A 71,480-nucleotide genomic window follows, 5' to 3' on the forward strand; every position below is an offset into this window, starting at 1 on the left:
GGCATGCTCTCGGCTCACTGCAACCTCCATCTCCCCAGTTGAAGTGATTCACCTGCCTCAGCCTCCCTTGTAGCTGGGATTACAAGTGTGTGTTACCGTGCCCAGCTAATTTTTGTATTTTTAGTAGAGATGGGGTTTCACCATGTTGGTCAGGATGGTCTTGAACTTCTGACCTCAACGATCCACCCCCGCCCCCGGCCTCCCAAAGTGTAGGGATTACAGGCGTGAGCCTCTGCACCTGGCCTACCACTCAGTTTTCGCAAAGTGAAAGTCCAGAGCTGTCCCCAAGAGTTTGACGAGTTATTTTCTTGTGTTTAATGCTGATTCCAGGTACCTGATTTCAATTGTGCTGTGTCCATTTTGCAGCATGTCAATCCAGATGTAAAACTTATTTCCAATTCTGATTTTCATAAAAAGCATTAGAGTGAGAGAGAACAAAGGAGACAAAGAGCTGTTAACATTGAAGGAAAAAAACAAAACAAAACGAAGCAGAGTCATGGGGAGCACTAGGTGGAAGGACTTCCAGCCAGCCTCACTCAGAGATGGTGGCAGTGGAGCCTGCCTCTTTCCATCTTGCTAAATTCGCACTTCATTCATCTTCCTCTGCAAACCTTGTTCCCACTTTAGGCTGGTACAAAAGTAATTGCAGTTTTTGTCATTACTTTCAAAGGCAAAAATCACAATTGCTTTTGCACCAATGTAAATAGTAGCTGGTGCAAAAATATTTTCAAAAGAACACATATTATTCTCCTGGGCCCATACATAGCACTTTAGCATGGGTTTACACCCATGTTCTTGGGGTCTTGCCATACCGGGAGTGCTACAAAGTATACCATATTATTTTCCTAAATGCAATTCTGCTGCCATCAGAATTATAGTATTACACTTGAAAAGCTGTATGTTCCCTATTAGTTAAGTCTGGGTGTTCCCTAGTAAATAAGTCTGCAAAAACCCTCAGAATGGATTCTAGCACTAGCTGTAGCGGGGGATCGGAGGGCTGGCAGACTTGGATTAGGGAATCTTCTACTTTTCCTTCTACTTCAAAACTCTTTGACTCTACCCTTTATACGTAGAGATTTTTCAAAATGAAAATACTACTACTATTGGTTCTAACTAGCAAAGTAGTATGTGTGCATTATTTTAAAATCAGATAATAAAAGTATCCAAAAGTAAAAATAGCTTCTATAGCTGGGCACGGTGGCTCACGCCTGTAATCCCAGCACTTTGGGAGGCTGAGGAGGGCGGAGCACCTGAGATCAGGAGTTCGAGACCAGCCTGACCAACATGGAGAAACCCGTCTCTACTAAAAATACAAAATTAGCTGGGCGTGGTGGTGCATGCCTGTAATCCTAGCTACTTGGGAGACTGAGGCAGGAGAATTGCTTGAACCTGGGAAGCAGCAGTTGCAGTGAGCCAAGATTGCACCATTGCACTTCAGCCTGGGCAACAAGAGTGAAACTCTGTCTCAAAAAAATAAAAATAACAATAATGATGGCTCACACCTGTAATCCCAGCACTTTGTGAGGCTAAGGAGGGTGGATCATGAGGTCAGGAGTTCAACACCAGCCTGGCCAAGATGGTGAAACCCTGTCTCTACTAAAAACACAAAAATTAGCTAGGTGTTGGGGGGGTTCCTGTAATCTCAGCTACTCGGGAGGCTCAGGAAGGAGAATCGCTTGAACACAGGAGGTAGAGGCTGCAGTGAGCCGAGATCTTGCCACTGCACTCCAGCCTGGTGACAGAGCAAGACTCCCTCTCAAAAAAAAAAAAATAATAAATTTTAAAAAATAAATAAATAAAAATCTTCTATATTATACAAGATAATAATAGAAATTCAAATAGTTCACCCAAAAAAAGTACCAGTATTTACACTTGGCATATATCATTTGAAATTTCAGATTCATATAGTATTTATTTTACTTATTTTACGAAAATAGGATTGAGACGTGCTGCTTTCCACATATGCAGGTTTGTTTCAAGGGTGTATTTAGTGATGTTGAGGTTTGGGCTTCTATTTGATTCCTGTCACCAACAGTGAACACAGTCCCCAGTGGGAAGTTTTCCAGCCCTTGCCCCATTGGAGTCCCTAGTGTCTGTTGTTCCCATTTTTATGTCTGTGTGTACCAAAGATTATCTCCCACTTATAAGTGAGAACATACATCATCATTTTTAATAGCTTCATATAATCTTGTAAGTTACTTAAAATCATTCGATGGTTGGACATTTACGTTGTTTCTACTTTTTAGGTAACACTGCAGTAAGTACACTAGCATGTATATCTTGTCATTAGATTTTAGGGATTGATTATTAATGTGGAAGTAGATGAGATCATGTAGTCAATTGCTTAAGTTAATTTTCAATTGTGCCAAGTAGGAGGGAAGGACATGGACAGAATCCTAAAGAATACGATATAAAGATGGAGCAGGGGTGGAGGAACCATTTATCCTAAAATGAACCAGACTTGTTAGTCAAGAGAATTCCAAAAGTGTGTGAAGACTTGCCAAAGCCATTTGCTTTTGATCTCTGGAATTTATCAGGTTTGCTTCTTGTTTCTTCCAGGAGATTTTCTGCATCTTTTGTCCACTCCCCTTCCCACGTGGTGTGGACTCGATCCATTTTCTACCTTGACTGATGACTTTGTTTGTACTTACTATTTTGAAATTCCGGCCAGGCACGGTGGCTCACGCCTGTAATCCCAGTACTTTGGGAGGCCGAGGCAGGCAGATTACAAGGTCAGGAGTTCGAGTGGCAGGTGCCTGTAATCCCAGTTACTCAGGATGCTGAGGCAGAAGAATCACTTGAACCTGGGAGGCAAAGGTTGCAGTGAACCAAGATCACACCTGGTGACAGCGAGACTCCATCTCGAGAAGAAAAAAAGAAAAAAAAAGAGAAATCCCTTCCAGATGGAGATAAACCAGGGTTTGGATGGGACCTTGAGTTGCATAATGGTAGGGACTCAGTTTAAGAAAAAGAATACAGGCCTGGTGCAGTAGCTCATGCCTATAATCTCAGCACTTTGGGAGGCCGAGGTGGGTGGATCATCTGAGGTCAGGAGTTCAAGACCAGCCTGGCCAACATAGTGAAACGCCCCCATCTCTACTAAAAGTACACACACACAAAAAAAAATTAGCCGGGCATGGTGGTGGGTGCCTGTAATCCCAGCTCTTCAGGAGAATTGCTTGAACCCGGGACGTGGAGGTTGCAGTGAGTCGAGATCACACCATTGCACTCCAGCCTGAGCAACAAGAGCAAAACTCCATCTCAAAAAAAAAAAAAACAACAAAATTAGGCACAAAGTATTCAGAATAAGAAAATAATTGATAATAATTAACGAATTTTTTAAAGCTAACAAATACCACAAACATCACAAAATCTAGAAAATCACATAATTTGTAAAAAACTGCTTTAAACATCTCTAAAATGCTTTTCCCCTAAATTTTTGACTTCATAGTTGTTAATCACTTCTTCATATGACAATATTGTTTTTCATAGAATAAACAGAGGAGTAATTTAGTCTTTTCTCTCATATAGTTATTTAAATTTAAAAACGGATAATTAAGAAGTTTCTTTCAGCATCACAATAATTGGTAATCCCCTGAAATATGTTTAAGATTGTTGTCAAATCTGGGAAAGCACTTGTTGTCAGACCCAGGAAAGCGATCAGGTTTCTTTCTTATATGAGTTGTAAAATTTGGAAGAGTTTTCCATAAACTAGCTTTTGGCTCCATACATTTCATGTCTCTTTCTCTTCCATTAAATACATGTATTCAGTGCCAGGCTTTGTAGGGTGTATTCATACTGCAACACAGCCTGTGGCTCTGCACTTTTGTGTCAGGACATTGAATGCAGGAGATGGGCAGGGAGTGGGTGGTCCTGAACCGGCCAGTGACTAGAGTAGGAGAGAGACAGATGAGGATATGCCTTAGGTAGGTACATTTGTAGAGGAGATGGCAGGAAGATGAGGAAGTTCCTGCTAATGACTTCAAATTTTACTATGAGATAAAGTTAGTTAAGAGAGAAAGAGAGGTTAGAGGTAGAGTTGCCAGATTTAGCAAATACAGGACTTGGTCAATATTGCAAAGGACATACTTACACTAAAACTTATTTATTGCTTATCTGAAATTCACGTTTAACTGGGTGTCCCCTATTTTGTCTTACAATTGTAGATGGGAACCTGAAGAGAAAACAGTAGCTCTGGCATAGTCATTGAGAGAATGAAAGAACTAATCAAAGATTAGTATCATGAAGGCCTACTTAAGAGTAGAAATCAGAAAACCTCATGGCGGGTCGGAGTGTTTCTCCAATGGCGCTTAGATGATCGGGTGGCTTGATTTTTTTTTTTTTTAATATGAAATGCTTCACGAATTTGCATGTCATCCTTGCGCAGGGGTCATGCTAATCTTCTCTGTATCATTCCAATTTTAGTATATGCGCTGCCGAAGCGAGCACGGTGGCTTGACATTAACACAGACTGTGATTACAGAAACAAGGTTTAAAATGTATGATCAGGCTGGGCGTGGTGGCTTACACCTGTAATTCTAGCATTTTGAAAGGCCAAGGCAGGAGGATTGCTCGAGTCCAGGAGTTTGAGACCAGCCTGGGCAAGACAGTGAGACCCTGTCTCTACAAAAAATTAAAAAATTCTCCAAGCGCGGTAGTGTGTGCCTGTAATCCCAGCTACTTGAGTGGCTGAGGTGGAAGGATCGCTTGAGCCTGGGAGGTGGAGAATGTAGTGAACGGAGATCAAGCCACTGCATTCCAGCCTGGCCCTGTCTTAAAACGACAACAATTAATAAATAAGAAAACAAAATATATGATCAAAGATATGATTCAAGTAGGTTTCTCTTCTTTTTAGTCTTATCATTTGACTTTCAAGAAAACCAAGGCAGAAATTTTAAAAAGAAAGATGTACTGATTAGGGATTGAAATCCAAATCACAGAATATGTTAACATAAGAATATTCTACACTACTCGAATATGCCATAATATATTCACCCAAAGCAATAAATCCCATGCTGCACAAGCAAATTATAAACAAATGATAGAAGCTGGAGTTTTCCTCTCACAAGAGGCTAAAGAACAGATCATTTAGAAAGAACAGATTTTATTGGAACGTCAATAGTTTTCATGACACAGATACTTAAAGTACTCGTTTCAACATACCCATATGAAGAAAATTATGAAAAGGTTTTTTTTTTTGTTTTAAGAAAAGATAATTTGACAGATGGAGTCTTTTTATGGGATCAGTAGAAGTGATAAAATTGAATAAATTACCAAGATTTTATCTCCATTTCTGTAATTCTCCCTAAAGATTTAGAGATGGCAGATTGAATCAACTGGAAAATAAATTTGCAAGTTTATAACACTTCTAAAACAGGAATTAAAGACGAACTTCTAACTTTTTTCATGAGCGGTTTGTCTTGAGGAAACCTGCTCTTATGGGATTACACATTTCCTAACTATCAAGGTTCATCAAATGGACACACACCACAGAAGTTATACGAATGTAGGTTCTGTGAATGGTTTACTGTTTATTATTGCCATTAGTGTCAACAAAAATAATTGTGAACTATTAATTGCTCAAAAAAAAATTTAGAGCAACTCAAAATCTAGTTGTTCCAAATGATTCGTTTATGATCAGGCTAGATTAGACTGTAAATAAAATCAAGCCATGGCCTTTTGCTTCACAACGTAAATGACTTTTATGCTCCTCGAGTTGTGTGATCTTATCGCAGAGACAGCAGTTGTGCCTACTTCTAGGAGGAGGTGCAGAAAGACCCTGCTTGGGTGCTGGTGGGATGTTTTATGGACAGAATGTATGTATATTACTTTAAGCACCAGCAGATCAGATGAACTCCTTCTACAGAATCCTAGCATTGCTTAAAAATTCAGCAGCTTTTTCTTAGGCCATAAAATGAATGGAAAAAAGGCAGTGGAAAGTAAAGTTTTCGTAGAACCATAGGAGACAGTGTCTGGGAGAAGCTGTCAAATCCTGTGTCCCTCAAAAGGAGAGGATCCCAAGACCCAGAGAGGAGAAGTGACTTGCTCCAAGCCTCACACACTCACCAAGAGTCAGAACTGGGGTCCTGCTAGGTAACAGTGAAAGAAAAAAGGCTGAAATACAAAGCCTTAGAAAGTACAAACTTCTGGGCAGGCTCGGTGGCTCGCGCCTGTAATCCCAGCATTTTGGGAGGACGAGGCAGGCAAATCATGAGGTCAAGAGATGGAGACTATCCTGGCCAATATGGCGAAACCCCATCTCTACTAAAAATACAAAAGTTAGCTAGGTATAGTGGCGCAAGCCTGTAGTCCCAGCTACTCAGGAGGCTGAGGCGGGAGAATCGCTTGAACCCGGGAGGTGGAGGGTTGCGGTGAGCCAAGATCGCACCACTGCACTCCAAGTTGGCAATAGAGCAAGACCTGGTCTCAAAAAAAAAAAGTAGAAACTTCTTCAAGGGCCTAGCATAAGTCAGGTCTCTACTGGGTTTTGGTAGTCTAAATTCAGGATTTACATAGGGAATATTCACTATGTTCTGTATTTTTTTCTTTTTGTTTGACCTTGTTCTATAAGAACAATTTTGTAGTTGTTCTTTATGTACCCATTGATAAGGAGAATATATGGTAAGCAAGGAGCAAAATGACTTAGCTGTCATGTGGAATGGATTTTTGGATTTTTTTAAAAAGCAGAAAATCAACTCCTGTTCGTTGATATTTTGGGCTGCTTATCCCTCCTCCCCATTTGCCAATGTTTTCCTTTGCTTGTGTATGCAAAAAGTTGTAAAACATAAACAGTGAGCAAATCATAAAACAGGATTCTTTATGCTTGTATATCTAATTGTACTGCAATGTGCTTGAAGCAGGACAACTCCCAGCTCCCACAAAATCCAGGGTGGATTTTAAAAAAGCATTTTAGGACTTGTTTTCCTATTGGGCATCTCTCAGTTTTTAAGGTGTTTCTATGCTAGAGATCTCATGGATGTTTTCTTTATTTTCATGTCTCCCTGCACCCTCTCTACTGAATCCTGCTTTACTGATTCCATCTATTATTGTGGCTTTAATCTGTAGGGAAGGCTTCCAGATCAGCTTCCTATCCTGATTCCTCAGGGCAGTCTTTTACCCTCACTGTTCCTAGCTCTCAGCTGTTAAGAGGAAACCATATTGTCTATAATTAGCAATTTTGCAAAAATAGCCTGTGAATGCATATTAGCATCACCTGATTATTGAGTGCCTAGTGGATCCATATCTCTGTACCCAGATACAACACAGGAGGGAAAAGATGTGGTTCCTGTCCTCAGAAACTCCTGGTCAAAGAAGGTTCCAGTGTCAGGTATGTGTAAGCTGTGAAAGCCGTACATAGAAACAGGTGTCACTGAAAATAGATATTTCCATGTAAACTGTATATAAACTTGGCCTTTAGTGGTATCCGTGGAGCTAAGAATGAACCATTGGCAATACTACCACGTGTGGGAGGATAATGGAAAGGAAGCATATTTAAGAAATGAGGGAAACCACAAGGAAAGACAAATGCAGGGGCATATACACCACAGAGAATCTCAGAATCTTGGTAAGCTTAGACTGGAGATAAATGTCAACCAGTCAAACCCCCATCTAATGTTTGAGTTCCTCTACCATGTTGCCACCCAGCTGTGAGAAGTTTCAGTGACAGGAAATAAGCTGACAGATAACCCTGGAGCTCATTCCACACTGGACTCTGGTAATTATTGGAATGTTCATTTAATAGTTATGTAGAACCTAAGATTGACTTCACATCATTCTTTTCTCACTTATTTTGGTTTCTCTCTGGGGCCCAAAAGCTAGCCCATGTCTGTCCCTGGCTTTCAAAGCTCCCTACTTGGGCCTGGTGCGACCCGCTCCTTCCTGGTGTGTCACTGTGTATTGTGCTCTCCAGGGCTTCTTTCAGTTCCGCTAACACACCGAGCACATTCTTGCCCTAGGACCTCCCGACTAGAGCACTTGTCTCCTGCTTGTGGCATGAAATGTATCTCTTCAGAGGAGCCTTTGCTGACCACCAAAGCTAAAATAGCCCACTCCTGGAATGCTAAATTTAATGACATTAAAAAATATATTTATGGCAAAGGCCCTTTTATAAGCCAATTCAAAAGACCAAAGAAAGACTGAGGAAAATATCTGAAACTCACATAATAGGCAAAGGACTAAATTCCCTAAAATATAAAGGATTTCTACAAATCGGTAAGAAAAAACCCAATAACCCAATAGAAAAAAAAAAAAAAAAACTGTCAAAGAATATGAATAGATCATCAAAACAACAATAATCAGAAGCCTACATATGCTGCTCAGACATGGGAAAAAGTGCTCAAACTCACTGATGGCGAAAAAAAGGAGAGATTTTTTTTTTTTTTACTTGTCAAACTGACAAAGATAAAACAAGATTGATATTAACATTGTATCAGCCAGGGTATGGGAAACAGATTCCCTCATATTCTGCTCGTGGGACTATAAACTAGAACAATGTCTATAGAGAGTGATTTAGTAACATTTACTAAAATTAGAAATGCACAAACCCTTTAACCCAGTGATTTCTCTCCTAAAAATTTGTCTTTCAGATATGTTCCTGAGTATGGGAATTGATACCTGTACAAAGGTACTCATGGCAGCCTTGGATATACAGTAATAGCAAGAGATTGGAAACAATATACAGATCTCTCAATGTGGGTAGGCAAGTAAATTACAGTGCATTTACACAAGGAAACATCACGCCATTACTAAAATGAGTGATGCCAATCTGCATGTGGCCCTGGAGTGCTCTGAATGAGTTTTATGTTGATTATAGGCATTTATATTCTCTATTTTGTATTTATCTTCTTTTTAAATTTTAATTTTTAAGGTTTTTTATTTTTAACTTTTGTGCGTAAATAGTACACAATGGAGTACTATTCAGCCATAAAGAAGAATGAGATCCTGTCATTTGCAACAACATGGATGGAACTGGAAGTCGTTAGGTATGTAGGTATATATATTTACAAGGTACATAAGATATTTTGATATAGTCATACAATGTATAATAATAACATCAGGGTATATGGGGTATCCATCACCCCAAGCATTTATACTTTCTTTATGTTACAAACAATTATGGTCTTTTACTTATTTTTAAATATACAGTAAGTTATTGTTGACTGCAGTCACCCTGTTGGGCTATTAAATACTAGCTCTTATTCTTTCTATTTAACTATATTTTTGTACTCACTAACCATTCTGAGTCTCCCCATCCCACTCTACTCTCTATCTCCATGAGTTCAATTGTTGTAATTTTTTTGTTAGCTCCCATGAATAGGTGAGACCATGCAAAGTTTGTCTTTCTGTGCCTGGCTTATTGCACTTAACATAAGGACTTCCAGTTCCATACATGTTGTTGCAAATGACAGGCTCTCGTTCTTTATGGTTGAATAGTACTCCATTGTGCCTACAAACCACATTTGCTTTATCTATTCATCTGTTGGCCGACGCTTAGGTTGCCTCCAAATCTGGCTGTTGTGAATAGTGCTTCAATAAAATTGGGGGTATAGATACCCTTCAATATGCTGATTTCCTTTCTTTTGAGTATATCCCTAGCAATGGGATTGCTGAATCATATGGTAGTTCTATTTTTGGTTTTCTGAGGAAAACTAAATGTTTAACTAAAACTAAAAAAACTAAACTGCTCCAGACTGTTCTCCATAGTGGTTACATTCTCACCAACCGTGTCCAAGCTTTCCTTTTTCTCCACATCTTCACCAGCATTCATCATTGTGTACTTTTGGCATGAAAGTCATTCTGACTGGGGTGAGATGATATCTCATTGCAGTTTTGATTTGCATTTCTCCGATGATCAGTGATGTTGAGCACCTTTTCATACACCTGTTTGGCATTTGTATATCTTCTTTTGAGAAATGTCTATTCTGATGTTTTTCCCATTTTTAAATTTGATTATTTGATTTTTCCCTATAGAGTTGTTTGAGTTCCTTATATATTCTGGTTATTAATCCCTTGTCAGATGGATAGTTTGCAAATACTTTCTCCCATTCTGTGGGTTGTCTCTTCGCTTTGTTGATTGTTTTCTTTGCTGTGCAGAAGTTTTTTAACTTGATATAATCCCATCTGTCCAGTTTTGCTTTGTTTGTCTGTGCTTGTGGGTTATTACTCAAGAAATCTTGATTCAGTCCAATGTCTCAGAGAGTTTCCCCAATGTTTCTTTGAATAGTTTCATAGCTTAAGGTCTTAGATTTAATTATTTAATCCATTTTGATTTGATTTTGCATATGGCGAGAGATAGGGGGCTAGCTTCATTCTTCAGCATACAGATACCCAGTTTTCTCAGCACCACTGATTGAAGAAACTGTCCTTTCCCTGATGTGTGTTCTTGGAACGTTGTCGAAATGAATTCACTGTAGATGTGTAAATTTGTTTCTGTGTTCTCTATTCTGTTCCATTGGTCTATGTGTCTGTTTTGATGCCAGTACCATGCTATTTTGGTTACTATAGTTCTGTAGTATAATTTGAAGTCAGACCATGTGATTCCTCCAGTTTTGTTCTTTTTGTTCAAGATAGCTTTGGTTATTCTGGATCGTTTGTGGTTCCATATCAAGTTCAGGATTATTTTTTCTATTTCTGTGAAGAATGTCATTTGTATTTGGATAGGGATTGTAATGCCTAGATTGCTTTGGGTAGTATGAACATTTTAATAATATTGATTCTTCTGATCCATTAACCTGAAATATCTTCATTTCTGTGTGTCCTCTTTAATTTCTCACATCAATGTTTTATAATTTTTTTATAGAGATTGTATTTATTTTCTTAAAGAAGTTCCCAAAAATTGTATCGGTTTCAGGACCCACAAAGCTTGGATACACTCCTAACCTTAACCCACCTGGGAGACAGATACTCTCCTGTGAGTAACAGAGGCTCCATTGCACAGTGGTAGGAGAGGGATATGATAGTTCTGTTTTTAGTTTTCTGAGGAAAACAAAACTGTTTAAAACTAAAAAAGAGAACATGGGCAGTGGGGTGTTCTTTTTCATCAATAGAGAGCAGAGATGAAACAAAACTGAGAGTTTGACAAACGTACCATAGGTGATTACGATATGCTCCACCACTTTGAAATCCACTGCTTCCCTGTTCAGTGCATGAGTCTCCAATCATGTGTAGCCCTCCACCTGCTTCTCCTTAAGGCTCCAAAACCACTCTCACTTTCAGATGAAGACTAAACGTTGCAGGTAAAGTTCAAGCCTCCGTCATCCATTTAATCACAACTCCCTGCCTTTATCAGCCTAGTTCTTCAAGCCCTTGAAGTGCCTCTAAGGATTTCAGACTAGTGGATCCTCCTCTCCCTGGCTTTTCTGACCTTTACTTTGAAATGCAGTGACTCTTATTCATCTCATGTTTATCAAGAAGACAGCAATATATTGAAGACATTCCCAGATCATTCTCTTATCTCCTCAGTCTTCTTGGAGGCAGGCGGCCTCTAAACAGTTCTTATCGTTAGAAAATTGCCTGAGTATTCACTTTTTATGTGTTTCCTTTTTGCCAGTTGTCAGACAAAACTGATGCTGCTGCTGGAAAGGTTTGGAGAAATTTTGAGGAGGCCAAACGGGGAGTAAGCCAGGTTAGCAGGAAGCATCACAATCACATAAATCAAGAAGTGAAGTTATGTACGTTTCTTTTTAACAAGCAAAGGAGGCATTGAACATTTAAAAAATGGAGAGGCTTAAGAGTAGTACCACTGTGTTTAGTAAGACATGATTCTATTTGCTTTTCTAATTTTCTTTCCTTCCTTCCTTCTGATGAAGGAAAAACTTCAAATTCAGCCCGGTGCAGTGGCTCATACCTGTGATCTCAGCACTTTGGGAGGCCGAGGCAGGTGGATCACCTGAGGTCAGCAGTTTGAGACCAGCCTGGCCAACATGATGAAACCCCGTCTCTATTAAAAATACACAAATTACCTGGATGTGGTGACATATGCCTGTAATCCCCGCTACTCAGGAGGCTGAGGCAGGAGAATCGTTTGAACCTAGGAAGTGGAGGTTGCAGTGAGCCGAGCTCATGCCACTGCACTCCAGCCTGGACAACAGAGCAAGACTCCATAACAAAAAAAACAAAAAACAAAAAACTTCAACCAAATTAAATGTAAAGGAATTTAACTGAGCAATGGACAATTTGCAAATCAGGAAGCCTTCTGAGCCAGAATAGGCTCACAGACTTCAGCACAACCACATGGTGGAAGATTTGTGGACAAAAAAAAGGAAGGTGACATACAGAAAATGGAAGTGAGGTGCAGAAACAGCTGAATTGGTTACAGCTCAGTGTTTGCCTTCTTTGAACACAGTTGAAACAGTTTGCTACATTTGATTAGCCAACACTTGGTGATTGGCACAAGTGTAGGCTACAGTCTGTTTACATCTCTTCTTGTTATAGTTATGACATACAGAAAAACCTTTTGGCCAAACTTAAATAGTAAGGAGACAGCTTTAGGCTTGTTTTAGATCTTTCTTCCTTCTTCCTCCCTTCTCTCTCTCCCTCCCTTCTTCCCTCCCTTCCTCCCTCCTTTCTTCCTTTCTTCTCTCTCTCCCTTTTTTTAAATATGGAAAAGGCTGTGATTTATTGCAATGTATAATAGATAGCAAATTCCAAGGAAGGGCAAACACATTTTAACAAACAATTTTTAAATTTAATGGCTTAAGCCAAAGTCTCAGTTACTTTCTGGAAAATTCAGAACTATTGGGGTAGAAGAATGCTTTTCCTTTTTTCTCTTCTTTTTTTCCTTTTTGTAGTGTTTCCCTTTTTTTTGATTTACTCTTTTTTCGTTTCTTACTTCTGATATTTTTGTTTCTTTTGTTTTGAAGTGTCCTTCTGCTGAACTGGATGAGTAAGACCTTTTTCTTTTTTTTTTTTAACTTGATTTTTTTCTTTTTTCTTTTCCTCTTCTTCATTTATTCTTTTTTCCTGTAATGCCTGCAATTCATTCAGTTCTTCATTCTCTTCATCACTATCTTCACTACTTATACTGCTGACATCTAAAATTATGTCCTATAATATAGTTCTATTAAGCATAAACAAAAGAAATATGGCAGAAAGCCACTCCTGATCAACTAAGAAATTTTGTCAGACATTTCAACCTCCGTCACCCCCTGCAGTCCCCTCCACTTTTCTTCCTAATCGTCTTCCCTCTGTATCTGTGGGGCATTGGTTCCAGGACTCCTCAGATACCAATCAAGTCCCTGTCATATGGTTTGGCTGTGTGTCCCCACCCAGATTTCACCTTGAATTATAATCCCCATAATCTTTACATATTATAGGAGGGACCCAGTGAGAGGAAGAATCATGGCAGCTGTTTCCCCCCTGCTGTTCTTGTGATCGTGAGTTCTCACGAGATCTGATGGTTTTATAAAGGTCTGGCATTTCCCTTGCTGGCATTCATTTTGTCTCCTGCTGCCCTGTGAAGGGGTGCCTTCTGCCATGATTGTAAGTTTCCTGAACCCTCCCCAGCCATGTGGAACTACGAGTCAATTAAAATCTTTTCTTTTTCATTTTTGAGATGGAGTCTCACTCTGTTGCCCAGGCTGGAGTGCAGTGGCATGATCTCAGCTAACTGCAACCTCTGCCCCCCTGGGTTCAAGTGATTCTCCTGTCTCAGCCTCCCAAGTAGCTGGGACTACAGGCACGTGCCGCCACGCCCAGCTAATTTTTGTATTTTTAGTACAGACGAAGTTTCACTATGTTGGCCAGGCTGGCCTTGAACTCCTGACCTCAGGTGACCTGCTGTCCTCAGCCTTCCAAAGTGCTGGGATTATAGGTATGAGCTATCAACCCCACAGCGTGAGAATGGATTAATACACCCTGATATAAAATGATATAGGATTTGCATATAATTGTGAAAGGAAAGTAAATCTCAGGACTCCAAAATCAGCCAAATGAAGAGTCAAGTCAGGCAAACCTGCCTCTCATTTTATTCCTAAGATAACTGCAAAGATTAAAAAAAGCTACACACCTCCCTCACAATTTCTTCACAAGGAAATTCCTTGTGGGCATCAAGTTCTTTTTCCCTAAAATGGGTCTGTTGAATTTTACCCTGGCAACGTAAATTGATAACTTATCTTCACAGGTACAGACAAAGGACAGAACTAAAAAGTCATTTCTCTGCTCACCTGATATCTGCATTCTGAGTGCTTCCTCCTCCCTATTGTTTATGTAAAAATGCAGATTCACTGAGCCATACTAAGGCATAAGTGACTATTCCGCCACTGCCTCTCACATGTAAATTGCGTATTCAGTGACAGGCTGATCAAAGACTGAAAAGAGTGCAGCCTTTTGTCCCTTATCTACCTGTGACCTGGAAGCCCTCACTTTGAGATGTCCCATCTTTTTGGACTGGACCAATGTACAGCTTACACATACTGACTGATGGCTCATGTCTCCCTAAAGTGTGTACAGCCAAGCTTGAGCACATGTCCTCAGGATCTTCTGCGGCTGTCACGGGCGTGTCTTTAGCCTTGGCAAAATAAATTTTCTAAATCGATTGAGACCTATCTCAGATACTTTTGGGTCACATAACCTAAGTACACCCTCCTGTACTCTTTAAGTCACCTCTAGATTACTTACGGCACCTAATACAAAGTAAATGCTACGTGTATAGTTGTTGTATTGTTTTGGGAATGACGACAAGAAAAAAGCCGGCATATGTTCAGGACATGTTATAAACATTGCAGGTGTAACTACATTTTTGATCTGGGATTGGTCTCATCTGAGGATGTGGAACCCGCAGGTGTGGAGAGCCAACTGTACTGGCAGAAAAAAGTAGAGTCAGAATGAAGTACCAGCTACCAGGAAGGCGGCCAACTCAAGTTAGAGAAAATAGGCTGCCTTGCTGGGGATCACCCTAACGGGGCACAGGCCTGCCCGATATGAGGACTCAGCGCCCCAGCAGGGAAGCCCACATGGGTAGGTGCATCCGCCAAGCCCAGAAGGCTGTGTGCCTTGCATGAGGACCTTAGAGTGGGGGTGCAGTGTGGGTTGGAGTGGGGTTGGGTGGCAAAGAGTAGTCTCAGCACCAGCCCCCTACTCTTAGCTTCCCAGAGTTTTCACCAGCTTGTCACCAGGAGAAGCTGAAGAACGTGCACCAGCAGCCACGGTGTGTTCCTTGTGATTCTGAGGGCTTACAGAGGCTCCAGGGGGCTTTTCAAGAAATCTGGTACCAGAATGGGATACCATCGTTTCAGAGGCTTTTCCTAAGGCCTAAAGTTGGCAGAAACACTGTGAAAGACCTCTAATGTAAGAGGGATAATCAATGGGAAGACTCAAAAGGTATCTGTGGCATAACAAGAAATATATTCTTAGCCCAGGCGCGGCAGCTCACGCCTATAATCCCAGCACTTTGGGAGGCCGAGGCAGCAGATCACCTGAGGTCAGGAGCTCCAGACCAACCTGGCCAACATGGAGAAACCACGTCTACTCAAAATACAGAATCAGCTGGGGGTGGTGATGCATGCCTGTAATCCCAGCTACTTGGAAGGCTGAGGCAGGAGAATTGCCTGAACCCAGAAGGTGGAGGTTGCAGTGAGCCGAGATCGCTCTATTGCACTCCAGCCTGGGCAACAAGAATGAAACTCTGTTTCCCAAAAAAAAAAAAAAAAAAAAGGAATAAATTCTTATAGAACACCAAATAAAAGTTGCTTAGTTATACCAAGTAAAAAGAAAAAAATTATATATTTGATCCTTGTCCTCAGTACCTGTCATAGAGCTCCTAAAACTCTTGGAATTTCCTGAGTGATAACAACATCTTTTGTTATTTATAAGGAACCCCTTTTGATCATACCAGACTTTATGCTAATGAGGTGAGTCAGGTGGGATCAATCACCAGAAAGACCAAGCATGGAGAGGATTAGAGAGTAGGATATTTCAGCCCCACCCTCCAGTTCCCAGGAAACGGGGAGGGGAGATGGAGATTAAGCTCTGTAAAAACGTTTGAACAATCCTCAATGAGCTTCCAGGTCACTGAACGCACAGAGGTGCTGGGAGGGTGGTGTTCCTGGAGCGCGCTTGGGAGCTCGGTACCACCTCCCACATACCCTGCCCCGTCCACCTCTTCATCTGTCTGTTCACAAAATGTGTTTCACTGAGTTCTGTGAGACATCCTAGCAAATAGTCAAACTGGAGGAGCGGATGGTGGAAACCCCGATTTATAGCCAGTTGATCAGAAGCATAGGTGACAACCAACTGCTTGCAAAGTGGAGGCAGTCCTGTGCGACCAAGCCCTCTACTGAGAAGAGCTGGACACTGTGTGAAGAACGCTTAAAGCCCTTTGAAGAGAAAAATGAGCCCGTGTTGTAACTACAGGAAAGTTGATCCCTTCAGGAGATTTGATGCTGACAGCTCCCACCGAAATCCAAGCCCAGCAGCTACCACCAAAGTTTCAACCTGCTCTCTCTGCCCCTGCGGTGCCTACCCCACATCCATTCCCTATACCACCGTCAATGCCACCATTTCAACAATAAAAATGAAGTAATGCATCTTCCGCAGCTGAAAATTCTCCAACAGCTCCTAATCTCACTTCATAAATAAATAAATACGCAAGCCCAGGGGTCAGCAAATTTTTTCTGTAATGGACCACATATTTCAGGTTTTGCCTGACACCGTGTCTAGTGCACTGTTGTGCTGCTGTGCTGGGCTACGCTAGAGCGAGGCCACAAAGGAAACAAAGTTTGAGACAATCAAGCACTCTCGGGGCATGCAAGTATGAAAGTAGCCATAGACAACATGTAAAAGAAGACATGGCTAGTCCAAGGACATGTTATTTGGCCTATGGCTGTATGCACCAGGCTCTCACATCAGTCTTTGCATTTGCTCTTCCCTCTTCCTGAAATGCTCTTCTGCAGATTTTTGCATGGATGGCTCCAAGTGCTAGATAACTCAGTTAACAGATTAGACATATATTTGGAGAAGCAGCAGGATGCTAAAACAAGAAAATAATTTGAAAAGAGTTTTTAGATATTTCCATAAAAGTATTCAAGTAGCTGTGACTGGGAAGAAAGCAGAATTTTGTCAATCTTGTTTGCACTTTTTTTTTTTTTTTTTTTTTTTTTTTGCAACAGGATCTCACTCTGTCACCCAGACTGGAGTGCAGTGGTGCTATCTAGGCTCACTGCAACCTCTGCCTCCCAGGCTCAAGTCATCTCTAACATCAGCCTCCTGAGTAGTTGGGATTACAGGCACATGCCACTACCCCTGGCTAATTTTTGTGTTTTTAGTAGAGATGGAGTTTCACCATGTTGGCCAGGCTGGCCTTGAACTCCTGACCTCAAATGATCCACCAGCCTCAGCCTCCCAAAGTGCTGGGATTACAGGTGTGAGCCACTGCACATGGGCATTTGCATTTATTTTAAGCCTTAGTTGATTATTTTTATTTTGAATTAGCTAGGGTAGAAGAGAGAGAAGACACTATAGTATCACCATGTTTAAGACCTCTAAAGTGTCTCTTTAAAAATAATTTTTTTAAACTTTTATTTTAGGTGTGGGTACATGTGAATCTTTTTTTTACATAGGTAAACACATGTCACAGGGGTTTGTTGTACATATTATGTCTTCACCCAGGTATTGAGCCCAGAAAGTAGTGTCTTTTCTGCTCTTCTCCCTTCTCTCCCCCTCCTACCTCAAGTAGACCTCAGTGTCTTTTGTTTCCTTCTTGTGTTCATAAGTTCTTATCATTCAGCTCCCACTTATAAGTGAGAAAAGGTGGCATTTGGTTTTGTGTTGCTGTGTTAGTTTGCTAAGTATAATAGCCTTCAGTTCCAACCATGTTCCCACAAAAGACATGATCTGGTTCTTTTTTATGGCTGCATAGTACGCCATGGTGTGTATGTCCCACATTTTCTTTATCCAGTCTGTCATGGATGGGCAATTAGGTTGATTCCATATCCTTACTATTGTGAATAGTGTTGCAATGAACATCCGTGTGCATGTAAGACCTCTAAAGTCTCAATGTGGCCCTGCTGGCTCCTTCTGGTAACTCTGGCCTCACGGCAAGTGTTATCTTTTCAGGGGAAGTTTCTCCCACTACAATCTTGGTGGTACCCTTCCACACCTATTGCATTTAGCTGTTTCACTTTCTCATAGCATTCAATCACAACCTGAAATTGTTGTGCTCATTCATGTATGTCCTTGTTTATTGTCTTTGTTTGCCTGTCATCTTCAGAAGCACAGGGATCTTGTTTGTCTTTTTCTGTGCATCTGGCACTGAGTACAGCGCCTGGCACACAGAAAGAATGTGAGAAAACATTTGTTGACTGAACGAATGGGACAGATGCCTAACTAAAGAAGGCAACAGCCAAAATGTTCTAGAACGAGATCTGATTATATGTGAAAATCTCTGGTTGTCCTTCACAGAGCCTTAAAAGTGACTTAGAAACCAGTTTAGAGAACTGTATCAACTTTAGCTAACAGAGTTAAATTAATTTAGGTCAAAGCAAATTTGTCAACAGAAGAATTTGGATCTGGGCCAAATTAGACTTGGGGGAAATTTTGCTATGACATCTTTAGAAAATGTTCTCAGCTCTTTCTTTATTTTTTATCCACTTGGTCTGCTTTCCAAAAATGTTTACTTTTTTCTTCTGCCCTTTTTTTTTTTTTGAGACAGAGTCTCACTCTGTCACCCAGGCTGGAGTGCAGTGGTACATTCTCCGCTCGCTGCAACCTCCACCTCCCAGGTTCAAGTGATTCTCCTGCCTTGGCCTCCCAAGTAGCTGGGATTATACATGTGCCCACCACCACGCCCAGCTAATTTTTGTATTTTTAGTAGAGACGGAGTTTCACCATGTTGGCCCGGCTGGTCTCGAACTCCTGACCTCATGATCCACCTGCTTCAGCTTCCCAAAGTGCTGGTATTACAGGTGTGAGCCACCGTGCCTGGCCTTCTTTTTACGATTTTAATCAAGTTGTGGCTTATTCTCTAGAGAAACATAGCAATTGAAACATCTAACAATACAGAATTTATTGAAATTAAATCAAATTTCCTTTATCTCTATGCATGAATATGGAAACAGTTCAATATGCAGAGCATTCATTCAGCATATAGTGAACAGCTGATTTGTGTCAGGCTCTGTGCTGGGCACTGGAAATACTGTGGTAAACAGGTCCCTGCCCTCATACTCCTGTGGGAGAGAGACATAAAACAGACCTATTTAAACAAACAGACCAAAATGTCAAGTTTTAGTAGGGACTAAGTAGGAAATAAACAAGGAGCTGAGATGGACAATGCTGGATGTCTTATTAGGTTGGTGCAAAAGTAGTTGCTGTTTTTGCCATTCCTTTCAGTTGCAGAAGTGGGGATATCTGAGAGAAGGCCGCGGCAGTGAGAAATGATGGTGGTCTGAACTGGTGATGGCTGTGGACAGAATAGGAAGAGGAGAGGCTGGAGTTACAATTTGGCAGAAGAACTGACAAGTTCGCTGGTGAATTTGATGTAGAAATTGAGGATATGAGAACATATCAGTTGGTGTACAGGTGAGAAAACAGACGTCATTCTAGTATTGTTTTGAGATGGAGTTTCGCTCTTGTTGCCTAGGGCTGGAGTGCGATGGCAGGATCTCGGCTCACTGCAACCTCTGCCCCCTCGGGTTCAAGAGATTCTCCTATCTCAGCCTCCCAAGTGGCCTGGATTACAGGCATGTGCCACCACGCCCAGCTAATTTTTGAATTTTTAGTAGAGACAGGGTTTCACCATGCTGGCCAGGCTGGTCTTGAACTCCTGGCCTCAGGTGATCCACCTGCCTCGGACTCCCGAAGTGCTGGGTTTACAGGCAGGAGCCACCATGTCTGGCCTCATTCTGGCATTTTTAAATAGAGGGGATTTAACTTAAGGAATCAGTCTTACAAGTGTTGGAAAGTTTGGAGGAACCAAAAGGGGAACATGTGCTAACCTACAGATAAGTATCTGCAGGAAGTCACTGCCACTTGAAAGGCAGGAGGAATAGGAGGGAGGTGGTGATGTTATCAGAGCCCAGGAGCATCTGGCATCTGACAGTGCAGGAAGCTGCTGAAGCTGCTGGAGCTGGCCACTGCCTGACCCCGATGCGGTTGCTGGAACTACTGAAGGCTGCTGGAGCCCCCGCAGCTGCCAGTCACTGCGGCCCCCCTGGCCAGAGCTTAAACAAAACAAAACAAAACAGCAACAAGAAAAATTGGTCTCTCTCTCATTTCATGCAGCTTCCCACCAGTGCTTCCCATTGGAAGCATCTAAGTAGGCCAGCTGGCAAGGGAATCTGGGAAACGTAGTTCACAGGATTTCAGCCACCTCCAGCCAAGCAGTACACAGGATTTTGGGAATGGTACTTAGCTCAAACAAGCCAACGGCCAGCCCATGGAGGAATGAAAGATTTGTTTCTAAGTAGCAAAACAATCCCATAGCCTTAAAAAGTCCTTTTTCTTTCTTTCTTCAAAAGCAATATGTGGCCGGGCACGGTGGCTCACGCCTGTAATCCCAGCACTTTGGAGGATGAGGCGGGTGGATCACAAGGTCAGGGATTTGAGACCAGCCTGGCCAACACAGTGAAACCCCGTCTCTACTAAAGATACAAAGAATTAGCTGGGCGTGGTGCCGCACACCTGTAATTCCAGCTACTCAGGAGGCTGAGGCAGGAGAATCGCTTGAACCCGGGAGGCAGAGGTTGCAGTAAGCCGAGGTTGCACCATTGCACTCCAGCCTGGGTGACAGGGTGAAATTCCACCTCAAAAAAAAAAAAATAAATAAAAGCAATATGTGCCCATCAGAAAAAAATTAGAAAACACAAACAACAGAACATAAGAAGGTCCGTATTCCCACTTACTCAAAAACAATCATTAATAACATCTTGACACCCCCCTCTCTCTCTCTCTCTGTCTCACACTCGGAGACTCTTACCTTATATTCCATTTTATAACCCATTATACTAAATTTATACAATAAAACATTGGCTGGACATTTACTTTGTTCCAACTAGCTTCCAGTGTTATTTATGTTCTACCAACATTTTCCTGTTATAAATATTAAGAAAGAAATTGTCTGAAAACAAATTTGCAATTTAAGGAAACCATTTGTGAATAATACAATTGTAACCTCCAATTTGACTATTATGTGATTGTTCACTTAGGTTCAAAAAAGAAAACTATTTATTTTAACTCTAAGGTAAAATGCCAAGTCTTATCCTGTTCATTTCCTTTATGAGGAAGAAAAAACGCCATTAGTAGAATTTCTGAGCTGGAAATGAGCAAGCTAGAAGTGGAGAGGAGCCGCAGACACAGACTGCCCGAGAGCCACCCCATTGCCCCTTCTGGGTTCCATGGAGTCAGACTTCTGATGGGCAAGCTGGTCCTCTGGAATGTGCAGAATACAAGATACCCACGCAAAGTGTCTTTAAGGGTAGGACTGGTTATTATGGCTATGAGGTGACCACAGATTTCTTTGGTGTTATCAGTTAGAATGCTTTTGACTGCTAGTAGCTGAAAACCGTGACTTAATTTGGCTTTACAAATAAGGATATGTATTATCTCACATAACTGGAAGTGCAGAGGTAGGACAGGCTCCAGGGACAGTAAGATAGGCAGCTCAGTGATGTCACCAAGGTCCCAAGTTCTTTCAGTACTCTGCTCTGCCTTCCTCTGCATTGGCTTCATCCTGAGACTGGCTCCCTTTATGGGGATGTGACGGCTGCCGGAGGCCACTGGGCTGCTTGTTTCCTTTTTTATGTGCAGCAAAAAAGAGAAAGAAAGAGACCTCTCCTTTTAATATCATTTCTCTTCAGTTCAAACAGGCCAGTGGGTTCCCAGTACTGTTGCACATTGAAGTCACCAAAGTGCTGTAGCTGTATTCATTACAGTCAGGCTCTGCATAACGATATTTTGGTCAACAACAAACCACATATAGGATGGTGGTCCCATGAGATTATAATACAGTATTGTGACTGTACCTTTTCTGTGTTTAGCTATGTTTAGATACGCAAATACCATTGTGTTACAGCTGCCTACAGTATTAAGTAGAGTAGCATGTTGTACAGGTCTGCAGTCCAGGAGCAGTAGGGCACACTGTAGAGCGTGGGGAATGGTAGGCTATGCCATCTAGGTTTGCGTAAGTGCACTCTATCATGTTCTGAACAAGGAAATTCCTTAATGATGCATTTCTCCAAATGTATCCCCTTTGGTAAGTAACGCATGATTGTATTTGTTTATTGCTTTTTTTTTTGAGACGCAGTCTCACTCTGTTGCCCAGGCTGGAGCACAGTGGCATGATCTCGGCTCACTGCAACCTTGGCCTCCCAGGTTCAAGTGATTCTCCTGCCTCAGCCTCCCGAGTAGCTGGGACTACAGGCGCCCGCCACTACACCCAGGTAATTTTTGTATTTTTAGTAGAGATGGGTTTCCGCATATTGGCCAGGCTTGTTTCGAACTCCTCACCTTGTGTTCTACCCATCTCGGCCTCCCAAAGTGCCACAGGCATGAGCCATTGCGCCTGGCCTTATTGCTATTATTTTATTTTTATTTTGTATTAGGTAGCATTATTTATTTTCTCTTTTTAAACTGCAGATACCTAAGGCTTTATCTTCTAAAATATTAATTTATTAAACTGGGGTGGGGCCCAGCTGTGAGTTGTTTTTCGGAAGCTCCCAAGTGATTCTAGGATACAACCAGAGTTTTCAACCACGGATTTGGCCAGTGCAGGTCACCCGCCCACCCTTAGACCACTAACAGTTACCAGGGTAATGCCATAAACTGACTGGCTTGGAATGGTGGTTCTCAAAATGTGGTCTCAGACCAGCAGAAGCAGCTCCTGGGAACTATCAGAAATGCAAATTATCAGGCCCCATCCGAGACCTACTGAATCAGAAACTCTAGGGGTAAGGTTTAGCAATTTGTGTTTTAACAAGCTGGCCAGGTCTCTAACGGCCACTAGGGTTTGAGACCCACTGCCTTAGAGCAATCAGGCTCTTTCTCTGAAGGGAGGGAGAAGGTAAATATATGAAGAAAAGCACAGCGGTCTGTCAAAACTGGGAAGTCCAGGGCCAGTGGAGCCTAGCACTGCCTGCCTCCCACTTCCAGGCCAGGAGCAGGAATGGGTGGGATCAGCTACCTGAACCCCAGAGACCCCTGACTGTAGAAAGGGGGCCTCATAGCAATGGTGCCACCGACCCTCAGCCACTGATATGAAGGGAAGAAGGCACATTCTGGAAGCAACCATTCATTTCCACACTGGGGATCTCGGACAAGTTTCTGCATGGCTACAGGCTAAGAAGACTGACTTGGTATACACTTCCCTTAAAACCTACAAACTTATTTCTACCTCTGCAAACTTCCAACAGGATCCAGGAAAAGAAAAAGGCCATTAGGTAAAAACAAAGAAATCTGAACAAAATCATGACTTTAGTTAATAATGTATCGGTATTAATTCATAAATTATGACACATGTACTATGCTGAAGCTAGACGGTAACAACAGGGGAAACTGGGTGTGCGGCTTACAGGCACTCTGCCTGTCAACCTTCATGACCTGCCTGTAAGTCTAAAAGTACTCTACAATAAAAAGTTTACTCTAAAAAAGATACAATGAATGCTGTTCAAAGACACAACTTGACACTATTTGTATAAGCCATGCAAAGGCCTTTTAGATATTTTCAGCTTAAATGAGAGCTGAGTTGGAAGGTATTATGAGCGTTTCTAATAATGTTACACTCTCCAGAATCTGTACACGGCCAGATGATCAAAGAGCAGATGAGAGAGGCGGAAATTGTCTCCATGCTGAGAAACAAGAACTGATAAAGTAACTTTCTTTGCCATACTCATCTACCTGGAAGGGGTAGGAAGTTCCTCAGAGAGAAGAAAGTCGGCCGGGCGCGGTGGCTCACGCCTGTAATCCTAGCACTTTGGGAGGCCGAGGTGGGTGGATCACCTGAGGTCAGGAGTTCAAGACCAGCCTGGCCATCATGGTGAAACCCCATCTTTTTTTAAAAAAAAAAAAAGAGAGAGAGAGGAACATCATCAGATCCTTCCTTCTCTAAACTCGCTTTATACCAGTGAGCTCCAGACCAGAAATGTATTTCAGGCACTGTCTTATTTCATCAGCTCCGTTAAAATGAATTCACTCCTGCGTCCTGAGGGGTGGACCACACACTCCAGCACATGGAGGGACAGCTCATTACCAACTGTTCTCAACAGACCTGTGCATCACTGAATTTCTGTTGATTACTGGAAATCCTGGGCCATAAGTGGAACGCAACAAGGGGCAAAACCTAATTTGTAGTTTGGAAAATGACTCTTAATGTAGTGTACTAAATAATTTATGGGAAGTTTTGCTTATCTCCCTTCTGCACCAAATATCAGTAAAGAAACCAATAATTAAAATAGTCGTTACAGGTGAAAGTGTTATAACTAGAGTTATAACAAGAAAAAGAGTACTTCAGGGCAGAAACATTTGTTTCTATGCCAGATGTGTGGCTCAGAATGATTCTCCCTCCACACCCTGTGTTACTACATGGGAATCTCTCAAATTTTGTCCTAAATGGTTTGCTTGTTTGTTTGTTTTTGAGATGGAGTCTCGCTCTGTCGCCCAGGATGGAGTGCAGTGGCGTGATCTTGGCTCACTGCAACCTTTGCCTCCTGGCTTCAAGCAATTCCCTGCTTCAGCCTCCTGGGTAGCTGGGATTACAGGCACCCGCCACCATGCCCGGCAAGTATTTGTATTTTCAGTAGAGATGGGGTTTCACCATGTTGGCCAGTCTGGTCTTGAACTTCTGATCTACCTGCCTTGGCCTCCCAGAGTGCTGGGATTACAGGCGTGAGCCGTCGTGCCTGGCCCTACATTGGTATACTCTTTCAGAGTGACCTTGGGCAAGTTCCTTAGCCTCTTTATTCTCATTTTTGTCATCTTTGCAATGGAGAATAATAGTATCTATTCTTGGTGGTATTATAAGAATTAATTGAAGTAATGTTTGTAAACTTTTAACACAGTACCAAGTGTTGCAAAAATGTTTGATTCATCAATAGATAAGATTGCCTTTGCTCACATTGAAGTCATGCAAAATAATGACAAAGCTTCTGATGATATAGTATGGCAAAAACACACAAATAAATATGCAAGTACAGCTAGGAGGAAGGGAACCTCAGGTATGGCAGTACTTTGATGGAAAAAAAGATATGTAGGCCCCTTTCCTCAGCTGCTGCCAACATGCTCTGTCCTCCTGAGGAAGCTAAGGCTGCATTGGGGTGAGGCCCTCACTTTATCCTGCGACTAGCACCGTGTCTAGCAGCATCAGCCCCACACTCGCCCCACCGTGGCCTCTGTCTCAGCGCTCACCTGCATCACTTCAGCCCTCATTCTGCACGATGATGAGGTGACTATCACGGAGGATAAGATCAAAGTCCTCATTAAAGCAGCCAGTGTAAATGTTGAACCTTTTTGGCCTGGCTTGTTTGCAAAGGCCCTGGCACACGTCAACATTGGGAGCCTCATCTGCAATGTGGGGGTGGTGGGCCTGCTCCAGCAGCTGGTGCTGCACCCGTAGGAGGTCCTGCCCCCTCCACTGCTGCTGCTCCAGCTGCGGAGAAGAAAGGGGAAGCAAAGAAAGAAGAATCTGAGGAGTCTGATGATGACATGGGCTTCGGTCTTTTTGACTAAACCTTTTTTAAAGTATGTTCAATAAAAAGCTGAACTTTATTTATTTTTATTTATTATTTATTATTATTATTTTTAAAGATGAGGGTTTTACCATGTTGGCCAGGCTGGTCTCAAACTCCTGACCTCAAGTGATCAGCCCATCTCAGCCTCCCAAAGTGCTGGGATTACAGGTGTGAGCCACCACGCCCAGCCAAAAAGCTGAATTAAAAAAAAAAAAAAAAAAGAAGATATGTAGACAGTTTTCATCAGAAATTAAAAAAAAAAAAAAACAAAAAAACATGATGGAACCCTCTCATATTTCTGTTGGGAATGTAAAATGGTATAGCTGTTGTGGAAAACAGTTTAATGATTCCTAAAAAGTTAAACATAGGCTGGGCACGGTGGCTCATGCCTATAATCCCAGCATTTTGAAAGGCCAAGGTGGGCGGACCACTTGAGGTCAGGAGTTTGAGACCAGCCTAACCAACATGATGAAACCTTGTCTCTAAATACAAAAATCAGCTGCGCGTGGTGGCAGGCACCTGTAATCCCAGCTACTTGAGAGGCTGAGGCAGGAGGACTGCTTGAATCTGGGAGGCAGATGTTGCAGTGAGATTGTGCCATTGCACTCCAGCCTGGGCGACAAGAGCGAAACTCCATCTCAAAAAAAAAAAAAAATGTTAAAGATTTACCATATGTCCCCAAAATTGTACTCTTAGGTATATTCCCCCAAAGAATGGAAAACAGGTACTCAAATTACTTATGCATGCCTGTTGATAACAGCACTATTATAATAGCTAAAAAGTGGAAATAACCCAAATATCCATCAGTGGATGAGTGGATAAACAAAAAAAAACATCATGGTAAATGAAAGAAGCCAGTCACAAAAAGTCACAGAGTATGTGATTCCATTATTAGGAAATATCTAGAATGGGTGAATCCACAGAGAGAGCAGATTGGTAGTTGCTAGGGGCTTGGGAGAGGGGGCAATGGGGAATAACTGCTGAATAGGTACAGTTGGCTTTTAGGGTGGTGAAAATGTTTTGGAACCAGAGAGGTGGTAGTTGTATAACACTGTGACTGTACTAAATGCCACTGAATTGTTCATTATAAAATGGTTAATTTTACACTTTGTGAATTTTACCTCATTAAAATAAAACAACATACATAAATAGGACAGTATTACAGTTGAGAATGCAGAAGATTCTCTTCCACTCAACTGAGACTCTTTGGTTTCCTCATCTGTAGGAAAATGAAGGTGAACTGGGTGACCACTAAGATCCCTTCCAGTTCAAATTCAAAGGTAGGGAAACTCAACATTTTTCTTTCTCTGCTGTTCCTCCACATGCTTGGAATTGACTGCATCTGTACTGCAGATGCACACCGGAAGACAATGTTACTGTAATTAAATTACAGGGAAATTAATTTGTTTTAGTTATTATGGAAAGGTATTTTAATATTCATTATTATGACACAAATTAGTGGACAAATAACTAAAGCAAATGCACTTTAACAATTAGCCTGGGTTTTCCCTCTCTGATGCTCAGACCCAGAGCCTGTGCCTGGCTCCAGTCTGTCTGTGTCCCTCCGTGCAGTCACACACTCTGATTTTTCCAGTCACGGTATCTCTGACTCCTCTGCCAAATGCAGTGCTGGCAGCCATGAGCTGATTGAGAGGTCCTTGATTGATTAATGAGTGCCCTTGCCAAGCAGGGATGGCACCAAGGGGTTGAATTCCTCTCTGAACTGCCCATGCTTTACAACCAGCGTAATCTAGAATGTTGTCACTAGAACTCAGACTATTGCTCTAGTTATATCGAGTTACAATTTTACTCTGGATTATTGAAATATTATTTGAATAGAAAACTAAATTTACCCAGTCCTGGGATTTGAAGTCTTAGGTCAACATGTTCATTTTGGAAGATGAGTATATCATTTTCTGTATTTTACTGACCTCCACACCCCACCAGCGATTACAGGTTTTCATTCCTTTGTAAATTCCCTCCTTATCATTCCTAGGAATAAAAGATGTATCTACAAAAAACCTTCAGCTAGAAAAATTTCAGCCAGTTACTAAGGATTATCTGTCACCTTCCTCCTTTTTGATTCTGTCCCTTTTCAGGGATATCTACTGAGGTTTACGCAGTCCCCAAAGCTGCAAAATGCGCAACACAATGCCATCCAGGGTCCACACTCAGGCTGCCTTAGACTAGGTTTCTCCTGGTCACCCCATTACCCATAGCGCCCTCGGAGGAGGTCACTGCAGGAGCCAAAGCAGTTTCTTCTATGCAGGGTTCAAGCAGAAGTGGAGAGGAGGGCTTTCGTCCTTTTTGGTATCGTACTTCATTTCACTCCTTGCTGCAATTGAACAGTCCTCCAGGTTTCACTTTACGTCTCTGTTTCCCAGCAAACATTCACTGCTCAGATAGAGAGACGAAGCCCAGAGACAAACACCCTGCAGAACTCCTAACTGCTCCCTCCACTGGCCTCTAAGGTTTTGTGCTGGGTCAGGCTAATTTGCCTGACTCTTTTCTCCTGACTTCTCTTTGGGGAGGCTCCGCAGCCCTTCTTGCAAATAGATCCTTCCAGATAAGCCCAGACATACTGAATCTGAGTGGAGACTGCCGTGGCTCAGGGTCAGACATTGAGTTCCCAGTAACTATTTATTAGGCACCCACTATATGCTAAGCACTGGGGTTCCAAGGATGATGGTCTCCTCTCATCACAGAGCTGCTTTGAGAATTTAGACAACAGCTTCTTGAGCAGTGACGGCCCATTCAAGCCTTTACCCCAAGGAGGGGTACCTCCTGCTCAAATGTAATACCAAAGGTGCCAACTAATCACTGACTTGGCAGAGAACCTCTCTCAATATAACTAGAAGTTTCATCAAAGATATTTCTTCCCACCCCCTCCACCTTCACCAAAGTTTCTTAAACACTCCACCACTGACTGCTCCCCCTCAACATCCCCCAGGTTCATACTCAACCACGTGCCTCTGTCTACTTCTTTCTAACCTGTAGCAGCACCTCTCTTCTGCTCTTAGTTCTTGTCCTGGATGTCACTCCTTTTCTCCCCTCAGAGGCAGAGAAGAGAGGGCTGCTGGAGGAAGAATAAAAGTGAAAAAGCTGTAGGGGATTGTGTCCTAAATAAACAATACCTGAAAAACCTGTACATTCTTTTCTTCAACTTAAATGAGGTGCACTAATTAGTGTACACCACTAATTAGTGTACATATTAGTACACTAATTAGTGTACATATTAGTGTACACCAAGTGTACACTAATATGAAGTAAAAAAGGTGCAAATAGCTTTGCATGCAATATATGAATCTTTTTTTTCCTGATTCTGATCGCTAGTTTTCAGTAGGAAAGGGAATCAAAACTCCATAGAGCAAATCACCTTATCTGTGGATAACCAAAAAGTCTTCTCTGTGGTGTCTGTCCCTCTTGTGAAAGTACAGCTGCTTGTGGGAAAAGTGAGAGACCTAGAATACAGCGTATATTTGGGGGACATACCTCTGACTGTTACAGAAGCATGTGATTAATTTTGGAGGTAAAATTTCAGAACATCGTATTTTAATAGGAAGCTTGGTAGATAAGTGGATGAAAACATCAAGCAAAGCAAAATACACCATTTGCAGAGTTCAATCAGAGATGACTCAGCATTTCTTCATTGTGCTCATCTGTCTCCTCAAGCACATAGTGCCTTGCACACAGTAGGGGCTGAGGGAAATATTTGTTAATGCGTTAATTTTAGTTAAAACTAGATACCTCCTAATCTCTCAGTGGCTGGAACTGGGTTAAACAGCAGAGGAATGGGGTAAATAAGAAAAGACACTAGGTAAAGATAGAACAAGACCACTAAGACCACTGCTTAATAAATACATTTTATCTATTATTTATTTATTTATTTTGAGACGGAGTTTCGCTCTTGTTACCCAGGCTGGAGTGCAATGGCGCAATCTCGGTTCACCATAACCTCCGCCTCCCGGGTTCAAGCGATTCTCCTGCTTCAGCCTCCCCATTAGCTGGGATTACAGGCATGTGCCACCACGCCCGGCCAATTTTTGGGTTTTTAGTGGAGACGGGGTTTCTCCGTGTTGGTCAGGTTGGTCTTGAACTCTCTACCTCAGGTGATCCGCCCAACTCAGCCTCCCAAAGTGCTGGGATTACAGGCGTGAGCCACCGCTCCCAGCTTCTTGGGGTTATTATTTTGCTCAAAAGTCTATGAGATGTTGCAGTTAATTCCATTTACATTTTCAATGTGAGATCTAGGTTTTCAAGTTTGTTATGTGATTTTATGCAAAACAATATGCAAATCCAGCGCATTCTAAAAATTCAGCCTGTTCTCCAGCTGCTCCCCTGGTGACAAACAACTAAGGTTGGCCCCGGGCTCTCCGGGATCCTTCGCGGAGGGGCTAGAGTAGGCGGGGATGACTGGCTGGGGGGAAGGGCGGACCCGAGGCGGGGAAAGGGCGGGGCTGGGGCGGGTCCCGTGACGCGCGGAGTCGGCCGGCTTAAGGGCCAGACCTCTGCCTCTCCCGGAGTCTGGCCACAGCCGCTGCGGTGGTGGTTTCCCATCTCCAAAAGGCGTCCTCCGACTCCTTGCGCCGCCCTGCTCGCCGGGCGAGTCCGGCGCTGGGTTGTGGAGCCCTGCACCACGCCCTCTGGTTTCCGAACCCAGATCCCTTCTCCCGAGAGTTGCGAGCAACTTTCCCCTGTCCCTGGCGCTGCGGCGGCTCGGGGACCGTGGCAGGCGCAGGTTGTTGAACCCCGGGCCACGCTCCCCGCGCCCCGGCTTCGCGCTCGTATAGATCCTGCTCCCTCTCTGGGTGCACGCTGGGGGTCCCGGACCTCGACTCTGCGGGCGAGATGCCCCTGGGACACATCATGAGGCTGGATCTGGAGAAAATCGCGCTGGAGTACATCGTGCCCTGTCTGCACGAGGTGGGCTTCTGCTACCTGGACAACTTTCTGGGCGAGGTGGTGGGCGACTGCGTCCTAGAGCGCGTCAAGCAGCTGCACTGCACCGGGGCCCTGCGGGACGGCCAGCTGGCGGGGCCGCGAGCCGGCGTCTCCAAGCGACACCTGCGGGGCGACCAGATCACGTGGATCGGGGGCAACGAGGAGGGCTGCGAGGCCATCAATTTCCTCCTGTCCCTCATCGACAGGCTGGTCCTCTACTGCGGGAGCCGGCTGGGGAAATACTACGTCAAGGAGAGGTCTAAGGTAGGACGCGCTCGGCGCCCTGCCGCAGCTGCCCCCGCGGGGACAGGAGGCACTTGGAGTCCATTGTGTGTCGCCTTCTCAGGGCTGCAAGCGAGAACTTTGCTTTTTAACCAAGAAGTCAGCCTGGTTTGTCTCTCCTCGCTGCTTCCCCCCACCCCTCGCCCCAGCTCTTCTGAGCGAAAGTCCACGTTAAGGGGCTCAGGTGAATCAAGATGATGACCTTCTGTTGACTTTGAAATATTGGCTCTGGTGGGGTGGCAAAAGCCGGACAAGCTGTGGCTTTCGTCCGATTTTAAGACAAGAGGTTCTCAAAGATCCAAAGGAGGGAAAGGGTATTAGAAACACTGTGTATCATCTAAGACACACGTGTTCTTAAGATCTTAAATGCCTACTTTAAAGCCACCTAGTACTGCCCTTCATTGTGGTCAGAAGAGATTTCTACAAAAGCACTCAGAATTCTGGAGGCAGTTGTGATTTTGCCATGTGGCAGTTGGTTTGTGGAGTTGGGCAGGTGTGAAAGGGTAAAACTCCACTTCTGAATGCTGCCTCTGCCCTCTGGGACCCAGCACGCTATAAGACCATCTTCTTGACTGAAAATTCTCTCCTGGTGCTAAGCCCTACCCCACCACGTTCCTTTTCCTATCAATTGATGGCGAAGTCCACTCAAAACAACCAGTTAAGTGCTCACTAGAGAGTAGTCAAGCACCTCCGGAAAGAAACCGTGTTTTTGTTCACATAGCAGGAAGTGACTCCCTGGGTGGTAATTTATCTTGGAAACATTTACAGGTAGATTGGCAGAAAAACGGGAACATGTAGGTACTGCGAGGTCGGTGCATGTACATTACTTTGGGATAAGCCTTCTGGGTCTTTCCTTAAATGATGGTTGAGCCAGTTTTCCAGTGGCAGTTCTGAGTGACTTGCGCTTATCTTATGGTCTGGTTAATGGGCATTCATAACTATGGAAAACTTTTACTGAAACAGCGAAGCAAAGCATATTGGCATGAGAGGGAGGATGGACGTTCACCTATGCACCGCTCTTTGACAATAAATGTAGTATTTCTCAAATCGGTCTCAAGACTGATTCTGTCTCAAAACAGACCATTGTTCTCTCATTTCTCTATTACACTGAGAGGAACATTCCCAATGAAGGCCAAGTGGTGAGGACTGGAAACGTGTGGGAGTGAAGGGGTGGCGGTGGATACCAGTGCGGTGAAGAGTCATAGGTTGCTGTACACCTTCCAAGCCAGAGGCCATGAATAGAATATCTGAAAGCATCGTTATTAACGCATGGAAGTAAAGTAAATCTTAGGAGAAAATGCTGCTTTCTGAATTTTACTTTGGGGAAAAATTCAGTGTTAGCTGAACTCGGTAGAAGACTGATGTTAAAGTGTTTCTTTACTCTTCTGCCATTTTGGTGGTGGATTAGTCATTTGTCTTTGACTAGTTTGGTTTTTGCATTAAGTCACCTTGCTGTCTTCTGTGGTGGGACTGGGGGAGGGGACGGGTCAGCCTCAGTGTCGCTGAGGTGCTGATAGCTTCAACCTGGAAGAGCAGATGGCTTCCTGTCGGGGTTTTGAATGTTTCTTCTTAACTCAGGTGTTAGGAATTTTTCCTCATCATTCTAAGAGTGGAATTTGCTCTGAGGGAAGTCAGGATTAATTGGTACAAAGAGGCCACTAACATGTTGAAAGTTAAATGTTTTTATTTAGCGGTAGGGTTTCAGACTAGAATTTAACTCAAATGGAATGAAAAACACTAAGTTAGGTTCAGGGGAAAAAAGATCTTGTAGATATGATTCATCAATTATAGGTTATCTTTTGGGTGGAATGAAAAGCTTTCCAGGTGACCCTGTCAGAAGGTGATCGTGAGTTGAAAAGAAAATTCATCCTGCCCCACACCCAGATTTCCAGGTTTACTTTGGCTGGTTTGTTACAAAGCTCTTAGTTCTGCCCTTCAGATAAATCACCTTTCCATTAGAACATTCCCTGGCCAATGAGAACCAAATGCAAACCAGGCTTGAATAATTCGTGTAAATTGGTTTAAGTGTGCTTTGCTTGTATGCAGAAATCTCCTTAGTGTTGCCTCGTGGTCTTGGGTTTATTGTTCGAAGTTCATTATTAAAGTATCGTAGAAACACTTTCCATTTCTATATGATTTATATTGCTTTCACCTTTATTCCTTTTTTTCTTCAGTCACTTTTCATCCCTCAACTGAGTTCCTTATTTTGTGCTGCTTTCCAGAGCAGTGATACAGACCCAGTTGACTAGTACATCTTTCATGTATATTTTCAAGAAAAACTAATGTTTTAAATTTATTTTTGTTTTTCTTAAGGATTTTTTTTTTTTTTTTAATTTTTAGTAGAGATGGGGTTTCACCATGTTAGCCAGGATGGTCTCGATCTCCTGACCTTGTGATCTACCCAGCTCAGCCTCCCAAAGTGCTGGGATTATAGGCGTGAGTCACCACGCCCAGCCAGGAAATTTTCAAACATACATAAACATAAGAAGCTAATATAATGAGCTCCCATCACCCAATTTCAACAATTGCCAATATGTACGTTTATTTCGGACCAGTTGTTTTTAGCTACTTTAAAGTTCTTGAGGTTATGCTTATTAATACACTTACCCAAGTTTCTTTTTTTGGTTCTTCACTGGACTTAGAAAGATCATTGCATAATATAATATTGCCCTTTTTCTCAATGAAGCAATAACAAAGGCATTGGTAGTAAAACAGAAAGATATACTGGACCTAAAATTGTAATTGTGGAAAAATATGGAAAGAAACATTAGATGGGCCTGTTCCCTGCCAAAAAAGTTGTTAATGGTCAGAATTTACCTACCTCATTTTTGTTGGACAAAAATCCAAGGGTAAGAACCAGATGTGGCGGCTCCCGCCTCTAATCCCAGTACTTTGGGAGGCCGAGGCGGGTGGATCACAAGATCAGGAGTTCGGGACCAGCCTGACCAACACGGTGAAACCCCATCTCTACTAAAAATACAAAAGTTAGCTGGGTGTGGTGGCGCGCCTGTAATCCTAGATACTCAGGAGACTGAGGCTGGAGAATTGCTTGAACCCGGGAGGCGGAAGTTGCAATGAGCTGAGATTGCACCATTTCACTCCAGCCTGGGCGACAGAACGAGACTTCTTCTCTAGAAAAAAAAAAGAGAAAGTAAAAAATCCAAGGGTGTTGAAGACCCCTTGGCAGAAGTGTTCCTGTAATGTACAGCAGTATGGCGCCCCCTAACTTCAAGCATGATCATTGCTTTCAGGTTAACAAGGGATTTATCCCACTACTCCTTTTTGGAGATTTTAGACCATATCCAAGATAAATACTGGTCATAATTTTCTCCTTTTTCTTTGGCTGCCTAGATCTTGAAAATGGCTGTTTTCCAGAGTATGTATGATTTATAGAACCAAAAGTGTCTCTGATTCAAATAGCTCACTGTAGACTCACTAGTGACTGTAATAATAACACCTTTTATTGAGCTGTTTGTATTGTCTGGCACTGTGCTAAGCACTTTACAAATACTATCTTGCTTCATCTTCAGAAACAGAGTCTTAAACATACTGAGTAATTAAATACCTTGCCCAAAGTTTCAAAGCCAGTGGTAAGAAAGAATTTAACTTGAGTTTAGGAGCTTAGGCTCAGAGTTACTAACCTTGTGGCTTTAGGCAAGTTGCTTGGTTTACACCAGGTGTAAAATGAGGGGAAATAGTGCCTTAAAGCTGTTGGGGGAAGAAGTGTTAAATAAGGTGATGTATATGAGGTTTTTAGCAGAAGTTTTCTTCTTCATCATTGTTTTAAGTCTCCAGAGGGGAAATTCAGGATTCTAACCCAGGTTTGTCTAACTCCAGAGACTATGTTCTTTCCTTTTATGCTCTCCTACTTCTATCCTTTCTTTTTTTCTTTTTAATTTTTTTTTAAAGATGGGGTTTCACCATGATGGCCAGGCTGGTCTTGAACTCCTGACCTCAGGTGATCCACCCACGTCAGCCTCCCGAAGTGCTAGGATTAAAAGGCGTGAGCCACCACGCCTGGCCCCATCCTTTCATTTATTCAGCAAATGTTTATGGAGTGTTCACTCGGTGTGGGGTACTGTGCAGGTGTGGTGGTGCAACGATGAATTTATACTTTCGTATACCTTTGAATTGTAGGATTGTCTCATTCACACCTGACTAATTCTCAGGCTTAAAAAAATACCCTCAAACATTGAAGTGGGTCAGTTGAATACATTTGAAGAAGAAGTGGAGTACTGTGCTCGTGTTTTCCTATTGTTATTTTTAGGAAAATATTTCTTGACAGGATTTTTTCTTAGGATTCCTGACCAGACTAACTCTGGAAGATGGCATTGTGAGGACTGCGCTGTGAACAGACAGATTAGTCCTTCCCTGGGAACAATAAAGAGGAATGATGAAACAGCAAAAAATTGATGAATAAAAGAAGATGTGTTGCAAGGTGGTGTGTTTATTCCTTTGCTGTTGAGCAATAGCAGTTTTGGCCCACCTTTCTCCTATGAGGTCAGGAATATCCATTACTTAATGGAGCTTATCATGGTTGCAAGCTACTTTAGGGAAAAAATGAGATATGTACTATGAAGATCAGGTTATCTCTCAGGATCCAAGTGCAAGAAATGGAGCCAGAGTCCTCAGAAGCCTAGAAGCATGAACTAGGAACCAGAAAGTCCTCAGAATCCAGGACAACTGATGTGTTCTTTTCTTTTCTTTTTTTGAGATGGAGTTTTGCTCTTGTTACCCGGGCTGGAGTGCAATGGCACGATCTCGGCTCACCGCAACCTCCGCCTCCCGGGTTCAAGCAATTCTCCTGCCTCAGCCTCCCGAGTAGCTGGTACTACAGGCATGCGCCACCACTCCCAGCTAATTTTTGTATTTTTAGTAGAGATGGGGTTTCATCATATTGACCAGGATGGTCTCGATCTCTTGACCTCGTGATCCACCCTCCTTGACCTCCCAAAGTGCTGGGATTACAGGCGTGAGCCGCCGCGCCCAGCCGATGTGTTCTTTTCTCAGGAGCCTCATGACCTCCATCGTTGCTTCCCTGCTTGTGCTCATTTCTTCCCCTCCTTTCAATCCAGCTTTTGCTGCCCGCCCATGCACATGGCTGAAGATGGCTGCTCCATAATGGCCACCTCAGCCTTCAGTTCCAGATGAGCAGAGACTTGAGGAACATCCCCAAATCCCTATTTTCAGGGCCTGGGAGAAAGTCTGATTGTCTCACCTTGGCTCAAGGGACCTATCTGTCTTAGTCAGGCACGGTGGGAGGCATGTGGAAACCATGTGTCACAAATATGGTTGTCAGGGCCCATGAGAGGTATAGTTCTTTTGAGAGCTAGATGCCATAAATGATGCCTCTGCAATTAGAATCTTAAAAATCTATCTGTGAACAAGGTATTTTGGGGAGGAGTGCTGAGTTTGAAGCTCTAGAACATCCTTCTGTAAGGATGTAAGGGATTCCTCTAAAAGCTTTTGTATTAGAAGTAACTTGCCCAGACCAGTGGCTCAAGCCTGTAATCCCAACAGTTTGGGAGGCTGAGGTAGGCAGATCACAAGATCAAGGAACCAAGACTGTCCTGGACAACGACAATAATAGTGAAACAACATCTCTACTAAAAATACAAAAATTAGCTGGGCGTGGTGACGAGCATCTGTAGTCCCAGCTACTTGGGAGGCTGAGGCAGGAGAATCACTTGAACCCGGGAAGCCGAGGTTGCAGGGAGCCAAGATCGTGCCACTGCACTCCAGCCTGGCAACAGAGCAAGACTCCATCTCAAAATAAATAAATGAATGAATGAATGAATGAATGAAAAATAACTTAGCTCCTGGAGGAAGGAAATTACTCCACAGTAATAATTTACAGAATGCAGCCCTAGTGACAGTGAAACAAGTCTCTCCAGTGGGCAAGCCTTCAAGGTGTTTTTTTTTGTGTCTTTTTTGTGAATGACACTTGGAAACAAAGAAGGCAGGGGAGGGTGTGTGTTTAATTTGTAATTTCTTTTGCTCAATTTTGGGCCACTGGCCACTTCACTACAACCTTATCTGCTTCAGTGAAGTGGATAATCAGGGGATATCGATTTAATTCATTCACAGATCACTCAGTGCTGCATGCTGTGGTGGACCTGTCCATGGACAGGGGGGAATGGAGGTGCCAAGTCATTATAAAACCACCGAAGAACTACGCTGTGAGTTGAGCATAGTGTGCAGTGGTTGCCACCAACTCCTTCTCTTTTTCTGGTTAAAAAGCACACTTTTACAGTCATTAGCCATTGTTTCTCTTTGGGTTTTCTCCAATTTCTCTGTGAACTTAAAATGAAGCAGCCAGAACAACTGATCAAAACTATACAGGACTTTAATAATATGGATTTTTAGGGCTAGAGAGATATTAGAAAGCACATCTCTCCAATGTCTCAATCATTCAGCAGTTGTTTTTATATTTGGAGAGATGATATCTTGAGCAGATCCTTGAGAAGGGATGGGTAAAAGGTACTTTAATAGAGAAGGGATGGCTGGATGCAGTGGCTCACACCCGTAATCCCAGCCCCTTGGGAGGCCGAGGTGGGTGGATCATGAGGTCAGGAGTTCGAGACCAGCCTGTCCAACATGGTGAAACCCTGTCTCTATTAAAAATACAAAAAATTAGCCAGGCATGGTGGCATACACCTGTAATCTCAGCTACTCAGGAGGCTGAGGCAGGAGAATCACTTGAACCCTGGAGGCAGAGGTTGCAGTGAGCCGAGATTGCGCCATTGCACTCCAGCCTGGAAAATAAAAATAAAGAAGGAGCTACACTGGCTGGAGTTGTTCCGTGAGTCAGGTAGCCTGGGTCCAGGGTCTGTAGGTGAATTCATCAGCATCACCATTTTATTTGGGAATTTTAAATATAATTCTGACTGAAAATTGATAAACACCCTTATGCAAACCTGTCTCTGCATTAGGCTTTGGAGTGTCATGAATTATTTCCCTTTCTAACCTTTCTGCTTCAGCTCAAGCAAAATTGGTAAGTTTTTTCCTGATTCCTGAATCTGGCTGGAAAAATTTGTCATTTCATAAGTAGCAAACAGCCTTGCATTTTATGACCCTATCCCAAGAGCGCACACCATGTATGAAAGACTTCTCTGATGAAGCTTAAAGGTCAGGGTGGAGTTCTACCCAACCTATAATGAGCAGAGTTCAGGCACCCCCAGCATCTCGTGTACTTCATGATAAAGCTTGGAAGGCCGCTCATGTTTGGTTTGGCAAGGCCTCTGCTTTTGACCTAACTTTGCAGCCCTAGGTAAATGAAATGACATTTTGATCCGTTCCCACTGAAGACCAAGGAGTCGCTTGCAGGTTAACACTATGGAGAAGGTTATTAATTTTTTGTTAATTATTGCGGCAACAGACTTGACAATTCCTAGCAACACTTTGTAGCTGTTCACTAATATTGCTCTAAGAAACGGGCGTCGCTTTTCTCCAGTGTTTGTCAAATGCACATGTTCTGACAGTCATGATAGTTCAGATATATTTTGCTGGTTATCTGCTGGGGGTGCCCAGCGGGTAGCTGAACCCAGAGGCACTGGAATTGTAAATACAACAGACAAATCATTTTATGATGCCAGACTAAGGAGTTCAGCTTTGGCAGATTGCCAGGAGCCGTTGATTTGGCTCAGACTCAGTGCTGTGTGTCTGTTTGCCAAGCAAGATTAGTTGTCTTGGTTAATTATACATAGAATTTGTACCCCCTTTCTCTTGACTATTTCCATCTTAAACCAGTATGACACTTATTTTAATTTTGCATCTTGTTTCGATACGATTGTGGGTGAGTTTCTGTCCCTGTTTTTGGTGAGTCTGTAGGGACTACATGTTTTCCTGCCCTGGTCCCAACACAGTCCCAGCCTGACAGACCCTGGGTTTGCTGGTGTATAATGCAGGCTTTCAGACCTTGCATTGGATTCATTTGGTACCTTGTTACTGAGTGTTCTTCGTGGTCAGTACTGTGTCAATACCTCCTTATGAAATCAAGCCAATTTTTGATTCTTTAGAAGGTACAATGATCAACGATTCTCAGGTTCTGGAGTAAATGTGCCTATCTCATATTAAACATTGTTTTTTCTTTCCAAAATGAGGCCAAAATACTTACTGTTGCCTTACAAAAATAATTCTGGAATACAAAGAATCTAATAATATGATAGTAGCCTTGATTCTTTGTCAGTGGGAAGAAGACAAAATGAAAAATTCAATTCCAGGTGTCAGTAACATCAATTTTTTATTCTAATACGAGAACCTGAAGTTGTTTTGAAGTTGTCAGAACAAAGATTCAGCCCACACCCTCCCTCCAGGTTCCCTCTCATTTCTGCTCATCTATCTGGTCAGACCTGAGGGCCCCATCATTCGGAAGTCTTAATGCGCCCACACGACTGCTGAGTTCTTTTTTGGGGCGGGGAAATGATTTCTTTCATGTTCATGGTGTTTTGTGGGTTAAACTGAATGACTGGAGTGGAATAAACAAAACTTATTTATTTATTTTTGTAGAGATGGGGTTTTGCCATGTTGCCCAGGCTTGTTGTGAGGCCTCCAAAGTGCTGAGACTACAGGTGTGAGTGGCCAGGGCAATAAAACCCCTTTTAAACACAAAATATTGTAGAAAGACTCAGGCAGGAACATTCAGTATTGTTAGTGAAGGACCTATTGTGCTTTTTTTGTTTAGTTTTGCTTTTTAGGTTCACTATAGAACCTTAAGTCTTGTCTTTATTTATTATTTTTTTTTTTTGGAAAAAAACCTTGAATTTTCCTCCTTTTCTTAGTAGAAAAATCCTTGAGGGGGAAAGTTTTTTTAAAGTAACTAACTAACTTGCTGTAACCATAAATCACTTGCCTTTGGTTCTCATTCTCCCTGTAATCTATTTTATGTACTTTTGCTAGAGTGTAGTAATCCCAAACCCAATTCTAATCATGTAGTCACCGTGCTTAAATAAAAACAAAAAATCAAAAAATCCAACCATCCTCTGTCTTCATTGTCTACCGTGCAATGCTGTAAACACTATAAACTTAGCCAGCTTTGAAGGCCCTCTATATCTGACCACATCTGACCTTTCTACACTTAATAATTTCCCACCACTGCCTTCCTTTCTTCCCAGTCCCTGAAATGCTAGAAACTGACTTGACGGGCATAATGAGCTTCCCCATTGTCTTCCACTCATCAGAATCCATCTCTCCAGCCTTCTAGTGCCTGTTTCCGGAAGTCTTCCCTTCCGCTCCCCAGAACTCTGTGGTGGCTCAATCCAGGCTGCCCCAGTACATTAATTTATTGGGCTGTTTTTGCTGCCCACTGTGTGCTTAAAAATTCGTTGAATGCAGAGACTGTTAAGCTTATACTTTTAGTGCCTAGAACAGTTTCTTATACTTCATAGGTGCTTGTTGGCCTAATTTCATCTTCAAAAGGAACTTTGATTTCAATGGATATTTGGGTGTTAAAAAAAAAACCTAAAATTCTTTTGGGGGGCGGGGAGGGGAGTGGGGGGAAATGAAGGGGGAAGATGGGTGGCTACAGTTTGGTCTCTAATTTGATGCCTAAGTATTTAAATATTTTATTAGAGTGACATGATATGTGAGACCATCTCAAAGGAGGACCTTAACTTTGTAAGTTTCTTTTTTTTCTCAGTTTCAAAATTCTAGGCTTCACCCTGGAAATACCTGAGTCATACCTGGACCCTGGCAGCTCATACATACAGGTCTGGATCAGAGAGAAGCCAGGGCCAGTTGGTTCTCATTCTCCCTGTAATCTATTTTATGTACTTTTGCTAGAGTGTAGTAATCCCAATTCTAATCATGTAGTCTCTGTGCTTAAATAAAAACAAAAAATCAAAAACCTTAGGGCCCCAGGTTCTGGTCCTAGCTCAGCCCCTGCTAAGTTTCATGGGGTTTTGAATTTCCACTTCTTTATGGATGAGTTAGATATTTGTTTCAGTTCTGAGCTTCAATTTGGTCAGCACCTACCACTTGACAGTAGGATGGACACTTCAGATTTTATTTCATCTTCCTATGATCTTGGGTAAGTCATTTCTCTGAGCCGACCTTCGCCATCTATAACATAGGCACAATAAAACTATATCTTGACCTTTAGGATAAGGAATTAAAATTGAGACTGCATTTCCATGCGAGAGGGAAAATATTTGCTTTCAGTGCCTCTTATTTGATTCCTGGAGAGAGTAGACGCGTACCAACAGTCAAACCCCGGCACTGATATGACAGTAATCCTCAGAGGCAGAGCCCAACACAAAACAGCAATGCTAGAAAGTTACGATTGGAAACTTTCCTGCCAGCTTCAGGAATGACACTGCAGAGCTGGTGCCAGAAACTGCTGTAGTAATTCTCATTACTGCTCTACCCATCCACTTTCTGTTCCCCAAATTAACTAGTGCAGTTGACTAATTCCTCTTTACATTTATCATTTAGGGTGAGGCATTGCACAAAAACTCTTGACTTTGCCTTATAATGGCTGTGCTTCTCTGTGGTCCCTGGATAAGAAGCATCACCATTATCTGGGAACTTGCTGTAAATGCAAAATCTTTAGTTTCTCCCCAAACCTCCTGAGTTAGAAACTCACGGGTTCTCCAGGTGATTGCACACATGCTAAAGTTTGAGAACTACTGAGTAAAGTTAATGCATTAAGAGGAGATTAAATAGGGATGGTGGCGTATCGTCCTACAGTTTACCTGCTAACAAGAAAGTCAGAGGTCAGTTGATCAGACTTTAATTATTTATTGCTAAAACAAAAACAACAACAACCAGATTTTTAGTTCGTTTGGGAAATCTTTGAGAAAAATCAACATGTTAAAACACACACGTTTATAACCTCTCTATTATTTGTATCAACAAATTAAATTTTCCAGAACTAGAATTGAAGCAAATTTTGGAACCATTTCCCTTCTGTTATGGTGAATGGAGGTGAATGTCTGGCCTTTGGCAAGATAACTGCATTTGTGGCCCACGTGGGCCCTGCAGGGGCTACGTAGATTTTATGGTGGGCTTGAGGTTGGCCGTGCACTGGGAGTAACCAAAGCAAAAGACAAGACAACTTGGACAACTAGGGTCAATTTCCTTGGCCTCTTGTCTTTTTAAAATTCCCCCTTTGGATCTGTGAGTTCACAGACTGAATACCAAGCAAACTCTTTTTAAAAATATTCTTGAAATTTTTTGTATTTTATGATTTTTCTATCACGCTGGAAGGGTGATAGGCAAGGATGAGGTAGGTGGAGTCAAATATTTCAGGTAGAACCAAAGATCTTAGTACCTTCAAAAATGAGGTGGGGGTGAATTCATTAATGTCAGCCATTAGATAAACTGCCTTGGCAAAGCGTGACTTTACGACCTCACACTCTTTAGCCAGACTAACTGGGTCAAAAAGGCAAGTTACCCAAGCTCCCTATTCCTGCATTTCCTCATCTGTAAAATGGAGATAATGTTCCTACCTCATCGGATTGTAGGAAGAGTGAAGAAGGTCAGATGTGTGAAGCACACAGAACAGTGTCAGGCACACAGCACTATACAAATGTTTGTTTAGTAAATAAATATAGCTACTGAATTTTATGAGTTCTAATCTGCGCTGACTTGCTGTGTGTCATTTCTTTCATTCAGCAGATCTGTTCCAAGTGCTGAAATGCAAATGTAGGTTTCTCCTGTTATAAGATGATTGCTTCAAGGCATTTTTCATGACATGTTTTGATTGGTAACGATATTTTTTCACACATTATCCATTAATAAAGTCTTGTCTTACCAATTGTTTTGCATTATCATGGATTCTTTTAAGTATTTTAGGATTAAGTTCAGATGAAAACTTGAAGAGAGCCATATTCCATTCTCAGATGGGCCTGCAATCACAAGTATTCCTTGTCTCTGTTATGTGCAAAGCCTTTAGAGAGCCATAGGTGATGTTTTATTGTTCTGATAAGGCTGTTTTCATATCAAACGAAGTTGAATATTATGTTTCTCTATAGATACACCTGTGATAACTTCTAGGTCCATAGGGTAACTTCTAGGGTTCATGACTTCTACCGAGGACTTGTGAGCAGTGTGACTCAGGGCACACACTGCTGCTCACCTTCCCAGTAACCAGGAAATTAAACAAGATATGTGCAAAATGCCACCCGGCTATAAGAGTTCTCAGGAAACAGCAGCTGTTAATATTTGGGGAAAGGCATCAGAAAGGAAATGGTTAAATGCTTCTTGATGTCCTGATCCCTGGGCTGGACTGACTTGCTGATTTTATAATTGTGAGGAAACCCTGTTGAAACATTTCTCTGGTGACTGGGGTAGTGATGGGGGAGGGGGATGGTTCCCAGTGTCAGTTCCCAGCTCAGGCTGCCTGGCGGTGTGCTCGGGTGTGGGCTGGCTGCCACCCTCACGCAGCGCACGTAGCCCTGTCACTCAGCCATCACCCGGCTGGCTTAGAGCCAGTCCTCCACGGGAAGGGCGGCCTGCCCAAACTCAAACACCCTGTATGAGTATGGCCATGTTGCCGGGCCTGTTTACTGTGCCTAATTGCATGGGATCTGGCTGAATCCCCTCCAAGGAGAAGAATTAAACCACAACGCAGAAAGGAATGACAATAGTCTCTTAAATTCCTGGCCTCTGAGCCTTTCAGTGGCTTCCTGGGGGAGGGCGATTCACTCGGAAGGTCGTGGGTGAAGTGCAGGTCTCCTGGAGTAGAATCTCGACCCAGCACAGCTCGACTTTAGAGGCCTTTGAACCTCCTGGGATTCTGTGCAGACGTCTGTGTGCGTGCATATTTCTTACATCCTTTTAATGTAGGAATCTCAAAGGGCTATTGTGCCGTGTAGAGCTATCATCATGGAGATCGCTGCTTCCAGAGTCTGGGTAGTTGATGGCCCTGAAGCTAGGACCAAGTTCATCTGAGGACAGGTTTTAAAGTGAGGATGGTAAATTCTCCACTACTCAGGCACAGTGCTCTCGCCTGACCAGGAGGGTTTGGGCAGACCCACTTTTCATTAAAGCAACCGAGAGTTGGTTATTACTTCTTATTTTTTTATTTTCAGAAGTTCTGAAGTTTCCACAATATTAGAAAATTCAGGTGTAGGTGCATGATGACTGTTGCTCCACCTTGGGAGGTGAGGTGATGTGTAGCAGTGTTCTGGGTAAGTAGGTTCTGCGAGAGGAATTATTTTTAGTGTGGATTTGGGGTGCAAAAGACAAAGGCAGAAGTAGTCTGCGTTGTGGAAAGAGAGTAGTAAAAAACATTTTCATGAATAATTCTGGGTTTATTGAAAGGATTACCTACCTGACAGGTATTTGTCTGGTATTCTGAATCTTCCAAATGGTCCAGTGCGATGCTGAGGCTTTGGGAGGGCGAACATGGTGGCTGGATGTGTTTCCAGCTTGTGTTACATACAGCCCACCAAAAGTGTATTTTTTCTTTCCCCCTCGTTTTGTTACATCAGTCTCTAACTAGAGGCACTAGAAGACAGGAAACAGAATTGCAAGTAGCTAGGCTTGCTCTTAACCAACGACACAGATAACCAGTGAGATTCCAAGATAACTGATGATGGCTTTGACAAAATTTCCTCCTGTTCTAAGAGCTTATGTTATCTACAACTGTTTTCTTCATGCTTGTCTAGGTGAAGTTTGAATGCACAAAAATTCTAAAGCACTTTGAATGCTTAGAAGTTAGCGCTGCTTCATCATCACATTGAGACCTTTTTGTTCATTCTGTATAAAGGAGAAGACCAGCTGGCGGCAAGTGTGAACTTTGTGTCATTGACATTTTCTTAAAGCTTGGAGAAAGCTTTGCATAGTTGCCATAGTCTTGTAAAGAGGCCTTGTGAACATTGTTCGGTAGGAATTGAATTTGCTTGACAACAGTAGACCCCACAAAATTTCCTTGAAGATCACATATCCCTGAACAAGGGAGATGATAGAAGGCTAACGTGGTAATTCCAGTTTGCTTTTCACATCCTCCAGATTTAAGTTGCAAATAATTTTTTGAGTTGTTTCCTCTCACTCCTTGTCAGAGCCAAGTGGAAAATAATGGAATTGGACATTTCGGCTTAATCTGTCATTAGGGTTTTTTTTTTTAATTTGTAAAGAGCATGTCTCAGGTTTTCTCACTCCTTCCCTCAATAGCCTGCATATAGGAGTTTGCATACCTAAAGGTTTTTTTGGTTTTTCTTTCTTTTTAAATAGGAGAATTTCGGTTTTTAGAGCTGCTGCTAGCACATGTAGTGCCTTTGTTGTGGTGGCTAATCCCCTTTCCCCTCCCTCAGATGAATCACCAAGTGGGGCCCCTACTTAGCAGGGTGCCTTGATGAAGGCGGGACCTAAAGTATGCAGTCATGAGGATGCCCCACTCACTGGCTACAGTCAAGGTGTGTGTTAAAATATGTGCTGAACATAAACCACCAGAAAAACAGCCCTGGAAGTGTAGCCTTCAGCTCCTCTATCCACAGCTGACTAAAACATTGGCAAGTTTGTCACCTAGGCTGTTGTTACCCGAATATAAATGAGACCGATTTCTGGCCAGAAAACCTCAGCTATCGCATTCTACATTGTGATGAGCTGCTTGACTGTTTTTCCAAGCAGAAGAAGGTACATGGTCTCATGTATTTCTTCCCAACTCTTTTTTTTTTCTCCTTTTTTTTTTTTTCTGAGTAGCTTAATATTTGACCTTCTGAATTTTTTTAAAAAATTATTTTATTATTACTTTTTGAGACGGAGTCTCTCTCTGTTGCCTAGGCTGGAGTGCAGTGGCGCGATCCCGGTCCACTGCAACCTCCACCTCCCAGGTTCAAGTGATTCTCCTGCCTCAGTCTCTTGAGTAGCTGGGATTACAGGTGTGCGCCACCACATCCAGCTAATCTTTTGTTTTTAGTAGAGATGGGGTTTCACCATGTTAATCAGACTGGTCTCGAACTCCTGACCTTGTGATGCTCTGGCCTCGGCCTCCCAAAGTGCTGGGATTACAGGCGTGAGCCGCTGCATCCGGCCCCCAACTCTTTACACAACTAGTTGTCTGAGTCATTGTGCCTTATGGTAGAGAAGGGAAGGATCCTGGGTCTCTGTGGCTCTGCACTGGGTGGACATGGGGGAAGGACTTGATGGAGGGAGGTGTGAGGATGCAATTAGAATGCGGATGACATTAAGGATGAGGCATTGTTTTTGGACAGGATGTGTTTGAGTCTGGTGGAAAGAAATGGGGAAAGTGCCCATTCAGGAGCTGTCTCAAAGTAGCTTTACTTCTTGGAAGGCCTCACACAGTGATCTCAAAATATAGCCTGATGTGTGTGTGCGTGTGTGTGTGTGTGTGTGTGTGTATTTATTTATAGCCCTGATTAAAAAATTGGGATCAACAATATTTAGGAGAGTTTACATAAAAATCTGACTGCCTGCTACTCTCATAAAATCTGAAGATTTGCTCTCACTGAAAATAACAGCAAGTCCCCCCAGTGTAGGTGGCATAACACAAACATGACTCATGTATCCCTGATTGGCTTCAATCATTTGTTACTGGCAAACATCGAAAGCTATTTTGCCAGTCGCAGATAAACTACAAACACTTAAGTAAAATTGGATCTCTGAAGAAGAGACATTCTGCAGCTCCAGTCAGAAGACAAACATGCCACATCATCTTTAAAAATAGCTAACATTGGCCAGGTGTGGTGGCTCACACCTGTAATCCCAGCACTTTGGGAGGCGACGGTGGGGAGATCACCTGAGGTTGGGCGTTCAAGACCAGCCTGACCAACATGGAGAAAATCTCTACTCAAAATACAAAATTAGCTGGGCATGGTGGCACATGACTGTAATCCCAGTTACTGGGGAGGCTGAGGCAGGAGAATCACTTGAACCCGGGAAGCAGAGGTTGCGATGAGCCGAGATTGTGCCATCGCACTCCAGCCTAGGCAACAAGAGCGAAACTGTGTCTCAAAAAAAACCCAAAAAACAAAAAGCTAACATTTATTAAGCATTTAGTGTGTGCCGGGCTGTGCACTAAGGATTTTGCATGGATTATCTCCTTCACTCTTTATAAACCCATTTTACAGATGAACAAATCAGGGTGTAAATAAGTTAAATGCAGATTATCTCATACTTAGGTTGCATTTTATTCAAAGTACGCTTTGCTCAAGACCATGCTTAATTCAAAATGAATCCTTAAAAAGGTTGGCTGGTATTTCTCCTTAGCAGCAAGAGGGGATCTAGCATTTGTGGGTAGATCAGAGTACTAGTTTAAAGCTCCTCCAACCAGATAGTTTTGAAATCATGCTCTTCTCAACAAATCCTAAACAATGGATTTTCATTTATTGCAAATTTTGCAAATAAAATGAGACGTAATTAATATTTGAATTTGCTGAGTTAAATCTTGCATAAAATGCCACTTTATTATAACTTGTTCAAGACTGAGTCATACTAGCGAATCTGTCTCCAAAATCATGAGCAATGTAAAATACATTTGTATGAAAATACACTTGGTAACTGTTAGTAGAGAAGTGGTAAGCCTAACCACAGGATGGTTGTACCCCCTTCTCACCTGTGAGTCTGAAAAAATGATCATCGTTGCTGAGGGGATGGTGGAGGTTGCTGATGCCGTTTTTGAAATCGTTTTTAAATGCAATCAAACTGCAGTTGATGGCATGCAAGAGCATTCTGTTTAGGTATTGGAATGAAAACGGTGGACTTTTATTTTTCAGCTTTACCTTTAGACTTGATGAGATAGGTTTTTTTATGAAGTCAGCTCACCTGTACCTTTTTTTTTTTTTTTTTGGAGACAGAGTCTTGCTCTGTCGCCAGGCTGGAGCTTAGTGGTGCGATCTCGGCCCACTGCAGCCTCCATCTCCTAGGTTGAAGCATTTCTCCTGCCTCAGCCTCCTGAGTAGCTGGGACTACAGGCACATGCCACCACGCTCTGCTATTTTTTTCTATTTTAGTAGAGACGAGGTTTCACCATGGCCAGGATGGTCTCTATCTCCTGACCTTGTGATCCTCTCACCTTGGCCTCCAAAAGTGCTGGGATTACAGGCATGTGCCACCTAGCCCGGCCACCAGTAACTCTTAACAGAGCCATTGTCTTCTTTTTCACTGAGGCATTTTGGGAGCACATTTTTATATTGGGTTTGAACTTTTATGGTTCTATGTATCTGTGTATATCTTTAAAGAATACATACACATTTCCTTTTCTTGAGATGGAGTCTCTGTTACCAAGCTGGAGTGCAATGGCGCAATCTTGGCTCACTGCAACCTACACATCCTGGGTTCAAGCGATTCTCCTGTCTCAGCCTCCCTAGTAGTTGGAACTACGGGTGCACACCACCACACCTGGCTAATTTTTGTATTGTTAGTAGGGATGGGGTTTCACCATGTTGGCCAGGATGGTCTCAATCTCTTAACCATGTGATTCACTTGCTTCAGCCTCCCAAAGTGCTGGGATTACAAGTGTGAGCCACTGTGCCCAGCCTACATTTCTTATCTGAACATGGCTGCATATGTGTCTAGAACACATATTCTGGTGTAGCACCAGCCTGGGACCACCTGATTCACCTCTCCACTAATTTCCTATTGCTACAGAGCAAAGGAGAGGCCTCTGGGAATGGGGATGGTGTGGGGTTGCTTGGGTACACTATATAATGTCAGTGGAGGGAATGGTGAACATGTAAGTGAACACGTGGATTTATCTGCATATCCAAGAATAGACCTATAGGACTATCTTGTGTGTGCTGCTGTAGGTGACACTAATGTGTTGTTAAACTTCTGTAAATTTCAAATATTAATCCAGTCTGGAAGTTCAAATAAATAAAAAGCCTGTACTAAAGAAGGCGTCCTCTTGATATGTGTCAGTTTATTGCTTGGCATGTTTGTTATATGATCATTAAGTTACTGTGGCCCGTTCTTTTAACAATAAAGCTTTGAAGGTTTCTCCTCTGTTAAACACTCTAAATCCCTTCCCCGGCTTGATGAGGTTTAGATAGCAACTCAGTTGGACTGATCTGCTTCCGGAGTTTGTGACTGCCCCGTGCACAGATTGGCACAGAAGTGAAGGGCTAGTTATTGAAGTCAGGCTTGCTTCTTGTGCATCCTTAGCCTCACGGTTTTAGACCCTGTCAAAGAAGAGCAAACAGTTGGGAATGTGCCCAAGCAAAGACCCACTCATCCAGAAAACACACTGATAAAATCTGCCAAATGTAGCCTCAACTGGCCCACTGCTAGAAAATGATTTCCTTCCATTGTTTCCAACTTGATGCCTGTGGTTTCTGGAACCAGGAGAGAGGGTGAATATTCACTCTGGCCAGAAAAATTATCTCTGTTCCTCCCCTTAAGCAGTCAGACACTTTGCTGACATGTAGGGGTTTTGTCCTAATAGGAAGTCCTCTGGAATTGGCTCTTTGTCCCTGTGTGTTTTATAGATGCAGCTCTTAGTAGAGGATGTACTTTCGTGAGTTTGTATCCATCTTTTTTTCAATATTTTAATCTGAGCTGAGTTCTGAGGCAGAGAAACCTCCTTAATGACCTGAAGAGCTGGGTTGCTTTTTCAAGGGTTGCTGCTTACTTAGATTCAAGTCTTAGATCTTCTTGGACCTTTGACAGCTGTGTAACCCAATCCCCTCTTTATAGGAAATAGACAGTCTGGGATCACAGTTGCAGAGTGAACTATGGCGGGCATCAAGACCACTGACCAACCTTTCCCTTAGAGAAGAGCTGTTGAAGCATGTAAGATTATAGCATTGATGGCGTACTTTTTCTTTTCAGACACACACAGTAGGGGGAGCCTGAGACAGTAGGGAATCCAGCCTGTAATTGTCTGTGGCTTAAGTGACTTTCATTATTGGCTCAGTGGTGGCTCTTAGAATCCTAATAGCTGATTCCAGGGGTGAGTAATTCTTCAGTCATTATAGGTGACTTTATTTAGCTCTTTTTCTCTTGCTAGACTCATCAGTTCTGTTCGCCACCAATCACCCTTCCTCAAGCCATGCTTTGCTTAGTGGTACCATCATTTGCTAAATCTTTATGACCGACGTTGCCTCACAGTTTCACCTTCTAACAGCCTAACTTGAGCTCTGAGGATGACATCACATTGACCTTTTGATGTTCAAAGGCAGGATATGGGGATTGTTCGCTGCATGAGGATATGAAGTTTGAGAGGGATGGTGATTTAAGCTTTAAAATAATTGTAAAGTCAAGTTACCATTCAGCCTTATTATTGATCTGGTATGCAAGGTGTGTGATGCCTAGTTTCATGTTTTCATGCTACTATTGGAGTGACTCAGTAGCCGCGTTGAAGTTGATTCACTGAACCACTAGCCCGTTAGTTTGGGGCTCTACTCAAATGGTCATTTTACCAATGAAGCAACACTGCCACTTATCCGGAAATACATGGCCTGGAACCTTACATGGATGTTTGAAGATAGGTCTTTTTAAATGACAGAAATAGCTATTGATCTAGGTAAAATGTGAACTGACTCTTTAGAGAAAAAACCATTCACTATTTCATTGATTTATTTTTTTAATTTTTTAATTCTTTGAGACGGAGTTTCACTCTTGTTGCACAGGCTGGAGTGCAATGGCGTGATCTTGGCTCACCGCAGCCTCCACCTCCTGGGTTCAAGCAATTCTCCTGCCTCAGCCTCCCAAGTATTTGAAATTACAGGCATGCCCCACCACACCTGGCTAATTTTGTGTTTTTAGTAGAAATGGGGTTTCTCCATGTTGGTCAGGCTGGTTTCGAACTTCTGACCTCAAGTGATCTACCTGCCTCAGCCTTCCAAAGTGCTGGGATTACAAGTGTGAGCCACCGCGCCCAGCTTCATTGATTTATTTATCACATTTTATTTTTATTTATTTGTTTATTTATTTATTTAGAGACGGAGTCTTGCTGTCACCAGGCTGAAGTGCAGTGGTACCATCTCGGCGCACTGCAATCTCCTCCTCCCAGGTTCAAGCGAGTATCCTGCCTCGGCCTCCCAGCTAGCTGGGACTATAGCTGTGCACCACCATGCCCAGCTAATTTTTGTGTTTTTAGTAGAGACCATGTTGACCAGTATGGTCTCAATCTCTTGACCTTCTGATCCGCCTGCCTTGGCCTCCCAAAGTGCTGGGATTACAGGCGTGAACCACCGCGCCAGGCCATTATTTATCACATTTTAAATGGACACCTTCTGTATGTTAGGCACTGTCCTAGGTGCTAAGAATACATCAGTGAGTAGAACAGGAAAAATAACACCTGTCCTCATCTTATGTTGCTGATTCTAATATTTTCTTGCACATATTGCATCCCTATAAAAATGTTTTTAAAACCTGGCAGTATCCTGTGAAGAAAAGAACTGACTTTCTATACTTTGCCCTCCCCCCACCTCCCCAATCTGTTATAATTTTTCCGTGGAACAATTAGAGGTGTGTTTTCTCTAACTGTAATTTTCAGTAGGATTTTTGGTGTGGTTTTCTACTCTATTCTTCTACCTGGTTGATACAGGTAGCACTTAGACAAAGAAACAGAACTTGAGATTATCACCTGATTTGATAATCATCAGGAAGAAGACATGAATTAAGAAACACATATTAAGATACATGCATAGCTTTTTCCCTGAAAGGAATCTCTCTGCGTTTTCTATGCTAACAAGTTAAGGTGTGGCTTCCTATTGACTTTTCTCCCTTTCTTCTATTCTAAGCATTTTATTGAGTAAGCCTGACCTTTTCCTCCTTTGGTGATTGGTTTTGTCACTTTGCATCTGCAAGTATCTTTAGCCATTGTTCTGAAACAGTGTAAGTGATATGCAGGGGCACTTGCTAAACAGTCATAATCTCTAAACTCCACACCTAGTGACTCTGATTGTGTGGATCTAGCGTGAGAACCTAGAAGCTCCTTTTCCAAAAAGGTGTATGGAAGAAAGGCAGGGCATACAAATAGGTTATGCAAATAGGGCATGTAGATAGGTTACTTTAAGAAAAACTGTCTAAAATGTTCTAGAACTATGGGAATATTGTTGAACTTTCCACTGGGCAGAGCCATAGGTGTGACCTGGCCATTAGTCTTATACACAGAAGAGTCCCAATTCATGTACCATACATGTAATTAAGAAGCCAGAAGCCACCTATAAATGTCACATAGCACCCAAGGAGACTGTGTTACTTGCCTGCTCACCATTGGGAGGAGGGGATGTTTCAGCTTTGTTAACCAGCTTACTTGGGATTTCTCCATAGGCAATGGTGGCTTGCTATCCGGGAAATGGAACAGGTTATGTTCGCCATGTGGACAACCCCAACGGCGATGGTCGCTGTATCACCTGCATCTACTATCTGAACAAGAATTGGGATGCCAAGGTACTTTTGAATAATGGAAGCAGAGTGTGGGGTTAGAAACTATAGGAAAAGGAATTCAGATAAGTTAGAGGAGAGTTTGTATTGAGTTCATAGTTGCCCTGTCTCCCACTGATGAATAATTTCTATTTCCATTTCATAACCTCCTGCAATAATGGAATTAGTACTCAAGTTGTTAAGATGAAAACAATGAAGTTAATTTGGAGGGGGATAGGTAGGATGATTATTAACCCTACCTCTGGGAAGGGTGGTTGATGAAGGGAAGGTCATTTGATGTTAGGATTAAGGATGAATTTTTTCAGTTTAATTCAGGGTTGCTCTGACTCTCAATGGAGACGTAGGATATACACTTTTCCCTCCCAGCAGCAGCATTGAGAAAGTTCAACAAAAATAGAACTGTAGGATGTAAAACCATCCCCAAGAGAGATTTCCCACACAGGCCTCTCCCTTGGGGTGGTGTGTCTCACTGATGGCTGCTTGCCATGGGTTACTATGGTTTGTGAATGCCAAAGGTTTTTGTGGCTTATTTTTGTATTATAGAACTTATAGATAGATGGAGATATGAAGCCTGGTTCCACGCTTACAGACATTCGTCTGGACTCTGCATGCTTTCCAAAAGTTAAGAATGATTTAGGAGTCTGGGAAGTCAGAGAACTTTTCAAGCTTATTTGGCTTTTGAGCCTTCTGCATCTCCATTTCCCATTCATTAGGCAAATACTGGCTGTCATATAGCAATAATATTTTATCCAGAGTCAGAAAAATGAAACCTGGGAAACCACTGAATCAGTAAAAAGGCCTTTCTCTTCTCCCTGTTTGGTAACATGACTGGAATACATCCATTAGGCCTCCTTGAAAATCTTGAGAGGTGCTGATAGAGACAAGAGAATAAAGTTATCAGATTGGTACTAATAAATTGGAAGGTCTGGAATCATTCAACAAATATTTGAGTTCCTGGTAGTGTCAGGCATTGTATTATGAAGAAACATTGATGTGTGAGGCTTGAATTCTACTCTAATACGGTTATTCTAGTAGGTAGGAATAGGTTGACATGTAAAAAAAAAAAAAAAAAAAAGTAATTCAAAAAAGAGAGTGATATATGTCATAAAAGGTACAGATTATGTGGTCTAAGAGTTCAGAAAAAAGAGCATGTAACTTCCAACTAACGAGGTCAGATAGGAGCTAAGGGAGTTCAGAAGAGCTGTAAATTTTAATTGAAGGGGAAGTTATGTGTGATGACTTTCTTAGAAAGTTGTTAATGGCTAGATGGAACCATGTGAAATTGCTGTGGTTTTTTGTTTGTTTGTTTGTTTGTTTTGTTTTGAGACGGAGTCTTGCTCTGCTGGCCAGGCCAGAGTGCAGTGGTGTGATCTCGGCTCAGTGCAACCTCCGCCTCCTGGATTCAAGCAATTCTCTGCCTTATCCTTCCAAGTAGCTGGGATTACAGGTGCCCACCACCACACCTGGCTAATTTTTATGTTTTTAGTACAGGTGGCGTTTCACCATCTTGGCCAGGCTGGTCTTGAACTCCTGACCTTGTGATCCACCTGCCTTGGCCTCCCAAAGTGCTGGGATTCTAGATGTGAGTCACCGTGCCCAACCTGTTGTTGTTGTTTTTCTTAAGTCAAAAACACTCAAATATTGGCAAATCTGTATGATTCAATCTAATAGTACTCTATTTTATGGCCATGGGCTTTATGACTGTGGGGGTGGGAATGCTTTTTTTGGTTTAAGGTGAATAAGGAGATATCTCTAGCCAACTCTGAAATAAAATTTGGTACAAGGTGGCCGGGCATACCGGATCTGCCCACCTCGGCCTCCCAAAGTGCTGGGATCATGCCTGTAATCCCAGGGCTTTGGGAGGCTGAGGTGGGCAGATCACCTGAGGTTGAGAGTCTGAGATCAACCTGACCAACATGGAGAAACCCCATCTCTACTAAAAATACAAAATTAGCTGGGCGTGGTGGCACATGCCTGTAATCCCAGCTACTTGGGAGGCTGAGGCAGGAGAATTGCTTGAACTCAGGAGGCAGAGTTTGTAGTGAGCCAAGATTGTGCCATTGCACTCCAGCCTTGGCAACAAGAGCAAAACTCGATCTCAAAAAAAAATTGGTACAAAGTATGAGGTTGAAGTAAGAATCTGGGGTACCATGCATTTGGAGTGGTGGTTAGCAGATGGCATATTTCTAAATGGGGCTGAAATATGGTTGTTGATAAACTACATGAGAGGTAGGAAATAATCTACCTTCTTTGTGGCTTTCAGCTACATGGCGGGATCCTGCGGATATTTCCAGAGGGGAAATCATTCATAGCAGATGTGGAGCCCATTTTTGACAGACTCCTGTTCTTCTGGTCAGATCGCAGGAACCCACATGAAGTGCAGCCTTCTTACGCGACCAGGTAAGAGCTGGGGCCATGATTCCCATTCTGGAGCTTGTTGTACAAACTGTAGTTCCAGAGAACTCTCTAAACTTGTGTTATGTGCATGCAGGGGACTGACCATACCCCATAGCTGATAGCAAATTTGTTTGGCATCTACAAAAATTAAAGGGGAAACTTTGGATTCTTTAGTACACAAAAGCTAACCTCACTTTGAAAGTACCGTTAACAAATTGTTTTCCATTAGGTAAGCATATTGGATTCCAGCTTCTCAAGAGTATTTTTCTCTTCCTTCCTTTCCTCGCTTCCCTTACCTCTCTTTCCCTTTTAAAAAAACCTAATGTTGAACTATGCCTACAGAATCTTGGCTGTCCCATAACAGGAATACTGTCTGGTTACTTTGGATGAGTTTATAAGCTGCTAGTTGCAAGCAGAGAAAGAATCTTGAGAAAAGAAAGAATAATTGTTTTTGACTTTTCCTTTTTGTCTTTTTTTGGTTTGAAATTGGCTTGGGCTTGCTGCATCCATAGTCCAACAGCTGGATGTTTTATTAATCTTTTCTTTATCATGTACACATGAAGATTCTCACAATAACTGAACAACTTAGTATTGTTTAGAACCAATCTAGAAAACCTTGATTCCCAATTCTGCCTCTCATTTACGTTTGTTAAATCAATAAACCAGGCAGCATTGGAGGGCTATGAAGAGCAGCTTGTACTGAGACTAGCATTCAGGGCAGGAGGAGAGAGTTTTGGTAGGATGATGATTAAATCTCAAGCCTAATTAAATTAAGATCGTATGTGTCCTCCTGCCAAAATCACACAGCTTAACCCCAAACAGGGTTATATATTAACTGCCAAATTGGAATGTCTTCCAGATGAGCAGGAAACGAATTCTACCACTGAAGTCATCTTTTGTGTTTCATGGTGTTCGATAACTAGACCCCATTGTTTGTGGCAGAAGTCTTTGGTTATTCCCCAATCTCATGATGACTGACTTTACAGGGAAAACATTAACAAATGTTGATGAGAAACCCTTGAAAAAAACTAAGTCCTATAGAAATTTCAGTAGCTAACAATCATTTGAAAACGAAACTTCAAAAAAAAAAAAACCCAAGAATGCAATGGCTCCCATTACAGTCTACCCAATGAATGGGATAAAGCAAGTTAGTGGGGACACAGGAGAACACCCTGGGGCATTATTATTGTTCACTTGCAACTTTGACTCAATGTCCAAAACTAAAGAAAGCAAGCCAAGAGTTTTAAACATGCTATGATTTACACAAGTTATTTTTCAAAGCTTCACTCCGATGGCATCTCTTCTCTGTGTTCTCGCCACCCACTTGGGTCTCCTAGTCTTTACCAGAATGACTTCCTTCTAGTCCTTTCTATAGAGGTCATGTTTACCTGTTGCCTTATTGCAAAATCACCTGTCTCCCTTATTTTGAGCCTGAGATCCTTGTGGAAGAGGAAGAGCTGTTCACAGGATCATTTGAATTCCTAATGTTCAAGATAATTCCTGGGACATACCTGGAATTCCTTATGTGTTTTATTACATTGAAATAGAATTAAAACCAGAGAAGTTAATTTTTAATTAAAATCAGGGTAGACTTCTAATAATAGGGAAAACTTTAAAACTTTCAATGTGAGATTTATAGGACATTTGTGTGGGTTTTTTTCTTGTTTTTTGTTTTTGAGATGGAATCTTGTTCTCTCACCTAGGCTGGAGTGCAGTGGTGCGATCTTGACTCACCGCAACCTCCGCCTCCTGGGTTCAAGCAATTCTGCTGCCTCAGCCTCCTGAGTGGCTGGGATTACAGGTGTACTCCACTACACCCAGCTAATTTTTTTTGTATTTTGAGTTGAGACGGGGTTTCACCATGTTGGCCAGGCTGGACTCAAACTCCTGACCTCGTGATCCACCCACCTTGGCCTCCCAAAGTGCTGGGATTACAGGTGTGAGCCACCGTGCCTGGCCATTTGTGTTTTTAGTAGTAGCATTAAACCTCTTTCCTTATATCTGTTTATCTTTCACAGATATGCTATGACCGTCTGGTACTTCGATGCTGAAGAAAGGGCAGAAGCTAAAAAGAAGTTCAGGAATTTAACTAGTATGTGTTTGATAATTTTCTGTGACTTTTGATCAAGTTAATCCTTGATTTTTATTCAATGTTACATATTTTTAAATATGCTCTGTTCAATATGTTATAGCTTAGCTTTGTATGTAATGATATCTTGATGGGTTTTATCCTGAAACCTTGGCCTTAGGGTTCATAGAAAAATCAGAAGCAATGCAAGGGGTTTCCCCTGAGAATGCCCAATGAATGTATGATGGTTTATGATAGATGGGAAATAGTTAACTTTTTCTTATTAATGTTAACCAGTCAAATGTAATATTAAATTCTGCCCATGATTTTGGCATATTGCAAAGGAAATATAATGGAACCCAGTTACCATGGCAAATTTATCATATTGGGTGAGACTGTGACTCTCAGTATAAAAGCAAGGCTCATGTAATATAAACTGAATATGACATAGCACTATTCCTATCCCTTCCAACCAGTATTGTAAGGCAGCATTTTCCAAAATATGTTACATTAAAATACAAATCCTGCCAACTTGGTAAACTCCTGGTCCCAGAAATGTGGGAAATGTTGCATCCTCTATCCCTCTCTTAAAGAGTCACAGTGGTCACTAGTATGTTCAATTACGGCTCTAAGAGATCCTGCAGTAAGGAAACATGTATGATATTGCCTAGCCCATAGCCCATCTGGACTGTATACCTCTCAAACACCACAGAAAACCCCTTTTGCAAAGCTCTGTCAGGAGGCTTATATAAGATGGGAAGTGTTTACTGGAGGCTTTTTGGTGACATTTGTGACATAAAACTCATCAGAGGTGACTCCATACCTCTATTCTCCTTTCTGTCCCCCACCCAGGGAAATCTGAATCTGCCCTCACTGAAGACTGACCGTGCGCTGAAATCTGCTGGCCTTGTTCATTTTGGTAATGGTTCCTGAATTCTCTTTAAGAGTTGAGATCCAAAGATGGCCTGTTCAGTGACAACAATCTCCCTGCTACTTCTCGCATTCTTCACATCCCTGTCTTGTGTGTGGTACTTCATGTTTTCTTGCCAAGACTGTTGATCTTCAGATGCTCTCTTGGCCGAATGAACTCATTTGTTAACTCTAGAAATTTCCTGCAGACATCCTGCTCGGCCAGCGGTTTACCTGATAGATTTGGTGATACTGACTATCAAGAAAAGAGCCTAGGAGCACAGCGAGGGAGTGAACCTCACTTGCACTTTATGTACGCTTGCTGATTTGAAAGGAGGAGGTTTGAAAAGCAAAAAATGGTGGTGGTAGATGCCACAGAGAGGCATCATGGAAGCCTTAACAGCAGGAAACAGAGGAATTTGTGTCATCTGAACAGTTTCCAGATGTTCTTAATGCAGGGCTGTTGGGGTTTCTGGAGAATTATCACAACCTAATGACATTAATACCTCTAGAAAGGGCTGCTGTCATCGTGAACAATTTATAAGTGTCCCATGGGGCAGACACTCATTTTTTCCCAGTCCTGCAACCTGGATTTTCTGCCTCAGCCCCATTTTGCTGAAAATAATGACTTTCTGAATAAGGACGGCAACACCATTTTTTCTGCATTTTCAGTTCTTACCTGGGAACCTAATTCCCCAGAAGCTAGGAAAACTAGACATTAGTTGTTTTGGTTGCTTTAGTTGGAACGGAATTTGAACTTAAAGGAAAAGTATCTCCTTGGTAGTTTTGTGTTAACCTCTGATAACTGTGGAAAGAGCTAGGTCTACGGATACACAATAAACGTGTGCATCTTGAACAATTTGAGAAGGGAGGTGGAGTTGGAAATGTGGGTGTTCCTGTTGTTGTTTTTTTTTTTTTCAGTTTCCCTTTTTAATGAGCTCACCCTTCTTTGACACAATAAAAAACAGGGTGCTGTATTTTAAAAAAGGAAATGGAAATAAAAAAAATCTCAAAACTGTTTGAGTTCTTCCACATTGTCTGTCCCTAGCAGCCTTTCTTCAGCCCATGTGGCTTTGCAGATTCTCTGTGGTTGGCAGTATGGCCAGAATCATGGAATGTGCTGGAACTGTGGAAGCTTCTACTCCTGCAGTAAGCAGAGATCGCATTGCCTCAATAACGCTGTACTGAGCACATATTTTACAAAAGTTAGTTTTCCTAGTCTTCAATACTACTTCGATGTTTTAAAAATCCCTTTGAAAATCCCATGAACATTAAAGAGCCAGAAATATTTTCCTTTGTTATGTATGGAGATGTACATATAGTGTTCCAGGATAGAAGTTTACTTTTTCCTCTTCTGGTTTTGGAGAATTTCCAGATAAGACTTGTCACCATTCATTCTCATGACTGCTCTATTTCATTGTAAGGTAATACTTATCACCTTCTAAATTACTCTGTAATTTGCTTATTTATTATGTTTATTGTCTTGCGCAGTGAAGAAAGGAATTTTGCACATTTTTAACCAATGCAGTCTACTCTCAGCACCTTTAAAGAGTACCTGGCACGTAGTAAGGGCTCAGTAAATACTTGTCGAATAAACTCAATCTCCTACATTAGCATTCTAATGATTTGATTTATTCCATCTTTGACAGGAAGGGCTTGCTAGAATGTTTACACACATCTTTCTAATATTGTTGATGTACACATTTAGGCTAAGAGTTTTAGAAAGCTTTGATCAGAGTGTCGTTTCATATTTGTTTAACCATGAATAAGTCATTCACTGACCACTATGAATCTGAAAATGGAACAAATTATATTTTTGCCCTTCCATATCCTGGTACTATAGGAGTAAAATAACATTAGCTTCAGATAGGACAGAGTAAATTCCCCTTTTTGAACAATTTTGAAAATATTCAATAGGAAAGAAAGGAAGTTTATTAGAAGTTTTATAATCTATAAAATTGTAACTATTTATTTTTCATGATTACAAATGTCTTAAGAGTGATAGTGACAGTATTCTGAAGGATTAGTTCCAAAAGCATGTCTTGTATCTTTCATTTAATCAATATACCAAAAGATCTGACCTCTAAGACTTTGCTTATTCCTTCCAGACAAAGGTCCTATAAGCTAACAAATCAGTTTATTTATGTGCACTGATTTTTTTTATGGCTGACTTTGAGTCCTAGAAAATTAAGCTGGAAAATACAACTTTAATGCTCACTGTCTGTTTTTTGTTCCTTTCTTTGACAGCCCACTTAGGGGAGGAGTTAGCCCTGCTAAAGAAACATTATTTGGCAAATAATCTGATCAATTTCATTTATATTCCCAGCAATGAAATATTAAGGGGCTACCTCACCATTATGTCACTTATATAATGCAGAGTCCTTGGAAGGAGATTAAATTTTGAACCAAAGATCCAATTTCATGGAAATAAAAAGTCTTACCTAAGTGCATTAGATAGATCCTTAGTAGAGTAGTTAATACCATTAAATGTTGGACTGTCAGAATCATGACTTATCCATTCAGACATGATTTTGTTTTTCTTTAACTCAAGTTTTTTAGAGGCTGGGTCATCCTAATTTCTCTTGGCCATTCAGTATTGAATTGTTTTGCGTTTTGGAGAGCAATGATGAGAAACGCCATGCTGGGTCAGCAGTTTGTGTAAGATAGGAGTTTGGTCATGTCAGGTACTTATGTGTTTGATCGACTGTGAGGACAAGCAGAAGGGATATTCTTAGTAAAGTTACTTTAAAAATGATACAACATGGACTTAGCTTCAGTCTTGAACCTTTTGAATGATATGAAGAGTACTGGTTAGTAAGGTGGTTAGAGACTACTGTCAGAACAGAGTAGAAATAAACTTTTCAAATGAAGCTGTCTACAGTTGAACTCTGTCAAAAATATATGCTGGTTTATGTTAAAGACCCAGTCTACTTTCAGACCCAATCTACTCTCATCCCGATATGGTTTTTAGTATGCTGTTTCTTGTGTTGCTAGGTCGGATTTGCCATGGTTTACCGCCTTTACATTTGCAAGGCTGCGGCTAGAGAGTTAAAGAGTTGTGATGTAAAGAAGCCGAGAAAAATGGGTGAGATGACTTGAAATACTCAGAGAATACCTATATGCTGGCCCCTGTGCTACGTGCTCCCATGTATTTATTCTTTGCAACCACTGTGAGACAGCTTTTCCTCTTTCACAGCTGAGGAAATGTACTCAGAACGGTTAGGTGGCTTGTCTAAGGTTACGCAATGGTGGAGTAGCACACCAGGATTTGACTCAGGACCTCTAGCTCCTCAGTATTTGTTGTCTTTGGAATTGCCTTCCTGCCAAAAGTGCAGGAATGAGTAGAGATGGGAGAAGGGGAGTTTTAAATGCCTGCTGCTTGATATTCTTATATAACGTTATGTTTATGAACAAGGGTGTCATACCATCTTTAAAGAGTGTCAGTTATTCAATAAAAACCACACAAGCAGAAAACATCAGTTGGACTCTCTCTTGACTTTGCAATGAGATCTTTCCCGGGTGCCTCACAGATTGTGGAGGAACTCTGGTTTTATATCCAGCATTGGCCTCTTGGGCTAATGCTGAGCATGAGTTGTATGAAGTGTGCCCTCACTCACATATCAGAGTTAAGCAGTGTAGACCATCTGGAAGAGAAAACAGGCTGAGATTTCCTGGGTGCAATTTGGAGACCTTCCATCAGGCCACAGCACACTGGGACAGTAAGACAATATGCAAGCTGTCACCCTCATGTCCTTGTGTCAGATGCAGCTGGGGGGAGGAAAGGAAACATTTCCTTTCTTTTGGATACACATAACTTCCCAGCTTGGACTTAAGGCAGAGCTGAGATGTCAGTGGAGTTCTATTACTGACAATTCTGCATCAAATAAGTCAGATGGCCTACCTTTGTCACCTCTGAGGGACATTAAGTAGAGATGTACAAACTTTTTTTTTTTTTTTTTTTTTGAGACGAAGTCTCGCTCTGTCACCCAGGCTGGAGTGCAGTAATACCCTCTTGGCTCACTGCAACCTCCGCCTCCCAGGTTCAAGCAGTTCTCCTGCCTCTGCCTCCCAAGTAGCTGGGATTACAGGTGTGCACCACCATGCCTGGCTAATTTTTTTTTTTTTTTGTATTTTTAAGTGGAGACCAGGTTTCACCATGTTGGTCAGGCTGGTCTTGAACACCTAACCTTGTGATCCACCTGCCTCATCTCTCAAAGTGCTGGGATTACAGGCATGAGCCACTGTGCCCAGCTAAATTTTTAATTCTTAAAGCCATTTGAGCCATGTCTACTTACTTTTTTTTATGGTAGCCTGTAGAAAGTTGCTATTTTAATTTCTTTAAAACACAGCTCTTTGGCTTAAATACCATGAAAACGTATGAATATTGAAAAACCATATTTTTTTCTTGGCTGTTGCTTGTTTGACCTCTGAAAAACAGCACATTGCCAGGGTGCGGTGGCTCATGCCTGTAATCCCAGCACTTTGGGAGGCCAAGATGGGCAGATCAGGAGGTCAGGTGTTTGGGATCAGCCTGGCCAACATGGTGAAACCCATCTCTACTAAAAACACAAAAATTAGGCGGGTGTGGTGGTGGGCGCCTGTAATCCCAGCTACTTGGAAGGCTGAGGAAGGAGAATCACTTGAGCCCAAGAGGTGGAGGTTGCAGTAAGCCAAGACCACACAATTGCATTCCCGCCTGGGCGACAGATTGAGACTCCGTCTTAAAAAATAATAATAATAAAAGTAAAATAAAAAACAGGACATGGAAAAGTCAGGTTTTCTGGAAGTATTTGCTGCTTATGCTCCGAGGGCTGAATTTTTTCAGAAAATAAAGGCCATTTTGTGATCCTTTTTATTAAAGTGAGACAAACATACAATATCTGTTGTGTTATTGTCAACACAACAATAGGAGTGGCTAAACACTGGGTCATTAAAAATTAATTTAACATGTACATACCTCAGAGATATTGTAGGTTTGGATCCAGACTACCACAGTAAAGCAAAAATTACCAAAGTGAGTCACAATTTTTTCTGGTTTCCCAGTACATATAAAAGTTATGTTTATACTATACTGTGTCTATTCAGTGTGCAATAGCATTATGCCTGAAAAAACAATGTGTATACCTTAATAAAAAACATTTTATTGCTAAAAAATGCTGATGATCATCTGAGCCTTCAGCAGGTCATAATCTTTTTGCTGGTAGAGGGTCTTTCCTCCATGTGGACAGCGGCTGACTGATCAGGGTAGTGGTTGCTGAAGGTTGTGGTGGCTGTGGCAATTTAAAAAACAAGACAACTGTGAAACTTGCCATGTTAATTGACTCGTTCTTTCATGAAAGATTTCTCTGCAATCTCAAATGCAATGCTATTTGATAGCCTGTTACTTTTGGTAGAACTTTCAAAATTGGAGTCAGTCCTTTCAAATCTGCTGCTGCTTTATCAACGAAATTATATAACAGACTGGGTGCAGTCATTCACATCTGTAATGCCAGCACTTTGGGAAGCCGAAGCAAAGGGGCCATTTGAGCCCAGGAGTTCAAGATTAGCCTAGGCAAGATGATGAGACCTTGTCTCTACAAGAAATAAAATAAATTTATTCGTCATTTCAACACAGCATCGTCACCAAAAATAGTCCATCTCAAGAAACTACTTTCTTTCCTCATCCATGAAAAGCAACTTACCTGTTCAAGTCTTATCATGAGATTGCAGCAATTCAGTCCCAATTTCAGTCTCCACTTCTGATTGGAGTTTTCTTGCTGTTTCCACTACATCTGCACTTCCTTCCACCACTGGAGCCTTGAACCTCTCAAAATTGTCCATGAGTGTTGTAAACAACTTCTTCCAAACTCCTGTTAATGTTGATATTTTGACCTTCCACAAATCAGTGATGCCTTCCATGGCATCTTGAATGGTGAATTCTTTCCAGGAGGTTTTCAGTTTACTGGCCCACATTCATCAGAAGAATCACTGGCAGCTATAGCCTTATGAGATGATATATTTCTTAAATAAGAAGACTTGAAAGTCAAAATTATTCCTTGATCCATGGACTGTAGAATGGAAGTTGTGTTAGCAGGCATGAAAACAACATTAATCTCTGTGCACCTCCATCAGAGCTCTTAGGTAACCAGGTGAATTGTCAATGAGAAGCAATATTTTGAAATAAATCTTCTTTTCTGAGAAATAGGTTTCAACTGTATGCTTAACATTTAGTAAACCATGGTATAAAGAGATGTGCTGTCATCTAAACTTTGTTCCGTTTGTAACACAGGCAGAGTAGATTTAGCATCATTCTTAAAGGCCTTAGGATTTTTCAGAATGGCAAATGAGCATTGACTTCAATTTAAAGTCAGCAGCTGCATTAGCTCCTAACAAGAGAGTCAGCCTGTTCCTTGAAGCTTTGAAGTCGGGCATGGACTACTTTTCTCTAGCTGTGAAAGTCCTACATGGCATCTTCTAACAATAGAAGGCTGTTTAATCTACACTGTTGTGTAGTTACCTTTATCAATGATCTTAGATCTTCTGGAGAACTTGCTGTAGCTTCAACATCAACACTTGCTGCTCCACTTTGGACTTTTATGCTATAGAGACGGCTTCTTACCTTAAACCTCATAAGCCAACCTCTGTTAGTTTCCAACGTTTGTAGCTTCCTCACCTCTCTCAGCCTTTATGGAACTGAAAAGAGACTTGTGCTCTTGGAGACAGATTTGCAGTCACCGCTCCTTTGGCTAGGATCTGTTAAAGATTCCAAGTAACTCTTTACTTGGAAAGAAGAGAATCTGCACTTCACACTTGGGCATTGACATTTAATTTTGGGGTCCTTTATATAGCAGGGAGGAGTAGGTAAACTGATTTTTTTTTTAAGCAGGGAGGGTTTGATAATCTTTGGCAGACTTAGAGGAAAAGACTGGGGTACACTTCATAACTCTTTTAAAAGTCGCCCTTTAAACAGAAAAGCCTGCTTGTATTAGAGACTTTGGAATTTGGCAATTGGTTAGAAATGCACATTGTTTCACCTCACATTCACACCTTAAGAACCAGGAAGTGACTGATTGCTTGGCTTTACGCCCAATTACAGAAGGCACGCAGTGTTGGCAGGTGTATTAAAGTCTTTGAGTATTTTGCTCCTGTATGATTTCTAATGTATTTGTAATTTACCTTACAAATCGCCTAATCTGCTGTGTTAATGTATTTATGAATTAAAAGATGACTGTACAAAAAAAAGGCCAGGTGTGGTGGCTCACGCTTCTAATCCCAGCACTTTAGGAGGCCAAGGTGAGTAGATCACCTGAGGTCAGGAGTTCGAGACCAGCCTGGCCAAAATGGTGAAACCCCATCTCTATTAAAAATGCAAAAATTAGCTGGGCGTGGTGGTGGGCACCTGTAATCCCGGCTACTCGGGAGGCTGAGGGAGGAGAATTGCTTGAACCCAGGAGGCGGAGGTTGCAGTGAGCGGAGATCATGCCACTGCACTCCAGCCTGGGCAACAAGAGTGAAACTCCGTCTCAAAAAAACAAAAACAAAAAACAAAACCAGAGAAGAAACTTGCTCTGGATTAGGCTTTGGCTAAAGGGAGTGTCGTAGCTGGCTTGATCTATCCAGCCCACTGAAAGTTTCTCCATATCAGCCATAGGCTGTTTCACTTTCTTACTTGTTCACAGGAGTAGCACTTGCGGTTTTCTTTCAGAACTTTTTCCGTTGTATTCACGAGTTGGCTAACCGGTGCAAGAGGCCTAGCTTTTGGCCTGTCTACATGCCTTCCTCAGCAACTAACTTTTGACCTAACGTTGGAGATGTGTGACTCTTCCTTTCTCTTGAACTCTTAGAGGGCATTGTAGGGCTATTAATTGACCTAATTGCAAGATTGTTGTGTCTCAGGGAGGCCAAGAGAGGGCAACAGCCAGTTGGTGGAGCAGTTGGAATACAAAATTTATCAGTTAAGTTCGTCATTTTATATGGGCAGAGTGTTTGGGATCCCAAAATAATTACAATAGTAACATCAAACATCACTGGTCACAAATCACCATAACAGACAATAAATAATGAAAAAGTTGGAAATACTGCAAGAATTACCAAAAATGTGACACAGAGACATGAAGTGAGCACGTGCTATAGAAACATGGTTCCAATAGGTTTTTTTTTTTTTTTTTTTTTTTGAGACAGAGTCTCACTATGTCACCCAGCTGGAGTGCAGTGGTGCGATCTTGGTCCACTGGAACCTCTGCCTCCTGGGTTCAAGCGATTCTCCTGCCTCAGCCTCCTGAGTAGCTGGGATTACAGGCACACACCACCACACCCAGCTCATTTTTGTATTTTTAGTAGAGATGGGGTTTCACTGTGTTGGCTAGGATGGTCTCGATCTCCTGACCTCGTGATCCGCCCAGCTCAGCCTCCCAAAGTACTGGGATTACAAGCGTGAGCCATGCACCCAGCCTCCAATAGTCTTCTTAATGTAACATTGCTAGAAACCTCAATTGGCAAAAAATGTCTATGAAGCAGAAGAAAGTGGATCATAGTGAAATGAGGTATGCTTGTAGTCTTTGTTTTGCCCTTTTTGTTTGAGGAAAACCGCATATCCCTTATGAGTGGGTGCATGGTTTGAAGTGAGCTTAGAGAGTGGATCAAGTTCACAGATCTCTGAAAAGCTACAGGGATGGAGCATGGGGGTTCCCAGCAAGCTTCTTCACTTTCGGCTGCAGCAAGGACTGGGTGTGGACACGGAGCAGTAGGGAGGAACTGGGGCAGGATTTAAGTGTTCACCAACTATTTGGAGTTTTCAGATTCTCTGGGGTACCAGCCTATTTGCCATAAAATGCTAGGAGTAGGAATATTCCAAGAACTGTTTCCATAACCATTTACTTTTTTTTTTAAAAAGGTAATATATGCACATGGGGGAAGAATGAAAACAGTCCAAAAAGGTGTAGAGGAAAAAAGTCTCCCCCAGAAACAGTTCCTTGGCCAGGGTTTTTGGCCTTGACTCATTCTCTTGGGGGAGTCCGTGGGGGAAGCCGAGAGTCCTGGAAAGTCAGCACTTCTAGGATGAGAGGCGTCCTCTGGCTGTCTGGCACGTTAGCTGGATCGTTTCCTCCTATTTTTATGCTTATTCATCCTGTGGCCTGTGTTCTCCTTGACATGCCTATTTTTTTTTTCCACCCTCCTGTGGGGAGAGATAACATTCTCAGGACCTAATTCTCATCTGATAAGTTTTATTTTTAACCAACTTCTACACCCTTTCCTCTTTGCTTCTTATTTTCATGGGCCCATATACTTCTCAGCCTTTTCTGGCTTTCTCAGGAGGCGTGTGCGGAACGTCTGGTATGTATCTTGTGCCGGGGGGTTTTCCAAATGGGAACAGCTGGTCGGGGTACTGGGAACCTGGCTCAGCTTCTAAGGGCAGGGAAACTTTCCCCTCTGCACATGTTCCTGTTTTTAACCCGGCAGTTCACTCTTACCTCCTGCTTATCCTCTGGGCTGTCTGTACATTTCATTTTATCAGTAAATTTATATTATCTTGACGCAGGAAACCCTGTTTAGAAAAACAACAACATCAAGACGGCTGTGACTCCCAGTGATGAGCCTGGACTAGTCCCTCATTAGCAGTAGTTTTGTGGCCACTTAAGGCTTCCACGGTGTGACACTAAGCCATAAGTTTACGTGATGATTCTTGGTTTGAGATTTAACCAAACTAACCAGTTGTCCACTCAAATGAAGAGAAAGAGTGTTTTGTTTTGTTGTCACGTGATCTCCAATGAAGGCTTTCCCAGACAAGTATGTTAGGAGTAAACTGTTAGCTACTTAAATATACTTAAATATATATACAGTCTTGGTTTTTTTTAGCCTCTGACCCACCACTCCCCTCTCCCCAAATATCACTAAATATGGTTGTGGCTGAAACCACAACATCAGGGTGAAGAGGAACTTTTTAACCTGGAGAGTGGAGTGGGGTTTGCAGTGACTGGCTGCATTCCCCCGAGAGGGGTGTGCATGGGAATGCGGCTCTCGACTTGAACTTCGTGGCCTCCAATTGCATTTCATTCTCAATGGGCCAGTTGTCCCTCAAGTATACTTAGCTCTGTTGCGAATCGTGTATGTACTCACTAAGCATTTCCTGTAACACTGTATTAGGCACTTGGAAACAAGAGTTTAAAAAAGAAATCCATGGGCCAGGCGAAGTGGCTCATGCTTGTAATCCCAGCACTTTGGGAGGCCGAGGTGGGCGGATCACTTGAGGTCATGAGTTCAAGACCAGCCTGGCCAACATGGTGAAACCCTGTTTCTGCAAAAATTACAAAAATAAGCTGGGTGTGGTGGTGCCTGCCTGTAGTCCCAACTACTAGGGAAGCTGAGACACAAGAATCGCTTGAACCTAGTGTTAAAATTCGTGCTGAATGAAGAGACCCCCCCCACCAAATAGGCTTTGTGTGAGCAACATGGCTGTTTATTCACCTGGGTGAAGGTGGGCTGAGGCTGAAAAGGGCGTCAGCAAAGGGCGATGGGATAGGAGTTGATTTTATAGGTTTGGGGTGGGCAGTGGACAGTTACAGTTTAGGGAATTTTTTTGCAAGCTGAAAGGGGGTCATAGAGTGTGGAGTCATGAGGTTGACCAAGCTTGGTTACTAAGTCCAATGACCTTATCAATTAGGGTGGTAATGAAGAACAATAGAGACTGTCTCAGAGTTAAGTAGACGCCCAAGGGTTGATCATTTCTTCCTCTTTCTATGACTTTCCAGCTACTTCAGGTTTTCTAATTCTGGAAGGCCCTCCAGAGGTGTACGTGTGGTTTTTGGGGGTTGCCATGCAGTCCTCTGCAAGGTCAGACCTTACCCCTGGGAGGCGGAGGTCTCAGTGAGCTGAGGTTGCACCACTGCACTCCAGCCTGGGCAACAGAGTGAGACCGTGTCTCAAAATACATAAACAAATAAATCCATGTTGTAGATTTACAGGATGAAAGATTATTACCAAATGACTTAAGAATACTACCAACAAAATTACACACCTTGTCATGGTGGACCAACAGATCCCAGGAGACACACACAAATTAGGATAATTGGAGGACAGTTATATAAAGGCACATTTTACCAGAGTAGGGAGGGTATCGGAAAACCACAAGGTGGGGAGGGTCCACGGAAACCCTAGTGCAGTGCCCTAGGCTGCAACAGCAGGTGGTACCACCACTCAGAGGCAAGAAGGGCTGCGGGCTCCGGGAAGAAGGCAGTAACCAGAAACAGAGAGGCCTGCAAGGAGAGAATGAAGGGAATAAATAACCCATCATTTCCCTCTTCCCTTTTCAGAACTGCAGGAGCGCACCCTGGGCTAAGCACATCTAGAAGTCAGCAGTCAATGGAGTCTGTTGATATAGCCCATGCAGGGCGAGCCCCTGTGGCTCGAAGTGGGGGCATAAGGATAGAGAGCGTGGAGAAGCAAAGGGAAGGCAGTCGACACAAATGGCCTCCAGAGTTCCTCATGATCCAGCCCTGCCTGCTCCTCACAGCCCTTCTCCTGCCACACGTTCCTCTATTTGCTATATTCTTGACACACTGCCATCCTCTTCTTCAAACAAGTCAAGGCTGTTTCTGCCTCAGGGCCTTTGCACTTCCTCCCTCTGCCTAAAGTGTTCTTCCCTTTTCTACTCTGCATGGATGATGATGGGCCATTTAAATCTCGGCTCCATAAAAAGGATTTCCATCCTAGTTTTCCTTCCATCTCACCCTCCCATGGTCTATCTCCCTCTCCAGGTTTTACATTAAAGAGGGTAATGAAACAGTTTTATTTTAAAATGATATTTACTATATACTGGATGTCGTATTCTTTGTAGCTATTCAAGCTTAAGGTGAAAAATCTAGATGTCAACCTTAACATTATGCAGTGGTAATGTGCAAACTAAAAGACGTGGACATCCCTGGCAGGGCATAACCACTCAACAGGGCCTGCTGGAAGGACTGTGTCATGAAAGGGAATGTCTGTGTTTTCACCGTAGTGATCTGCACTGCATTTCCTTACCTACAAAGACCGACACAGTCTCTCCCAAGGGCTTCAGAGAGATCCCACTTCCCTTTGATGGCCACGCCCTGGCCCATTCTAATTCAGGTGGATATAAAGAACCACAATCTGAAGTGACTACTTTGGTTCCACCTAAGGACTTGGTTTGTGTGGCAGACCAGGGCCATTTCCTTGTCTTTCAGAAGGCCTCACCCATTCCTTTCAGGCATCATCCACCGGGGACTGAGGTTTGAGGAGCCAAACCTGGGTGGGAGCAATTTGAAGATTGTATCACACTTGAGAATTTATAGTGAGCTTTCACAGCATTGTCTCATTCAGGGAAGGACATGAAGCTGTCCTCAATGGCCTTCCGCCAAGTGCCATGACGTTCCTGACTTAAGCAGGCGACTGGGATGCACCTGCACTTTCACTGCCTGCCTGTCATAGGGCAGACCTCCGTTCTCACCAGTGGGGCCCACGCCACCTAGTTGTTCAGTATTTTCATGATCACACCTGCTTTTGAGGACAGACACATCAGTTTTGGTTTGGAGGTCAAGGTTTTGTTTCCTGTTCTGCTGTTACTTGGTGGGCCACCATGTTTGTCCTCTGGTGGTGCTCTCCTAGTGTCTGGATTCAAGAGGAAATGTCATGGACATCTAAGAATAGAGACCAAAGCCACATTGGACTAGAACCTGGAGCTGAGAGGAAGCCAGGACTGAGGAAAGTCTCAGGGCAGCCATCGGCCTCTCTCTCCTGCCCGCCTCTTCGCAGCTGCTCAGTTTCTTTGGGACCCTGGGGCCCCGTGTGATTTCGAGCTATTCCAGCTGCTTTCAGTTTTTCAATTCTCAAGAAAAATAATATGACTTAAAAAGTTCATCTTTTTGAGCCAGACCAGAAGTCTGGATGGACTGCCTGCCCTCTGGCCACATGTTCACAAGTTCTGTAGATGGAGGGATGGGGTAGAATCATGTGGTATCCTGTCCTATAGGGCTGTTTACAGCTGTTTCTCTCAGAAGGGGACATGGACAGGGCAGGCAATGGCAGGCATGTTTTTTCTAGGCGTATAAGCAATAGAGCAGATGTGCTTTGCCTGGCAAAGTATAAGAAGTTTCTTTTTTTGAGATGGAGTCTTGCTTTGTTGCCCAGGCTGGAGTGCAATGGTGTGATCTTGGCTCCATGCCACCTCCGCTTCCTGGGTTCAAGCAATTCTCCTGCCTCAGCCTCCTGAGTAACTGGGACTATAGGCGCCTGCCACCACGCCCAGCTAATTTTTGTATTTTTAGTGGAGACAGGGTTTCATCATGCTGGCCAGGCTAGTCTTGAACTTCTGACCTCGTGATCCACCCACTTCAGCCTCCCAAAGTGCTGGGATTACAGGTGTGAGCCACCGCGCTCAGCCAGTATAAGAAGTTTCAAGAATCCTGTCTGCCCATAAAATATCCCCGCAGGCCCTGAAGGCAGTACCTGACTCGAATTTCTGCTATTGTTCACTGAAGGGCTAGTATATCTATTCACTGTAGAGTCATTCAGCACCGGGGTTAGACCCAGGTATTGGCATAAGAACCTCTTCTGTCTCTGCCAGATTGCACAGGGGCACATACCCTCTTTCGGTCTGTTAAAAACAGAAGTGAATACTGGGTGCTTATCCAAAGGAAAGTAAATCAGTGTATGACAGCTGCACCCCCATGTTTATTGCAGCTCTATTCACAATAGTGGAGACATGGAGGCAACCTATGTCCATCAGTGAAAGAACTGATAAAGAAAGCATGTATTCAGACACAATGGAACACCACTCAGCCTCAAAAAAGAATAAAATCCTGTCATTCATGGCAACATGAATGAGTCCAGAGGACATTGTTTTAAGTGAAATTAGGCACAAGAAGGTGAATACCAGATGTTCGCATTCATACACAGGGCTAAAAAAACCATTGAGCTCATAGAAGTAAGCTTAGAATTATGGTTAT

General features: G+C 42.5%; 1 protein-coding gene, 2 long non-coding RNA genes, 1 other non-coding gene and 1 pseudogene across 6 annotated transcripts; 3 read left to right on the top strand and 2 right to left on the bottom strand.

Annotated features, from left to right (window-relative positions):
* Window positions 1-4,342: 4,342 nt before the first annotated feature.
* LOC116526396 lies at window positions 4,343-4,449 on the bottom strand. The gene has a single exon (XR_004258134.1). It is a non-coding gene; the product is annotated as a U6 spliceosomal RNA (small nuclear RNA).
* A 1,943-nt stretch (window positions 4,450-6,392) lies between these two features.
* On the top strand, window positions 6,393-14,959 carry LOC116526298. The gene is made up of 2 exons (XR_004258083.1): window positions 6,393-8,694; window positions 14,724-14,959. It is a non-coding gene; the product is annotated as an uncharacterized LOC116526298 (long non-coding RNA).
* A 4,016-nt stretch (window positions 14,960-18,975) lies between these two features.
* Window positions 18,976-20,649, bottom strand: LOC116526300. 2 transcript variants are annotated; one of them, XR_004258085.1, is made up of 2 exons: window positions 20,614-20,649; window positions 18,976-19,393 (listed from the first exon to the last, which is right to left on the bottom strand). It is a non-coding gene; the product is annotated as an uncharacterized LOC116526300 (long non-coding RNA). The 2 variants fall into 2 exon arrangements; XR_004258084.1 differs by lacking the exon at window positions 20,614-20,649 and adding an exon at window positions 19,929-20,494.
* A 601-nt stretch (window positions 20,650-21,250) lies between these two features.
* LOC116526348 lies at window positions 21,251-25,692 on the top strand (annotated as a pseudogene).
* Window positions 25,693-30,154: 4,462 nt separating this feature from the next.
* On the top strand, window positions 30,155-58,558 carry EGLN3 (egl-9 family hypoxia inducible factor 3). 2 transcript variants are annotated; one of them, XM_032242582.1, is made up of 5 exons: window positions 30,155-30,857; window positions 52,053-52,172; window positions 54,430-54,566; window positions 56,582-56,655; window positions 57,484-58,558. In XM_032242582.1, the coding sequence occupies exons 1-5, from the start codon at window positions 30,501-30,503 to the stop codon at window positions 57,513-57,515; spliced, it is 720 nt and encodes a 239-aa protein (XP_032098473.1). In that variant the 5' UTR covers window positions 30,155-30,500; the 3' UTR covers window positions 57,516-58,558. The 2 variants fall into 2 exon arrangements, with proteins under 2 accessions (XP_032098473.1, XP_032098474.1); XM_032242583.1 differs by having other exon boundaries at window positions 30,157-30,575.
* The last annotated feature ends 12,922 nt before the right edge of the window (window positions 58,559-71,480 follow it).

This window comes from Sapajus apella, unplaced genomic scaffold (assembly GCF_009761245.1).
Source record: "Sapajus apella isolate SASKATOON/1434 unplaced genomic scaffold, GSC_monkey_1.0 scaffold50, whole genome shotgun sequence".
NCBI classification, from domain to species: Eukaryota; Metazoa; Chordata; class Mammalia; order Primates; family Cebidae; genus Sapajus; species Sapajus apella.

What these genes read in the sequence shown, in the direction of transcription:
- EGLN3 (XM_032242582.1), top strand. Translation starts at nt 30,501, where the DNA reads ATGCCCCTGGGACACATCATGAGGCTGGATCTGGAGAAAATCGCGCTG. An exon ending in ACGTCAAGGAGAGGTCTAAG is followed by an intron (nt 30,858 to 52,052) that starts GTAGGACGCGCT and finishes ATTTCTCCATAG; the next exon opens with GCAATGGTGGCTTGCTATCC. An exon ending in GAAGTTCAGGAATTTAACTA is followed by an intron (nt 56,656 to 57,483) that starts GTATGTGTTTGA and finishes TCCCCCACCCAG; the next exon opens with GGAAATCTGAATCTGCCCTC.